This window comes from Nesoenas mayeri (genome assembly GCF_963082525.1).
Source record: "Nesoenas mayeri genome assembly, chromosome: 1".
In the NCBI taxonomy this organism is placed as follows: domain Eukaryota; kingdom Metazoa; phylum Chordata; class Aves; order Columbiformes; family Columbidae; genus Nesoenas; species Nesoenas mayeri.
Genome location: NC_137541.1, coordinates 26,913,749 through 26,985,837, shown reverse-complemented (window position 1 = coordinate 26,985,837; position 72,089 = coordinate 26,913,749). Strand labels below are relative to the sequence as shown.

General features: G+C 40.0%; 2 protein-coding genes across 3 annotated transcripts in view; both read left to right on the top strand.

Moving 5' to 3' along the window:
* Positions 1–14,689: 14,689 nt before the first annotated feature.
* Positions 14,690–44,728, top strand: CAPZA2 (capping actin protein of muscle Z-line subunit alpha 2; the record flags this gene model as incomplete). Of its 2 annotated transcripts, XM_080349950.1 has the most annotated exons (10): positions 14,690–14,744; positions 30,144–30,207; positions 32,237–32,288; positions 32,993–33,056; positions 33,567–33,773; positions 34,946–35,025; positions 36,537–36,615; positions 40,163–40,234; positions 42,791–42,853; positions 43,742–44,728. In XM_080349950.1, the coding sequence occupies 10 exons, from the start codon at positions 14,706–14,708 to the stop codon at positions 43,880–43,882; spliced, it is 861 nt and encodes a 286-aa protein (XP_080206076.1). In that variant the 3' UTR covers positions 43,883–44,728. The 2 variants fall into 2 exon arrangements, with proteins under 2 accessions (XP_080206076.1, XP_080206075.1); XM_080349949.1 differs by lacking the exon at positions 14,690–14,744 and having other exon boundaries at positions 30,099–30,207.
* A 15,595-nt stretch (positions 44,729–60,323) lies between these two features.
* ST7 (suppression of tumorigenicity 7) overlaps positions 60,324–72,089 on the top strand; it is a 148,395-nt gene continuing 136,629 nt past the window's right edge. Inside the window, exon 1 of the mRNA XM_080363192.1 lies at positions 60,324–60,336. The gene's annotated coding sequence lies outside the window, so the exon portion shown is untranslated. The remainder of the gene's footprint in view (positions 60,337–72,089) is intronic.

Sequence of the window (72,089 nt, the reverse complement as noted above, 5' to 3'; positions counted from 1 at the left end):
GTGGCTGTGCCCATCCATACTGAGGGCTATTCTTAGTTCCAGAAGAAATCAGAGATGTTTGCAGCACAGCTCAGTAACACAGTTCCATTAACTGATAAGATTTATTCAAACGTATGACTCAAAAGGACAGAAATTGTTGCTCAGTCCAGACTGAATTCAATTAATACTTTGAGCCCAAAAATAAGAGAGCCTGGCTTTTTTCAGAGAAAGGGAAATATCTTTTTTGTTCTAAAATTGACCTTATTGTGTTTAGTGTTAGACTAAACAAAAGTTGAATTTCAGATTAAACCAGTGCTCATGATCGTACTTGGCATGAAACCCAATTAAATGATCAAAGTACCAACAGTCAGCCAAGGAAGATGAGGACACCAGAGAGGCTCTGGGACTTACCCAAGAATGGGCAGACAGAGCTTCTAGTGAAATTTTAACGTAATGGAAAGCACAGGCATTAGATCAGAAAGCATCCAGACACCTGGAGAAGTGATCAATAGCCTATCCATGAAAATGGCCCATTTATTGATTGTAAAAAAGGAGCAGGAAGATGTCAAAATCACAAGACAGGGATGGAGAGCTGAGTGTTGAGATTCTCATTTGTCTGAATGTTGAAGAACAGAGGGAAGAAAGAAGATGAAAGAGAGAGAAGGGATGGAAATATGAACAAGAAAGGTCAGCTCAGAGGACAAGGAAGTATCAAGGGAATGGGCTGAAAGCACTGGAAGTATCGAGCTAGTAAGTATCCCCAAGTAAGGAACCTGAGAGACAGACAGAGCTGCCCAAGACAGCAGGAGCAAGGGGAGGGAGGCCAAGCACCCGTGTGCCCCACACACATGGGTTGCAGAGATTTCTGAATCCCTCACCTTCTTGCAGTAACATCTGCTGCTGTACAGAGGGTCACATCTCATCCTTAGCCATGGGCCCTCTGCAGTCCCTGAAGACAGATAATGAGAGAAAAGGCATGAAAAGCAGGAAGTGAGTTTGATCAATTTACTGTTGACTTTGTACCTTTCCTTTGATAGGAATAGAATAGTCAAAGCAAATAAAACTGCTTTGAAATAGGAATTGACAGGACAAAATATAGCAAGGACATGAGAGGAACTTTATCAGAATTATGGCAACTCATTAATCTGTATCACAGTAATAATGTTACTTTAAAGTTAACACCAGTATTTCAAAGCAGAAGGTCCTCTGGATCTCTAACAACTCACTGCAAATCCTTTACAGCTAATCAGTATCATTGCTTCAAAAGAAATTAAACTGTCTCCACCCAGTAACTCTACTGGCATTTGATCTACAATTGGCTTGAAGTTAAAAATTAATTACCCTTCCAACATATTGATTACACGACTATAAACATAAAAGCAGCAGCCCAGAACAATGTACACTGACCCTCTGTTGAAACGGCATGTTTGTTTTCAAAAGGAAGCTAATTAAGACAACCTCCTAGAACAGGAGACAGCACTAAAACTAAAACCAACAGTGCCATCTAGTGCAACCCTGCATTCAGAGAGGGCCATACAGAAACACGTCATTTATTTCAGTTATTCCATAAAGCTAAGGAAAAAGGGTTGATAAAGTACTGTCATACTCCATATATCTGAAGCCCCAAGTCTTACCGTAGGGGATACATGACTTCCAGAAGAAGAAAGTCTTACATTACATTTACATTTGTATAATTAATAAAGATAAATCTACTTAATGAGTAGATTTAACTACTAACTGTGAATTGACTGAAATAAATAAAAGTTTGACGCTGACCGTAATTCTCTGTCTTCTAAAGTGTTCTGTTATTAAAGAGTTACACTAGAACATCTCTTATTGTTTTTAGATGGTATCTTTATCAAATGCACTAAAATATATTAGATAAGAATCTCTGGTTATCTTTTATGGCTTTTTATTAGATATATATGTATACACACCAGTGATCAAAAATAGAAAGCAAAAAAGGATAGTATGATTCTTTTTATAGTGTAGTATCTGTTTAGGATCTAATAAATATGCCCCTTGCTAATGGATACTGATCATTTTTATGAGGAAAATGCAAGTCATTAACTTTTTTCGCCATATGGCACTGGCAAAGCATGTAGGGCTTCCTTCTAAACCTTCCCTAGAAGGGCCAGGGTCCAACCCAGGAGCCCTTGCAGAAGTCACAATTCCACAGAATTGCTCCCCCACTTTGTTGCCACCCAGTTTTATCCTTCTCTCTGTCTGCTTTAATGTCCTCTATTATTAAATTTTCCCTTTCAGGAACACTGAATGTTGACTTGGATTCCTTTTCCCAAAACCCTGTAGAGTCTTCCCACTGTATCTAGTATCATACTTGGCTCTCTACACTAGATTAATGTACATTCATTGTCAGCACTTAACATAGATTGCCTTAAACTACAAAAGGGAGCCTAAGATAAAGGCTGTATACCCTGCAGCAGGAAAAGAAACATCACAGTCTTGATGCCAATTGCCTCAGATTCCTTTTTACCCCAAGGACTCATATTTCACCAAGGTTTTTCGCACCCCTAGCCTGGCATCACTAATTTTTAATGCATACAAAATAGTGTCAGGCACGTCTCAAGATGACACTGGGCACAGAGATGTGCCCAGCGCACACAGAAGTCAAGCACATATCCTTCAGATTTTGCAGCTTAGTCAAGACTGAAATTCCTCTGTCTTCTTCATCAGCCCCTGCCCCGACAGCAGAGGAACTAGTCCATCCACGTTCACAGAAACAGCTTCGCTATTTGTTTCAGTTTCCCTTTTGTTTTGCTTGGCTAACAGAAACTCCCATAAATGTTAAAACATAAAACAAAACCCTTGGGCTGACACAGAGCTAGCCCGTTCCCTGGTCCGCTCCCCTCCACCCCGCGCCATGGGCAGGACCAGGCCCACCCCACCGTCCCTCCCACCCGCGGCCACCTGCGGGGCTGGTCACCAGCCACACCAGTTCCTCCACCACACACACCACAAAAACCCAGCTTTGCCAAGTTAAGAGGGCTGGAACAGACTTTTGTGACTAGATGGAGGGTTTATTACCAGCCCATTTGAAATATCATTCCCTGTAATACAGCCCATGAAGAATTACAAGGTGTATTGCATAGAAACCGCGAAGGGCAACATGCTGTAAGAAAAAAACATGACATGAGATCTGCCTCCCCCTGCTCCCCACCCTGGCGCTTTCCCACTCCTTTCCTAGGTCTTCTCTTCCCTGACTCACACAAGTCCCAGCACACAGGCAGGGAGCAATGGTTGCAGCACCAACATAATGTGACTCAGAGCAAAGACTGACTAAAAGGAACGTATGGCCAAACCCAGAAACAAGTAGCAATGAGGAGCTAAAAACTACCAGAAGTTAGAACATATAGGTCCAACCATCATGTTCTACACAAGGGAACATCAAAACAACCACATCCAGTGCTGTGCAAGGACACAGGTCACATGAGAAAACTGGGCTCAATTTCAGCAGGGCTGCAAATAAGCCCAAGCAGGTTTAGAAATAGTTTTTTATGTCAATACATCAGCAAGCAGCACACAGAATGGTGGTCCACCTGTGTCTCACCACCTTCTACCTATTATCATTCCTTCTATGCCTTTCATAAGTTATCAAAGTCTCACATCCTGCCACCACTGCCTTTTCAAGAAAACTGTCTTCTCCTGTGTCGCACTTGAAGCATCTATGAAGGTTCCTTGCTGGTCTCCTTCTCCTCTTTCTCTAAAAATGACTTTTTACTTGAAGGCCAGAAAAATTTGATAAACAATGGTGAGAATACAGACCCCCTCCATCACACCGGATGGTGTTACCTTATGTATCTGGATAACCCACTTCCGTTTGTATCTCTTCATCACCTCATCCTACTCATCACAACAGGGACAAGATTCCTTTTTTTGCTGTGTATCCTGATCCAATATGAGAGACTAAAACCATAAGTTCAGAATCTTCTGGTGAGGAAGGAAGTGGAGCACAGTATTGCAAAAATTACTCCCACAGATTGCAAAAGCCTGAGTTCACCATCTGGAAAGTACCTGAGGCTTTCAATCAGACTAATGATCCGCATCAGTCAGGGATATCATTACAACAGCAGCAACAAGAGTTAGGCACAGATTCATAGCAAACGCAGATCTCTAAATGTTAGAAAACTGGTTAAAATACATGTGGAATAAAACTTTGCTCCCTTTCCAGAAGCAAAATCATTTTCTTTGGTTCAAAATAGTTCCTCTAGATATTGAAATTCTGTAGTGAGTCGTTAATTACCACCAAAATACAGTCCTGGTTTTAATGTCTTCCACTCCCAATTAGTTCACACAAAGTTTTTGCTAAAGGGCCAGAAAGAGGAAAACTGCAGCATTTTTTTTCAGAGTAAGCATAATGTTTTACTCCTCTGGGTGTTTCTTGAACATGAAGAAATGAAAGCAGTATAATCTGACCCTTAATCTTTGTGTTACTTTTGTTCTGAGTTGTCCTTCTTAACCAAAAGATTACTTCTTTGGGGCCATTACAGTGGGATGTATTTCCTCTGGTTTTGCACCAGACTTCTGTCAGTTGTCTTTCATGCCAATTAAGGTAGAGTTTGACCCACTATCCTTACATCCCAATTTACTGCAACAACAACAACAACAAAAGACAAACAACAAAAAAATCTTTTTACAGACTTCACAGGAATAGACTGAATTATTAACCTCATCAAAATCCCATTCCCATAATTAATAGTGAAAATGCTTAGGGAAGAGGGGAGGACTTCTTCCTTATAAACCACTGAATAAAGAGGTGTCAATATGAAGCCTATGAAGCTGATCACGGTGGAATACAAAACAAGCATGAAATACAATAGAAAATTCCTGCATTGAGCTTTTTATGCTCCTGATATTAATTTTTCTCTTTGCAATAGATCTCCATGCCATTATATAACCAAATTAAATGTGAAAATAAAGCCCCAGAATAAGAAAATTGGGGTTTTTTTAAGTCAAACAAGGTAAGTACTATCTTGAAATAATGTACACACATGTAAAATGTGGCATTCCCCCTGACAGACACACTGCCCATTTGCCTGTAACTTCCTTCCTCGATTCTCGATCATTTAGTCTTACCTGAAAAGGTCCATGGTCACCATCAACCTGAGAACTCAGCTGAGTGAAATCCTGGCTTTCTTGTAGCCAGAGACCTATGAATTCCTAGAGCACCAGAAAATTGAGAACAATGCAACTATTACAGTCGTATATAGGACTACTTGTGCTAAAGGAGAATGGTAAGGTAAATTCCTCAGTTGTTTTTACATCTAAGGTGGTTTCACTGCATCCCTGTGCAGAGATAAAAAATGACACATCTGCCAAGGACTCAGATCTTGAGCTCTAAAGCCACAGTTGAGTTTTGCAGGACAGGGTTTACATGACCACTACAGGCAAATTGTACCACCATGTGCACCAGTCTTCCATTAAACAGTACAAGGAGAAAAAACCCTCTTTCAATAGAGTAATGTGATTTTATGAATACACAACATGGCAACTTGTTTCAAAAGTAAATGACTGAAGTTATGTTCCCACATCAACATTCAGACACTGTCCTAATTTCCACAACTGTTTAGCATTCAGGGCTTTTACCAAGGTCAGAAGAAAGCGTACTCAAGTAATAATTTTGTGCACCATTCAGGAGCCAAACCGTCTTCCTCTCATTTCTTCTAGTAGATGACACAAGATCAAAAATTAAGCACCCACATCACCGTTTAGCAGCATGAAGTACCACTGCTTCTGAGGCATTTTTCTCTACACAGGCACAAAAATTCTCGGTCCTTCAGTCACATCTGCTTGTATCGTTTATTGAGATTTTATCTTCATAAGACATTCTGTTCTACAGAGAGCAAAAGAAAACGGAATTTGGACTCCTCCAGTGACTCTCAACTTCATTAAACAAATCAGCACATTTGCCATTTCCTATTGTAAAATAAAATTGCCAAACAATGTCCCTTTCAAAATGAAAGTAAATAAATCCAGCTAGAAGACTACACTTTCCTTTTCCAGAAAGGGATAACTAAAAATATAAACAGGAACCAGGCTCAGTGAGAGGGAAGGAAAGGAATTTTTGTGTTTTCATATGGAGCTTTTTAAAATCAGTTAGCTGCTCTGCTCCTGTGAGTTAATGCTCTATTTCTGCAACAAGTGAATGGCTGAGGAAAGCAGTGCTCCAGCTCTTTTGCTTTCCCCAGTTCTATTTGCTTTCTCCTAACACCACTGCTACATTTTCCTGGTCTTCTCTTCCCAGCCTATCCTGGTACAGTGCAAAGGCAAATAAATGTCGTACTCCAGAGAAGAGTTTGACTGGTTCAGGCTGGAGAAGTCTCAGAGCTATTATAAGGCACACTTACCTTAAAGGCCCTTTTCAGCCATTATGGGGTGCAGAACCCTTACATTTTGATTCTCCTCCACTTCCTAATCCTCAACCTGTCCTCTCCCTTCGTTATTCTTAATCCTGCTCTCTCTATGTATTATCAATAACTGCTGATACAGCATTCCTGACGTCCAAGTAGGAGCTGCAATAGGGGCAGTACAGCAACACAGCGCTGTGGCTACAAAGTCCTTTGTGGACAAGTGTGTGATTCACCTCCCTGAGTACAGGTTCCCCGAGGCACACAGAGCAAGTGCAGAGCTTTCTCCCTTCCCGTGGCCTTGGAACTCCAGCTGTACTTTGTGTTTTTCCCTTAGCCCTTGTCCCCCTTCCTTGGTCCATCACCTTCTCACCCTTTAATCTTCTAACACTGAGAGGGGATTTGGCTGTTATAACGCAGGCATCTAATATTTAGACAGCTGGGTCTGAACCAGCCACCTCATTACGGCAAATAATCTTCTCCTAAGACAGACATCCCAACTAGGTCAGATGAGTCTCACCCTTGGAGTGCTTATTTCTCCCTGTTGATGTAATGGGAGCCGAGGGTCACCAGCTGATGAGACTCAAATGTTTATAAATTATCAAAAATATTCCCCAAGTAATCCCATTTGAAATACTCTCCTAAACTTTTCCACAGAAATTCTAGCTGACTCTGGTATTCCCTGTTTAATTAATACCCACTCTAACCTCAGTAATGTCCCTGGTGCTTTTTCTTCACTCCCTTTTAAAAACCAGATCTGCTTCTGCACTCGTCACTGGATCCAGTTCATTGTGCTCCAACTACACTCTCTCTTCTTTGGCTCTTCCATGAAGCCACTTCCATTCTCACTTGAGTTTCTCTCCATCTGTTGCTGAACAGGAAAACCTGGAAAATGGTCCACAGAATCACGGTATGTTATGTCAGAGGGGATTGCTTCAGGCTCCTTCTCTCCAACACAGGCCATAAGATTGCTGAAGTCCTTGCTGATCTGTAGAATATGTCTTCCAGAAAAACAATCAGTCTTTAAAATTACTCATGCCAGTGCTGTCTTTGTTAAATTGTTCCAGTAATCAACTACTCTGACAATTAAAATCTAGCTTTATTTATAGCTTGAATTTGTCCTGGTTTAATTTCTGGTCATGAATCTTGTAGTAGGCTACTAGATCAAAACATCCAATCAACAATTTTCTGATCTTCTAATAAATACTCACAAACCTTTAAGCTTTTTGCTGATAAACTAACCGGATTGGATTGCTTGCATTTTCCAGTCCTTGATTATTCTTTGAACCCTTTGCTATTCACAAATGTTTTTGAAACCCTCTAGCTGTACATATACCTGTCTGTAGCTAATTATCTTTGAAAGACAGGCTGTAAAGTAGACATTCTAATACTCTTCTTTCCAAAGCACTGTCACAGCACATGGTTATGATATAATTTATTAATAAAATATTTATTGCTGTAGCACAGGCTAATGTTTAAGTCAGCAACTTTTCCATAGACACTGTAAACAACGCTGGAGAAAACTTTTCTAGCTGTCCTATTTTTCCTGAAAACTTCAGTGCTGTAATTTAACCCCCTAAAATTGCTCAGTACTGGCAACACATCGTGCAGTGCTAACTTCAAGAATACTTTTAGAATGCACTTTTACTGTGCTCTTGTTCCTTACGTTGCATCAGAATGTAATAAAACCGTGTTGAGAGAAGATATTCTGTAATGAAAGATGTTTTATCAGAAGTCACTAATCTTTGCTTCACAGTACTTAATTTTACATTTCAGAAGGAAATCAGAATTTTTCATCAGAGGTTTGGATGAAGTGCTTTTGCAAGTCTGACTTTATCAAACAATGCACTGAGGAAGTCCAAGAGCAGGTGAAGAAAAGAAACTGGCAGGCAGAAACAACATTTTAAAAGCCAGCGGTGTGGCTTTTAAATAGTTAACATGCTAAGATAGCAAAGATAATAAACAGGTTGGGAGAACTGTACTGACACATACACCACCTACGAAGATTACAGGCTTCAGAATCAGTAGAACATGAAATTTTTGGCACCTCTGGTAATCTGTACATAATTTGGATTATAGAAGCATTGCTCCTTCCAAAAGATAGTTTGGGCCTGATTAGAACCAAAAGTAGATGTTTTAGTATGCAGTACTTCATCCTTATCATCTTGTTGCCCACAGCAATTTGCAGATGCTGCTGCACTATTGCCCATTGCGTTCAAAGGCCTGCAACCTCCTTATTTCTGCTGGAGCAGGAGTAGCAGCCAACAAGACTTGGGTGTATTTCCTTCCTTTGATTGCCTTCCTCTAAAATGCTCAACACTTGCTCTTTTTCACCCTACTTTTGCCTGTGCCCATGCCTGAATAGAAATTCTGTATTGCAAATAAATAATCCCACTGTTAGTTCCTGAATGAGTTTATCTGCTTTGAAGCACCTCAATTAATGGGCAAAATCTTGTAACCGGTGAAGTAAACTACTGGCCTGCATTTTAAGATAAATCTGAGAAAAAACATGGGTATCTAATTCATCAAACATAGGTACATGTAAAAAAAAATGAAAATGCAGAACTGTGAGTTTGAGTTATATAAGGCAAGACATATAGCTGACTATTCTTGGAGGGGCGTGGTAGAGAAAGAAGCTGAGAAAACTCCCAAAAATAGAAACAGAGTAGGAAGTCACAGAGCAAGCCTGGATAAGATCTGAATGCAATCCTAAGAGATTCCTAAAAAAGAGCTTAAGGCTCCTAAAAATGTTCAGAAAAAATCCACTCTAAATATTGAATTTGTCATCTAAACAATTATGACATGCACAGTCTCCATCAAAAACATAGAATATGATGCAAAACTAATAAAACTTGTAAAAATATTAAGGTTGTGAAGCATAAAGACTGTTGTAATGATCTTAAAAACATCACAGTGAGCAAGAAGGCCGTGAACTTGCCGAGCGAAGAAACCAAAGCGCAGTCAACTCTAAGGCATCAACAGAAACAGACATTTTTTACAGTGAGAACAATCATTCATCAGAACAACCTTCCCAGGGAAATGGTAGAGTCCCCATCACTGGAGGGTTTCAAGATGCAATTGCACAAGGCACTAGATAATCTCATCTAGGCTCTCTTTTCCAAGAAAGGTTGGACCAGATGATCTTCTGAGGTTCCTTCCAACCTATGACTCTAAATAGGATCTTCAGAGTAGATGAAGGGCTACCCAGTCACTCTCTTGAATGTCTGTTGTGACCTAAAAGATCCTAAGTGTTATCAGAGAAGGAAGCTCGGTCTCAGGTTGCACTTTGCTATAGTTTTCTTCCTGTCACAGCTTTCTTTCCAACATGGTTGTAAGGATTTAGCTTTCAACTTCTCTAGAACAAACCTTTTTGCTTTCGCCGTTAAGATTCTTTAAGGTACAAGGAGCAAATTAGGAGGTCTGCAGACACCAATAGCTTTCCCAAAACATGGGCACAAATTCCCAGGGCCCTGAGAACTGATTCGTATTTGGGAATCTCAGGAACTGGCGTACGCCTCCCACCAACCCGCAGGAAGGTGAGGGTTAATATCAACAGGTACCAGGACGCAGGGAGATGCTTCCCACAGAACGGAGTGGGCAGCAGGGGCACAGCCCACCACACCTCTCCGTTCTCCCCAGGAACACCATCGGAGCAGGGCTCAGAGCTTGGCCAGTGTCCACCTTTGTCTGAGGAAACAGAGGGTAGTACATCCTGCAGATTAAACAAGGAGGCACCAAATACACCTCTCATCAATTTGTCCTCTGAACAGATACAATAGGTCAACTGTCAATCAAGAAGAATTAAAATGGTTTGGTTTGGTTTGGTTTTTTTCTGCATTGTTTACCTCAGTGTTTGGGGCCAGTGTAGAAGGATGGAGGAAGAGTGCTGTGCTAACCTCTGTGTTCCATTGCCTCCACAGACACTGCATCCCTCTCAAGCCATTCTGGCAGCCCTTCAGGGGCTGTGCCCTTCCTCCCAATGCTACCTGAGGGCCAGGGGTCTGGCCATACCAAGTCAATACAGAAAGAAATTAAATAAGCAGCACAGTAAACCAGCAAGGTACTTGATTGGTAGTTCTATCTTGTCCAATTAGCTTAAGTAGAACTCAATAGCTGCTTTTATTTTTTTAATTAATTCATTTTTCTCTCATTGCGCCAGTAAAGCACGCATTGTTCATCAGACACATCTGGTAGCCCCCAGTGAGCTTCACGTAGTGGGACCAGACATCTATTATACTAAGACATGAGCAAGCTAGTTAGCAGTAGGATGTTTTGCTGTTCTGGATGTGATTGTAGTGCAAATTAACCTTTGATCAGTGTGTAGAGACACTGGCACATGAAAAATATTGCTAATGTGGGTGAACGTTATAGCATGAGAAGATTTACTGGCTGGAAATTGGCTGTATTCCATTTAAAACAGCAAGTACAGATGACTTCAGATAAGATGCATATAAATTCTAAACTAACCCAGGTATCACTGCTATTTGCTGCACTGAACTGAGAATAGATTTCCTAAGTCACTTCTTAATGTTGACATCTTTAATCATCACATCCTGAAATTTGTTCTGCATCTCGAGGATTATTTTCAGTCCTCCTTTAAAATCCCTCTGAAATTTCCATATTCTTCCTGAAGAGACAAATAAGCACTCCGAAACACTGAGTCACAAGGCAAGAACGGTACTTATTTCTACGTGATTATTCATTTCCCATTAAGTCCTAAGGTCATGGTAAAGCACCTGCCAGGGTACTATGCAGAAGGTCCCCATTAGTATCTACGATGACTACACAGTCCTCCTCTGAATCATTCACTTAATCATGCTAATTTCAGCAAATTTCAACAAAAAACCTAGTGTAAACATGGTACATCCAACAGCTAGATATATTAACTTATAAGAAAACCATTCATGTTTATCTGGTAAGATCTGTCTTTTTGAACTACCCTCTTAATACATACTAATTAAAGCAACATCCTTGACAGCATCCCCTAACTGGCAAATCCCAAGGTGTGTTAAAAATTAACAGGAACATTTCCCAGATGTCCTCAGCTAGTTATTCTTAAGACTCCTGGGCGGAAGTTATAAAGCCCTGTTGCATGAAACGGAATGTTGCACAATGCTTTCCCCTGCTACAGACGGTTACCTTTTATTATTGAGACCAAATAACTTACATGAGACGTTCCAAAACCAAACATTCTTTAGACATATGTTTTCTGCTTCACGCTGCACCACTCTGCATCTAGCAATGGCCGATCAAACACTAGCTTTGGTTGTCCTTTATTTTGTTCCTCACATGAATAAAATACTGTCCATTATCTTCCATAGGTACAGCTACTTCAAATCTCTCAACCTCCCTGAATCAGTCACATTGTCCAACTTGTACATTCATTATTTTGACTTTTTTTCCATTTTCATCCTTGGCTCATACATTGATTTTCGGTGCCATTATAATTTCCATGTATCTGTTTGACTGTAAATATTTCTTGTCCAATATCACTTTCACTTCCATGCAACAGTCCTGGTAAGGTACAGGTGCACCTAAAAGACTCATTTTGCTATTCAGATGAAGAAAAGGTAAAATCTACAGCTATCAGCAACATTTTGCTATACTGCATGTGACAGCATTAATCATTATGTACAAACACTCATGCAAGAAATGCAGATGTGGATGAACTCTATAGCATAACAAGGTCCTTTAGCTAGAAGCTGGCTACTTTCACACTACTAACCAGGACCAACTTAGATGTATCTTGACACCTGTGATTTTTCAGGCAATGATCAGCTTTTTACTGTCGATCATAATGGGGGTGAAGTACACTGTGCTGGACATTAGGAAAATGTATTCCTTAAATGTTACCAAAGAGTTTTCACTGGACATAAAATTCCCCCATCATACTTCCTTCAGTTTGAAGTAACGATAAAAACTTTATTCTTCCCACACATTAGGAACAGATCATTAATAAGTTCAACATATTGTCTAAAAAGATCAGGTTGTCCATGGAATAATGTATTTCATTTAATGAATTAGGACTTTAATCTATAAATAATTAAGTTTTTACTCTTCTCAAACTTCTCTGTCTTTGAAACAACTTATGGCCACTCTGACATAATACACCAGCTTTTTTACCTTTTTCATCCTGAAAAACAAGGTCTAACCATCAATTTCAACATCATACAAGACTCTGCCTGCTAACTTTGTTATACTAATCATATAATCTTTCTCAAGCTCCAAGTTGTCTCACGTATTTGAGTTTCCTAACAGTAAACTGAAAGTTTACTGAAAGATGTGGCCCTTACAAAAATGTACCGCTTGTGTTTACTTCATAATGTTTCAGGGTTATCCTTTTCTACAACGAGGAATGAGGATATTTCTGTCTTTGTTCTTGTATCATCCAGGAAATTGGCACCCACAGTAATGAGATGAAGCCTACAGACACCTAATTTTGTTCAGAGTTTATCCCAGTGTTTCACAAAACCCAGTCGACTTGGCTAACACCAGTATTTACCATATTCTCCCTACTTTTGATGAAGGAACAGGAAGGATTTCTCAAAAAAGTCATCTGACTCTCTTGGTTTCCTTTGTAGGCCTCTGCAGTTTTTCACCTTCTGGAGAATGGAGTCTGTGACTGTCTTGCTGTTGCCAGAAATGATCATTATCAAAGCAGCTTCTCACACTTATTCGTTTTCCCAGTCTCACTTTGCTCCTGGAAGAAAACAAAACTTCCTACTGTCTACCTGACCCTTAAAGAACAGCTCAACAATCCTTGTTAGAGGGGAGTCACTGAGGATGAGATCCATCTTCCATGCCATGGCTGGCTGAAGTGAGGAAGCACTCCCAGGAGGCGTCAACACTACAGACCTGTTCTCCCACAACTCCCTAGGGATCTGTCCCTGGGTCACTGTTGGACGAGGATAGAGAATTTCACTGCTCCCAAACCCACATGGTTTGAGCTACGCAAAAGTTTTCTTTCCTCTATTAAAGTTTTCCACTAAACTTCTATCATGTCTTCTTCCAGGCAATCCTTGCGAGCCATCATCTCAAATGCCCCTCTGTGTACCTGCAATGTCACACTGCTGGAAGACACCCTTCCCATTTTCTTATTCTTGTGGTAGAAGTTCTCCTATCCATTTATTTTTATGCTTCTTCTGGTAGACCACATTCATCTTCCCTGTCCAGTTTCTACAGTTCAATCATTTTATACAATCCATTTCCTCAGTCTCTGTTGCTGGCACCAAACAGAGCTTTCTAAGGTCTCTTCCAGCGCACTGCAGGGCACTCCAGACACCCTGCCAGCCCTCACTCTCCTCCAGGTGCTCAGCTCCGCCGACCCCCAGCACCTGCATCCATCAATCCGCACTGGGCATGAGCCAGGGGGACGTCCGAAACCTGCTAATTTTTAGTTCTGTCTGAACAAACTCCCAGTGATCTTACCTAAAAGACTCATTTTGCTATTCAAATGAAGAAAAGGTCAAGTGAGATGATTCTGCCCCTCTGCTCTGGTGAGACCCCACCTGGAGTTACTGTGTCCAGCTCTGGAGCCCTCAGTATAGAAAGACATGGACCTATTGGAGAGGGGCCAGAGGAGGCCACAAAGGTGATCAGAGGGATGGAACGTGTCTCCTGTCAGTTCAGGCTGAGTGAGTTGGGGTTGTTCAGCCTGGAGAAGAGGTTTCAGGAGACCTTATTGTGGCCTTTCAGTACTTAAGGGGAGCCTATGAGAAGGATGGGGACAGACATTTTAGCAGGGCCTCTTGTGGTAGTACAAGAGGCAATGGGTTTAGACTGATGGAGGGAAGGTTCAGGCTAGACATGAGGAAGAAATCTTTTACACTGAGGTTGGTGAAACACCAGGTTGCCCAGAAAGGTGGTAGGTGCCCCATCCATGGAGACATTGAAGGCCAGGCTGGATGGTGCTCTGAGCAACCTGATATGGTTGAAGATGTCCCTGCTCATTGCAGGGGGTTGGACTAGGTGACATTTGAAGATCTCTTCCAAACTGAACTGTGACTCTCTGATTCTATAGAAGGCAAACAGAAACCGTGCTGTCCAATCCGAAGACATACTAAGGGGCACAGCAGGCCCTGCTCCCCACTGCTCCGTCCATCGCGACACCCAGCCACCAGCTGAGGCCCCTTACTTTCCCCGAGCAAGCACCACGAGAGGACCAGCGTGCACGCCACGGACACCCGCGGGAACCCGCGATAATGCCAACCCACCGCCTTCCCTCCACCCCACCGCGGGACCCCGTCACGCCGTGCGCATGCGCACAGGCCCCGCCCCCAGGGAGCAGCGCAGCGAGCGGGGCCCCGCCCTTCCTGCCTGGGAGGGACGGGACGGGGGCGGTGGCCGGGGCCAGACGGGAAGATGGCGGACCTGGAGGAGCAGCTGTCCGACGAGGAGAAGGTAGGGGTGGGTGGGGTGCTGCGCCAGGCCCGGCCGTCTTGTTGTATGCTGGCTCTCTGAGCCGGGAGGCTGTGGAGCGCGCTCGGCTCTTGCCGCAGGGCTTGCCGGGCCTGTCAGTCAGGGGGCGGGAGGAGGGTCGGCGGGGAAGCCGAGGGAGGGAAGGGCTGGACCGGCCGCCGCGCCGGCCCCGGCGCATCTCCCGCCGCTCCTTGTACGGTGCGGGCCCGGCGGGGGCGGGGCCTGGCGGCCGGTGGAGGCCGCGGCTGCTGTGCCGGGTCCTCGCTGCCGCCCAGGCTGTGGGCACGGCCGCTCCCACTGCGCGCCGGGGGGACGCTGAGAGGGGACGGTGGGGAGAGGCAGAAAAGACGCGGGGCACTCTCCCTTCCCCTTCCTCCATCCACACTTCCCGTTTCCGAGGCCTCTTGCCGCTGCCCGCCGGCTGCCGGAGCACCGGCCCCGTCCGCCCGAAGAGCGGCTCCGTGCCGGCCCTGCCCTGGCCATCCCTCCGTGTCACCCCCGCGGGCTCTGGGACGAGATGGGATACGGGAGAGGAGGGAGGGTGGGGGGTGAGGAAAGCTGTTCTACTTCCTGTTAGGAGGCGATAATTGGGGAAGTGTAAGGTCAGGGAGCAGAGGGTCTGGGTTAACAAGATGTACTGCAATCTCTTTTTATGCCAGTTGCAAACTTCTTAGATTTAAGACAGATATTTACAGAAAAACCTCTCAAGGAGCAGGGTGTCTTGTGAGACCTCAGTTATCAGTGCTCTGTGTCTTCCTCCGCTGGATCCAGCCTCATGGCAGCTGCCTGTTTCAGAGCCAGGGTGTGGTGGGTTGTGTATATGCTGCTGGTGTCTTTATGTAATGCACAGTATTATTCATTTCCGACTTGAAAAATGTAGGTTTTCATGGCTGTGGAAGCTGTGAGGTGACTGAAATGTGGGAGACATCAAAGAAATGATGTTTCAAACTTATCTGAAGTTATAAGAAGGATGTCTAAAATGTCTAGTTATAATAAGACAGATTTTCTGCATGTTTGAGATTAGTAGGACCATGTTTCAGAGCTACAGATGCGCTATACATAATGAGATCCATAGCACTAGGATCTCACTATTTTTTCCCAAGAGGCTTTAAGACTGTGCCCTCTTCTACCTAATTTACATTCAAATACTGCCTCTCTGTTGGTACAAGTAGTAATGGAATCGGGAAGTATATGTGGTAATCCATTATTTTTTAGGCCCTTAAATACAAGTCACTCTAATCCAATATGCTATTACTAGAGGATATGCTTGAAAATACTTAGACCACAAGTTATCTTGGCATCACAGAACAGCTGAGGTAGGAAGTGGCCTCCAGAGGTCCATTTTGTCCAACCCCCCTGCTCAAGCAGGGTCATCTAGAGCAGGCTCCTCAGGACCATGTTGGCTTTTGAAAATCTCTGAGGATGCAGACTCCAAAACCTCACTGGGCAACTTGTGCCAGCGCTGGGTCACCCTCATTTCATTTTGTGCCTGTTGTCTCTTATCCTGTCAAATAACAAAAGGTAAAATGGCATTTTTATCTTGCTTCTGTATGATATGCAAAGTGCTGCCTGTGCTTTTGTGACTGATGGAGTTAAGTTCTGAACTGTCTTCTAACCCTTAAGTCCAATTTTTCTGTTGTGCCCAAATGGGTGCAGACCTTCTAGAGACTTTTCCTGCCTTAGTAAAAGTGAATAGGATCAGTACTCTTCCATTGTACGTTTATATTGATTCCTTTGTCCCCTTAAGTCCCATATAAAATTGATTGTCCTATATGAGTGGTATTTTCCAAGCCTGGCAGTATATTTTATTGGCCAATAAAGCAAAGATGGGTAACACTGCAGACTCTTGGAAAAGCAGGCAAATATCCATGCAGATCTTGTGATGCCTTCAGTTTTTAATTCTGATACATTTATATAGTGCTATCATTTTACAATAAAAATGTGTACTACTAAAAAACTTTAATCATTTTACAATAAAAATGTGTACTACTAAAAAACTTTAATCATTTTCTGATGGTATTAAACTAAAATCTAGGTAATTTTGCACTCTAAATCGATTAAATAGAAGACATTACTTAGTTTAGAGTAAAATATTTTTTGGGAGAGTCTAAGTTAATGTAATTTTAAGTGTGACAGATTTGCCCTCTACTGAGCTGCTAGATGAATACCGGATGAGGAATTAAATTTAGAAGTCCCAGTTCTTAATACATATGGAGATCCTGGACTGAATTTCTTCAGTTTTAATTAATTCATGGTGTCTCAATTAACACTTGTTATGAAAGAAACTGCAAATATTTTTGAAGTTAAGACTTGTCAAACTCCATAAAAATGTTATCTCAAACATTCAGTTTTACTGAGCTAAAAAAAATCAGCTGGATAGCATTTTGAAAAGCACACCCTCCCCACTCATCCAGTTGGGACTATAAATAAATGTAGGAGTAGAAACAGACAGACAAGCATTCATTTTCACGGGGAATAAAGCACATTGCTCCTTTATATACTTTTCTCCCATGATACAGAACTGACACTATCGCAGGCTGACACAGATGGTGGTAGAGTTTTGTAGGTAATTTCAGTAGAGACATAACTATAACACTAATCAAAACTGCCGAGGAGGAAAGAGGGTGAACAAAATAATTTGATTGTACCAGACACCTAAGGATGCTGTAAAATAATAGTAAGAAGTGAAGTGATGTATTCCTAAGTCAAGTTCCGAAGGGTCTTTGATTCATGTCTTGCTTTGACGTAAGTGTTGCAAAGACAGTATGTGGTTCCATTTGCAGCAGCTCTGTCTTCCTGTTGCTGTCTAGTAGTCAGTCTAAGATGGCTATGTTTAGCTCTAGTATAATTCAGAATTAAAACCTGCAGTGTGTAGTGTGAGAATACAGAAATGGCATGAATTGGAGTAGTGGCAAAATGGGCAGTTATAGTTCAGGTAAAGAAGCTCTGAAACCAAGGAAGGAGAAGAATCAGTTCCCAGGAAGAACATTATTTCAATAGGCACGATTGAGTAGCTGGTTTCAAAGCCAATTTTGTTCCTTAGATTCACATTTTAGCATGAGATTTTTGAAGTGTTGCTTATCTTTTAAAGTCATGATAGTAAATGTGAGGATACATTTTAAAAAACTTTATTAAAAGAAAAAAATCTGAGAACTATTTCTAGTAAATATGATGTGTGAGATTTGTGAACATCCAAAGATCTGAAGTTGGGCCATTGCCACTGAATGTTACTGGCTTTAGCATCCAGTACTAGGGATTTTTGCAGTGATAAAAACAGCTTTTGTGAAACAGTGTTTTGTAGTTGCTTTATTCACATAGGACACTGAAATTTTGGAAGCTCTTAGGTGGAAAAACAAAAGTTTATACTTGTTTTGGTCTATAAATAAAAATGAGGTGTGAGAGGTAGAAATCTTGAAGCCCTGAACTCTTGAGGGAGATAGTGAACGGAAGTCATCACTTCTGTGCCCTTCCTATGGGAAATGCATCCTCACCTAATAGGTCTGGAATGCAATAACTCTTTATTTATTCAGCATATTTGCAGTAGGGTTTTTTTTTTTTAAGTCTAGTAAGCATTTTTTTTGCAATTTCATTTTGTTCCAGTTTCTGTACAAATTGTTTTCCTACCTGTGGTTATGTCAAACTAATAAGCATATATAAAAATGCCTTTAATGAGCATATTAGTGTGTATATAAAAGCTACAATTTACCTACATTATTATAGGCAATGATTAATGGAAGGTACTGATTTTACTGTAAAAGGTGCATTTACTAATGTAAATATTCATTAGCAAATAACAGTGCAAATGCCAGACAAGACTTAAAACTATTTAAATCATAAAACTAGTGTTCTGCAGTCCATTTTTGGTGACTCAGGGATATGTTTAGTGTGGATTTTGTTGTGTTTTTTTTTTAATATGAATCCTGTTCTCTACAAAGCGCAGGAGTTAAATAGCTCTACTGTCGTCTAGCTAAAACCTGAGAAAATCAGGAAGCCTTTAGGTTGGAAAGGGGAGACTCCTTTTAGGGAAGAATAACACATCACAATTTTTAATACAAAAATTAGCTCTTGCATTCCTTAAAATGCCAAGCGTATAAACATGGGAATTGTTGAACATGATTTTAAAAAAGGGACCACACCCTTCAGTAAGGTTCTGTTTCATTAGTTCCCGTTGATCGAGAAGGCATGTTCACTAAGGTGGGGTTTAACAGGAGGTCAGCTTGCTGTAATTAGAGCAAAACTTCCAATGAGGAAGTCCTCCTGTTTGTGAAAAGGAGCCAGTTTAGCTGCCAGGTGCATTGGGTAGCTTTGTAACTTAAGTTAGGTGTCAGTACCTACAGATCAAAGTAATAAAGGTGTGTGTCTTACACCAACAAAACTGCAGTTTAGGTTTGTCAGATTGCTTAAGGAAAGCTTGTGTCTTTACGCAGTGCCTGAAATGAAAAGTCTGTGCCGGTGAAATACATTCTTTCATGTATGTAACTTTGGCTTCAAAACATAATATGATGATGACAGATCTCGCCTGTACTCACAAGCCAATGCGAGAGGTTCAGATTCAGGTGTTTCCTTAATGCAAACATAATCCTTTATCCTGAAACTGCTTCAGAAGTGTTAGCAGGTTTTTTTGACAGGAAAATATTGCTTTTTTTTTTAGTCTTTGCATGTATTACAGCTGCATATGTGCTCTAAATCATTAATTTTGGAAGGATCTTGAATTCTCACTTTTGGAAGTACTCTGATTGAGACATGGAGACTATAGATGATTAGAAGCAGAATGTGAATAGCCTTTTGTAGGTATAATTGCACTGTAATCTGTAAGGTCAATTTAAGGTAAAGTTTTGCAAGTGTCCTTAATGTTATTTCTTTGTAGTTCATCAGTGTACACTTTGTTTTATATTTAAAAGTGCAGCTTTGCTAATGTGTCTAGCAGGAGAATCTTATGAATTCTCTGGTTCTTGTTATATTTAAATTTGGAATGGAAATTCTGTAACAGGTTCTGATGGCAGGTTGAAAAACCTTTAATAATGAAATGTGAAATAAGTCAGTTATTGTTTAAATGTATCTTCTATTTAATTTACTACATTATCAAAGTGGTGAAATTTCCCTTTTTTCCACAAGTGAAATGTAACAGAAGTTGTGTGGAAGGAATTGTTTTTGCAAAGGTGGGGTTAAACTCAATGGTTACACTTCGATAACATTTTGAGGAAATCCTTTAATAAGAATGAGGAAGCTGGGAGTGCTTCTCAGAGTGACACGTAATTCTGAATATAGCAGTCCTCTCAAAATTAAGATTTTTTAGGTACATCCTAAGATACCACAGTGTGTTGACTTGAGCTAGGAATTAGTTTTTTAAAAAATGCATCAGTACCCTTGAGATTGAACAACAGAAATTGTAATTCCTTGGTTGTGAAATTACAGGAGGTGTTCCACATGTCTGAAAAAATGATCATATACTGTGTGTATAACTGCAGAGAATAACTTCATTTATTCGTGGAGTCATACAGGCTGGAAGAAACTTCTGGAGGTAACCTGAATGCTTCTTGGTCAAAGCAGGCCAGCAGAGATCAGATTTCTTAAGGACTTGCACTTTGAGTTTTGGGTATCTCCAAGGATGGAGAGTGCATAGGCTCTGACATATTGCAAAGTTTAGCTACACTCATGGACAAAAACTTTTCTTAATATTTAATTGTTGTGTGCAGTGCTGCTTGTTTCTTCACTGTGCACCTCCATAGAAAGTTATTAGGCAAAGCAAAATTGCCTATTTTTTACAAGCTGAAAATAATCATGTGAAGCTTAAAGATGAATACAGATAAAATCTCTTAATCCAAATACAAGATCAGTGGTTTCTAGAACTGCAGTTTGTATATTCTTTTGTTGTTAGCAGTTTGAAGAAATTTTATACTTTTTTGTGGATTTTGACTTTTATAATGTCACAGAATGTTTGAGTGGACCATCAAAAACCCTGTGCTTGTTGCCTCTGTGCTCACAGAACCCTTGCAGAAGCTTCCTATCCAAGAAACCTCATAGTTTAAGTAGATAAGAGAAACAAATTGAACCAAAAATAGAGAAGAGTAATAGAAAAAATTGCTGACAAATCCAGTAATGAAACTGGAGACAATAATTTGTGATATAACAGGGAAGATTCTATTGCCTACCAACACTGACATCAACCTACAGTTCTGCTGTGAAATACCATCTTCGGTTCATTGCAGTTTTGACAGACAAATAGGAATAGGATAAGGATTTTAGCCATGTTATTTAGTGAATAAGTATTTTTCTCAGGCAGCACTGTAATATTTCCTTCCCTTTTTCTGAAAGAAGAATATAAAGGAATATGAACTGCTCATGCAAAAATGAAAGCAGATTTTTCAGCATATGGAAATTACCTTTTTTATCCTTAACTAAAGAAACTTCTGAAAATGTAAAATGTTTCACTTTCTTAACAGAAGGCATTAAAACTTTCAACCTAATAGGTAACTTTAAGAGAGAATTTTAAGATACTGGAATTGGGGTGGGGGGTGTACAGTTAAGGTGACACCTTATTCTGTGACTTTTAATAAAGGAATTTTTCATAGAGCAAGCTCTGATCTTGTTCCTTTTCTCTCCCTGCTGCTATTGAGTCCAAGCTTGGTGTCCTTGGAGTATAAATAATGAACTTGGAGCAGTAGGAAGGATCACTTTAAAAATTCAGGCTTTGTGGTAGAAGAATGCTTTGCAAATGTGAACTAAGTGCTTTTTAGGTTCTAGTAGTTACCACTCTCTAAAGACTGCTGAGGAGAGAGCTGGTTGCTGCAAGAGAGGAGCACATGTTGGGCTGAGAGAACATCTCGATTCTGTATATGGGAGACAATTCCATCAGTTTCTTTCTTTGTGAAGTCTTAGCCATTTCTTATACCTTTTACTTTTCAAACAGAAGGTAATGTTTTACTTTTCAATAAATGTAAAATTATACTGCTCTTTCTATTTTCAATGAATGACTTTTGCACGGAAATTCTGGGATTTTTTTTTTATTATGCTTGTTATCTGTTGTCTGTCTGTTACATAAGCAAAGTACGCAATTGCTCAGCTTCTGAAGGTTTTATGGATAATATTTACTCATAAATTTACATCAGACCAATAACTGCATTAAACCTTTGTCAAACCATATGAGATTTCTATTTAGCAAAGGGAGTGGTAGTTCCTAGCATGCTTTTCCCAAAGCAATATTTTGTTTCTTGGGTTGATTACATATGTTGGGGTTTGACCCTGCAATGAAATAGGAAGTCCCAAAGAGTGATACAGTTTGAGATACTGATATTTTAAAGCACCCAGTGTACAGTCTCTTGAGACTGGAACTTAATGCCACTTTATTGGACACACCTCCTAGTCATCCTTTTCTCCTTTTTGTTCTTCAAGTCCTTTGAAAGTTACTGAAAGCAACTTTTGTCTGAGTTGTGAACCTGAGATGTTCTTAACCTTTTTTTTTTCCTCCCTTCTGCTTACTCATATTATGAGCTTTCATGTACATACCTGGAAGAAGGACTACTACGTTCAAGATAAAACTTCCAGTAAAGATACAGCAGGAAGAATGTTCTGTATGACAAATTTGGAACATCAATAATTTCAGAATAACTTTTGCATGTTTGTAGTTTTCTTGGCTTATTTGTTTTCTAGGCAACTACTGAGGAGACAGGCTTTCAGAGAAATACAGATGTGGGAAGAAATTAATGTAATGTGGTCTGCTGTCTGTAGTATAATTACAAGCAATTTAAGTTCAGAGCTTTAGTAATTGGTAATAGCTGAAGCTGAAGTTTCAGGTTGATCTTGATCCTTTAAAGTTTACAAACAAAACATACTTGTTTCCTTAATTTGAGACCAGTACAGTTCTTTCTATGTGTTTCTGAATTAAAATATGGTAAGTGCATGACATAAAAAGGTGTTCAATTAGATATAGTTAGGGATAATAAAAGCAACTGCAAAATTACATGGAGGAGATTTGTCTTCTCTGATTTTTTTTTTTCTAGCTAGACCTGTGTATTACCCAAGTAATATACGTTGCTTTCATATTCCTCTTTGTTATCTGTACCTGATATAATGACTCTCAGAAGTCCTGTTTTGGTTTGTGTTTTTTTAATCCTTCCTCTTGATATGATGTGATGTGTAAAGGTTTTAAGATGGAGACTTTTATATTTACATTCACTGTAGGGCCTTTCAGCCGCAGTGTAACAGTCGGCACCTTTCAAAATGGTTATTTTGGTGAAAATTAATCTCAGTTCTTCAGGTAGAAAGAATGCAGCTAGAATACCTCACACTGTAAAATTTACTTTTTGCACCACTGTTAAGTGTTGGAACTGTTATGTACTCTTAAATACCTGTATATTAAAAATAATTGAGGAAAACACATGTTATACAGACGCAATGCAGCTTCAGGCATTACTATGAAGGAAATGTCTGTGCAGTCAGAGCCATAGGCATGGAATGTGCCCCTCCTTTCCTGTGCCACAGAACCACATTTTTGCAGGGTTTTCTTCCTCAGTTCTCCCAGAAGCACAAGTAAATTTAGTACTACAGTGCATTTTTTAGTTGAGCTTGGTAGGAAAGCAGTTGCAACACTACTTTTTCTATTCATTCCCTTTGCACCAGACTCGCTGTCTTTGCTCCATGTTTCTGTGAGATGCCAAATGTTTTTGGATGCTTCTTCAATATTTGAAATCATACCTGTGGGTATGAGTGGGGTTTCCTGAGATGCTGAGGAGATGGTTTGCTGCTGTCATGGGGTGATCCCTTTCTCACTGGCCTCTTGAAGGCTTATTCACCTCACTAAACTGTTAGCAGCAAGAAGCCATAATTATTTGACTCTCTGGATAACTGAATTGGTTTCTATGTTCTTGCCACCTTCGAAAGCTGTTCTTTAGCTAGATCAATTTGCTTCTCTGAGTGCTCAAATAAATAGATGAACATTGGTGGTACAAAGGAGTTTGTAAAAACAGATCACAGGACTTATTTTGGGACAAGGCAAGAAGACAGTCCTTTTGGTGGCAGCAGCACCATAGTATTAGTATTATAGCAATTATGAAACACTTCCAGCTCTTCCTTATTTTAAAAGATGAGATTGCTGGGTTAACATCCTGGGATGCATCTAACCGAAGAATTTAATGAGCAATTGGAACCAATGATACCAAGTATCTACTGGTCCAAAGGAGAAGCCAGTTAGATTTTTTTAAACACTGAAGGGTTTGTAAGCTCAGAACTATGATGTTTGCAATCCTGATCGATCATCGAGCATTGTATCTTCAAGATTATTTCTGAGGTGGCTGATTGAATCTTAGACTGTGTTCCTTGATGTGCTGATACAGGTATTGGTGCAAAATGAATTTTGACTGGTAGAAGGTATCAGAGTAGTTTTGTTGTTTGTTAGAAAGTAGAGCTGTGTAATGAAAAATAAAAGCTCAGCTGAACTCAGAACATGAGCTTTACTCAAACTCAGAACTCAACAAAACTAGACAAGTCTTTTGTCTGATATCATTCCAGGTAGTACAAGCAGGATCCATGAATGACTTGCATGTTATTGTGAATATGAGTTACAGGGTTTTGAGAGAATTGGAAATGTATCTAGTTTGAATCAGCTTAACTGTGTTAATATTTCTGTAGCTATGGGCTAGTGGTAAGAAGCCCCTCTAGCTGCCTGTAGGTAGAGGTCAGTGGGTCAAGACAAAGCCATTTGCTTAGTTGCCAGCAGAAAGGTTTCCTGAAGCAGCAAGAACTGCAGCAGAAGGCATGATACCAGGAATGGGGCTCTTTGGACTCTTGACTGTTCCTAGAGCAGAACCAAAGAGCTCTCTTTTCCCAAATGTGACATCTCACTTACTTTTTTGCCCAACATAGGGGTTCATGTGTGGGACATTTATGTTGTTTTCTGAGGAAGCAAGGATGCTCTCAGGAATCCAGAATATAAATGCATTATATACAATATATATATATATCTGTATGTATGTATGTTCATATATATAAAGCACCTATCACCATGTTGATAAACATTCTTTGGAACCACTTCTGATACATTACAGGAGGAACACACCTTGGTCCTTCTCTAACTCTTTCTATTAATATAATAGCTATTAAAAGTAGCTGCTGGAACCTTTTGCTTTTTGGTGTGATTAGCAACGAAGTTGTCTTTGAGTGGGAATGTATTGTGGAGGTCTTCTGTTACTTCCCTACACCCTCCTTCCAAATTTGCTTGAAGTTTTTAGCTAAAAATAGCTTTTAATATGTACTTCACTGTTTCATTTTTATTGTTCCAGATCAGTAAACTTTAACCTGTTAATGAGTGTAGAGGAAGGGTGGGTCTCTCTGCTGCAAGGAGTTCACAGGTGAACTTCAAATAAATGATGTATAGGAAGGAGAAAGGGCGAAGTATGTGGTTTCATAGCATCTTGCTCACCAGCATGTTTTTCCTGCAGGCAGACAGTATGGCTGTTGATTGCAGGAGTGAGCTGTCAGGGTGCCTGGCAAATACAGCTGTATTTCTGTAAAATTAAAAAGAGGAAAAGAAAAAAGGGGAAGGGGAGGAAAGCTAACTGACATTTTAATGCCTCTTTTATTGTTAGATGTACCCTAGTTAATTAATGAGCATGTCTCAGTTGAGCTGACAGTGATGTGGCAGGAGCCCCTGCAGTCTGTGTGCACACACTCCAGACCATATATAGGCACCCACAGAGCACAAGGTTGGGCTTTTCAACCAGAGTTAGTTCCGACGTGCCAGGAACCGGAAGAGTGGTTTGAGGGCATCTGAAGTCACTGCGTGTAACTTCTTTGAAATAAAACAAACTTCAGAATGTCTCACTCTGGAAAATGTAGAAAAGTAGAATTTCTGTCTGTATCTGATGAGTGTCATGCCTTGAGACAAATTAGATTGTGAAAGAAAAGCAAAAGTATGAAAACAAGGGAGATGTAGCATAACTGACACCATTCTGTACGTTGCTACCTCTGTGCTTGTGTAATCTGAAAACTGCAAATACTGTAATAACTGAGCACAGGCATTTGTTGCTAGACCAATTATTTTAATCCCTATCAGAAGAATTAGGCGTTATTATGCCCAATATCCATGCTTATCACATGCTACAAGCCTGTTCTTTTATCTTTTGCTGAGCTTCTCAGTCTGAATTTTTACTTTAAATGACATATTTCACTTTCTAAAATCAAAAAGTTTATAGCTGATGTGATGAATAGGATTTGGCTTCAGTTTAATTGAGAAAGTAAATCTCACCAGCTCTTACCTCCTGATTCAGACCTCCGTTTAGGTGAGAATTGATGACTTTGACTGGTGTATATGTGAAAATTGGATAAAGAGAACACCTGCAGTGGGGAATGCTTCCCATCTCAATGTTTCAGAAGTCTTCTTTTTTTCTTTTTTTGTAATTTCCTCTCAACCTTCTGTATGATTTGTCCAGATTAATGCTCAAACCTGCATGAAGTCACATTTCATGAAAATGTATTTAGCTTGGGTTTGTCCATTCAAGGAATTAAATGTAGTACATGTGCAAGTCCTTACATAGGCTTGTGGTAAAAGCTGTTTGTAAGACCTGCTTTTTGTGAACCATTGATGATCAGATGTTCTGGATTAATGAACTCTGAAGTTGTTAGTTTCTTGCAAGCCACTCTGCAGACATTTAACTGAAAACAGCAGCTGTAAATCTAATCTTGGAAACTGTGTCAGTAAATCACTGTCTTAAACTTTAGGTGATATTTTGGGAGTAACTGGAGTATTAAGTGTAGAAACTTCAGGTGTTTTCTGCCTTGGCTTTTGAGTTTTCTGAAGGAATACTCAGCTGTAACCTAATTTATTGTTGCTTATACGTGTATAAGGTTCTTGTACTGTGTGTGAAGGTGCAGTTCTCTTCAGTGAAAAAGATTCTGTCACTTAGACTTCTAAAATGTTATATTGTTTGTGTTTTGACTTCTTCAAATCAGTTCTGATCCATTTGTAAAAGTCTCACTGTATGGAATCACCAGCATTGGTTTCAACTGTAATGCATCTAACTGAAGTGTTTTCTTAGACAGTTTTCAGCAAAAATAACTTCCTATCTCAACTAGACTATATTGCTGTTGAGCCTTTTGTCTGTTGCTTTGTATTACAGGGAATGTTCTTTGTGCTACATGTGCATTGTAATTTTCTTTTTTAATTTGCCCATAAACACCACATTTTATATGGACTATCCCCTTGTTTAACTTGTGCTTCCTCAAGAGGTAGCTGAGCCAGTAGCTTTTACTGCCAAAAGGGGGAGATCTTAGTCTCATTGAGGCTCATGAAAGTGTGTTCATTTATCCTTCAGTATCAATCTGGTTTTGAGAAACAGAGAAACCTGTCTTAGAGCATTTATTTCTAGAAAAACTCGGTGTTGCTAAAGAAGCTGTAAGTGTTTTTCAGTTCTTAAGTGAGACTACTGGATCTAATTCTTTTCTATGGCCTTCTTTTATGTTTAGTTGGGAAAATATGACTTTTTCAGATACTTGTCTCCACAGATAAATTAATTTGGTTTAACTGCTGAAGAAAAGTGGATTAGTTTTAAGTGGGCCTCAGAAAGGCAGGTTAGCAAAACGCAGAATGTCTTAGGTGAGTGGCTCTGAAATTCTGGAGACACATTAATCTTTTTGCTTCTGTAAACATGAACATACTATATAGTTCTTGATGAGATGTTCATTTCAAATTTGCATGATTCTGTTTAACTATGCTATAGGAAGTGACATCTATGATGAATTATTGCAGTGAAAAAATTCTCATGGAGGAACTGAATTTACTAGTAAAATGTTCATTAAAACCAAATGTTTAGGTTGGTCTGTTACTATTCAGTACGTCTGAATGGGTATTACTCATACTATAGCTAATGTGACTGATAAGAATAGTTATTGCTGATAGAAAAAAGAACAAAACAGTTTTACATTAGCAAAACAAGTGAAAATGAGGTATTATTCCAGTTTTAGTCCAGACAGATATTGCCAGTTTAAAGCACATGGTCATTCAGAGTACGGTTTGGGCAATGAAGGTTTGCATAGTTTTGCTCATTTAGCTGCTGTTCAGCCCCAAACTGATGGATCTTTTGTTTCAGAACTCAAATGTCTCTAAGTCTTGTTTCTCTGTTTGCCTAAAGCTAACCTGGCCTTGGTGGGGGTTTGCAGTCCTGGTCATGGCCTGAAGTCGAGGAACCAAGAAATGGTGTCCCATCAACTTTGAGCTGGGAGTCAGCCTGATAGTCAGGCTGAAAGCTTTTAAGTGTGAGACCTAAATTCCAGTCTGATCCCAGTCTTTGATCATTTGCTAAAATGTCCTGGTAATAGGGCCTTGGAGGCTGTCTTTCCCTTCTCCTTCATGAGTGCTTTAATTGTACTGTTAGGTTAGCTACATTTCATGTCCTTCAGATTTCTTTGGGTTGAGCACTGAGCTGTGTACAGAGTTTCCTGACTTCAGCAGGAGGGGCAGGGAGTATGTCCTCACTTGGGAAAAGTGGGCAGGTTGGTGGTTGGGGTAATGTCTCTAATGCAGATGAGTTTACGTTCCTGTGGGTCAAAGGAGACGATCCAACTCATGTTTGCTTCTTAGCTGGGATGGTGCTTTAATAAGCTGCAATAGAAAAAGATGCTCTTGCCTCTCTGTGTCTCTATTGAGAAGAGTAAATTTTGTGGCATTTATCTCAGTGTAATGTAAATTTACTTTTTTTGTGTTTCTGTGTAAAGAAAAGTTCTGATTTAGGTATTTGAGGCAGCAGATAAAAGCTGTCTGCAATCTCAAGTGTAGTACTCCGTTTAGAAAGCTGGGAGCAGCCAGCCTTTCCATTTCCATCAGCCAGCTCAGAATGGCTGTGTGCTGACTGTTGGAGCAGAAAGCTGCCGGGGCTGGTCGGTGGGATCTCACTGGGGGTTTGGTCACTGCTAAGGAGGCAGCTGAGCAGTCGCAGGGCACTCTGAGCATAAACCATCTCTGCTGGAGACCAGCCCTCTGATACTTGGGCCCTGTCAAGAACCAGGGCTCTGTACACTGACTGTAAAACCTATTTACAACTCAGTTGAAGAGCTCTAGTGTGCTCAGTTCTTTGGTAGTTTCAAATATATAAAAATGTGTAAACATCAGGCATTCTTTGGTTATTTTTAGGTATTTGTTAATGGAATATGTGCTTCTCAAACACCGTCATTTCAAACAGGAAGGCCAGAGTGCAGACACTGAATCTGCCAGGTCTCTGTTCCACAGAAACGCAACTGAAGGTGTTAGAAATGGGAGCCCTGGGTCAGGTAGTGTCCTGTATTGGAACAGCAACATTGTATCAAGAATGCACAAGAGCTTTCAACTTCTCCTGAAGTTAGATAACTGTAAAGTGTGGAGGATAGGAACTTCTGTCAGGTTAAGTTATGAAGCCAACATTTATTTATTTTTGTAATTGATGCCCCTGACAATTTAAGGCAGAAAGAATGATGACTGTAAGTGAGTATGCTGAGTGACATTCTAGGGAATAGTTGAAAAGTTTTAAGGTTGTTTCACATTAAAAAACAAGCATATTAATGCTCCTTTTGCAAGCACATTATGTCTACACCTGTGCAGTGAACCAGTTCAGGGAACCGCTCTGGAAAAAAAAATATATATAGATAGATAGCCTTTCTAGTTTAGCTCACTGTGCAGTTGTACAAGTGCTGGGGCAGGCAGGAGGAGGGAGAAGGCCAGAGCAGGGGCATGTACTTTTAGAGGTAGTACTGACTGATGCTGTGTTTTGTCTGCTAGAAGTTAGAGCTGAATGCAATTGCTCAAGGACTTGCACTAAGGGTGCAAGTCTCGGTGTTTTTTTAAACTTTATCTGCTGATACTGTGGTACTAGGAGGCCTTACAGGTAAATGCAGGTGAAATTATATGCTTTAGTGTCTAAGCAAGTGTTTTTCAGCTTACGTAATCTGTTGATGGAAGTCTTGCTGTGGGTCTTTTGCAAAATTTAGAACCATAGGATGTCTGGTAAAATTAGAGGAGAAACTTTGAAGATGGAATGTGTCTTCATCATGGGTTTGGGTTCTCTTGGAATCTGTGTTGATTCCTAGACAACCATGGACTCAAACTTGAAATAGATTGTGAATCGATCTTATTTGTTATATTAATCTTTCTTTTTGGCAGTAATACAAAACACAAGTCACTCAATTTATCTGTCTGCTTCCATCCTATATAATCTCCTTGATTCTCTTTGAAGAGGTGGAACTTTGTATTCTGTGTTTTTAACAAAGACACAGTAGTTTAAATAATGTGAGCCAATATATGAAGCCATGGGAGTTGTACAATTTCATGTCTGAGTATTAAAGCTATACAATGCATCACTGGTTTGAATAGGAATGAATATAAGTATATACAACCACATAATTGTTTTTGTATTTAAGGTGCGTATAGCAGCAAAATTCATAATTCATGCTCCTCCTGGGGAATTCAATGAGGTGTTCAATGGTGAGTATCTGTCTGCTCGCTCTGTCCTTTCATTTAAGGCATTAATATACAGCATTATATTGTCAATTATTCTCCTGAATTTCACGTAGCTTATATTTTAGCAGCTCACTTGCTGTAAGAGCTGGTTTTGTAGCTTGGAATAATAAGCTTTGCAGTCACAAGACAGCTTGGAGTTTCAATGCAAAAGGGGTAAACTACCACTTTGTGGTATAAGAATGAGCTTGCTTTCTGTTTTTAATCAGTTATGAATTAACAGTTGCTAGGGTTTTTGTTTAGAAGACACGTGCTTTTTTCTTTTTTTTTAGTCTTTGATAGACAATGACATTTTTCAACAGAAATGAAATGAGCCGAAATTAAAATGGTTTTTTTTTTAAGAAGGACTATCATTACAAATACTTAACCTTACATATACGAAGAACTATTGCTTAATGCCAGTTATGAAAAGAATATTAATCTTCTCCAAATGTTTTAACTCTGAATTCTGGGCACACTTTGTTTTACTGAATGTATTGCTTAGCTGAAAGGAAACTTGAAGTTAGCTTCTCTCAGCTCCTGTTGCCTGAACTTTACCTAAGATGTTATATTTCTTTAAAATTTGTTGTGTTTATCTTGCATCAAGTTATGTGGGCATATATGTCACCTACATTTTGTAGCTGAACTTACAACTAACTTGGGTGCTGTTTAAGTAAAGACATGGTTTTAGTATACTGAACTTTTAGTCAGTGTCAGGGTGGAGAGAGCTTAAGTTTGTTCAAGAATGTAATATCTTTAGAAGTACATTGTTCTTCAGTTAAACTGTGACCAGCTGATTATTTTAAACTAAGCTTGTACTGCATTTGTGAAATGAACTGTTGGTGAGCGGCTCATTAACCCAGCTCCCTGAAGGTTAATACAATTTCCTATAGCAGTACTGCTATGAACTTCATTGTTGAGTTAGTTCACAGTTGCAACTGCCTGCTCAGTAATGGAGTATAACATGTTTGAAAACACATAACAAAACATTTGATCATAAATGTGTGACCAGTGCTCAATGAGATTCAGGCTGACATCTTAAAAAGTGGGAAAGAAAGCTTTAAATCCCAATTCTGTAAATTGTGATTTTGTTTGTTTGATTTGGCTGGGGGTTTGTGGGGTTGTGGTGGTTTTGATTTTTGTTTTTGTGGGGGTTTTTTGTTGTTTGTTTTTGTGCTTTTGTTTTGGTGGTGGTTTCTTTCTTTTTTTTTTTTTTTTTTTTGGCCTGGGTTGTTTTGTTGTTTTGTGGTTTGGTTTTTGTTGTTTGGGTTTTTTTAAGAAAAAGCACTTCAAACATATTCCATTGTTGTGGGTTTTTTCACTTGCATGATATCTTGGGAATCTTTAGAAGAGTGTAAAATGTTATAGTGAAACTAATGATCAGTCCATTAAATTGTTAATAAAATAGTGCCCACTAGGTCAATTATTAACATAAACAACAATTTACTGTGTAGTAAATATTAATTCATTCTGAGGAGCATATTTACTTTATTCATATGTTTCGTGTATGATGGTAGAAGAAACAGTATTGTGATATATTGTGCTCTGACTACTAAGTGTCATTGAGGAACAAGAGCAAAAATAGTAAGTCTTAAAAAAATTAGTACAGGACATACCATATTAATGTTGTCAAAATACAGTAACCACTACCATCAATATAGTGTGATGGATTTTATATTTTACATCTTAAAAGTGAACTCATTTGAATCCTGTGCTGTTCTCATTCAGAACCTCTCTAAAATCTAGTTTTACGGTTTTCTGCAGCTGTCACACAGGCTGTAGAATATGGCTTTTATCTGCTTACCAGATTGTGCTGAAAGGGATCCCTTTCCATACTACTCTTCTCATTTTGTTCAGTCAAAGTTATGAAATGTGAAGCAATAACTTTCCTACCTAGTAATCTGTACAGGTATCGGGTGGTTTGGGTTTTGGTTTTGTAGAGTCTGTTGACATTTATTCTGTAACTGAAACACATTTCTGAGTTAATGGTACTTTTATGTTGTAAATCTCCTTTCAGATGTTCGATTGTTGCTTAATAATGACAATCTTCTCAGGGAAGGAGCAGCCCAGTAAGTACCAGATGCCACATATTCAGTTGCATAAAACCAAGATGTTTTTCAGTAAGACTTTCACTGTCAGTAAAGTGATTCATTTAAAAAGAAGTGTGCCTGGCAAGTAAAACCCTATTATGTGTTATGTGCTTCTTTGATCAAGATTAAATTCTTGGCAGAGGAGAGATCTCTATTGTATCCTAAAGATCAGAGCAACTGTTTTGGAAATGGGTGAGCTGGATTTTAGAACTAGTCTCCACCTCTTTGGATTTCATTTTCTGTTTCTTGGTAGATGTTACAGGCACTGAACATCTGTAAGATACTGCTTCCTTGGACCCCACTTTTATAACAAACCATTACATCTACTGTATTTTATGCCAAAATTAGTTTCATCTGTAAGAATGGAGATGTCTGGCTTAGTAGGTTGGATCCCTGTGGAATTTAAACTTTATCTGCTCCTTCAGTTTCTATGGGTGACTGTAAAGCTTATGTGATTGTTTATAACAGGTTACTTTTGAACTTAAATCATTGTATAGTGGTGGTTGGAATCTAAACAAGGTGATTCCAAGGATTTGAGCCTGCTAGATAATAAAGCACTGATATAATTTTTGATGCATCATTGCCCAGATTATTAGCTATTATTTAAATCTTACAGCTACTAAGGAAAAAAACTGTACTTAATGCAGGCTTTTAGTGGTGGTTTTGTTTCTTTTCTCTTGCAGTGCATTTGCACAGTACAACTTGGACCAGTTTACTCCGGTAAAAATTGATGGTTACGATGAACAGGTATGAATACAATGAAATACTTGCAATATTCCTTGAACTGTTAAAGGTGTTCTGGTATTGGAAGACATTTTGGCAAGAAAACAAAATGTATCTTCCCTGCTAGATATAGAGATCATGGCCTTCCAGTAGTACCAGTTCCAAAAGTTAGTCATTTGGGCATCTAAAGAACTTGAAATTTCATTCTGTGTTGTTGCCCTGAATTAAGTCAGACTTGATTTGGAGCTGTAGAAACAAAATGCTCCATCTTCAGTACTAGAAGACATGAATTTCTATATCACCTTGTTCATCGAAGTATGAGAATAAGTATGAGAGTAAGATTCAGGATTTTTTTCTGAGTTGGTGTGTCATGTTAGTCTTGTCCTCTCTTGCTATATGCATATTCTGTTTAAAATGCAATTCTTTGGATATAAGTAAGTTCCAGTTAAATGTGGGATATAATTAGATTTGACATGTTGTTTTTGTTCTCTTTATTCAATAGCAAATGTTGTTAACTAAGATTTTATAATACAGGTTTTGATAACAGAACATGGTGATATGGGTAATGGGAAATTTTTGGATCCCAAGAACAAGATTTCTTTTAAATTTGATCACTTAAGAAAGGAGGCTACTGATCCTAGACCCCATGAAGTTGAAAATGCCATAGAATCCTGGAGAAATTCAGTTGAAACAGCAATGAAAGCCTATGTGAAAGAGCACTACCCAAATGGTGTCTGCACAGTAAGTACTAAGTTAGATAACCACTGTATCACTAAAAAAAATTGTAAGCCAGGAAGATGGGCAGTTTCAGCTGTAAAGAATTTAGTCCTGTCAAGGGTTCATATAGGGAAATGAAGAAAGCTTCAGAAGTTTAATATGGCAGCTATTGGATTACTAGTGAGTGGTTACTGCAGGTCAAAATACAGACTTAACTCTTAGTTCTGAAGAATTTTTATTTAAGTTCCTTTAGTATTAAGACCTTCTGTAGAGTACTGCAGGTTGATCCTGGCTACCTGACTGGTTACTTAAAATCATAAGATACAAATGTCTGTCTTGGTTTGATTCATTTACAAAACTGTCAGTAAAACAGTTTTCTCTCCATCATATCTCCTATATACAAAGTAATATGTTCTTACCACCAGAGTCAGTATGTTCTGATGGTTTTTTAAAATAAAACCTCTGAATCTGGACCAAAATAACACTCGTTTGCTGTTAGGAGCCTTGTAACTATTTAAAGTTCAGCAAGCTGATCTAATATAGCTGTCCTGTGCTTGGTATTAACCTGATTGGAAAAAAATAATTAGCAAAAAGTATAACCAAACAAAAACAAACAAAAAACTTGGTTACTAAGTTAACAAGTTGAATTGGATTCCCAGACAGTCAGATGAGTTCCAGCTTCTGTGAAGGAAAACAGACTGTGTGTTCATTGAGGTCAGTTGTAGTAGTATTTGATTTTAGGAGATAAAGCAGAACAGAGGACTGAAACCACCCTTTTAATCACCTTTTCACTAATATGTAATGGCTTAAATCATCATTTAGTTGTAGAATAATTGGTATCTGAAACCCAGATGGTAATATTGTCACAGCAGTCACTGCAATAGACTTAAGAGTTCATGTAGTTGCAGAAAAATGAGTTTGCAGTATACAAAATTTCAGTTAAGATGCTTGACCTTCAGATTTTTCTAATCTTAAATTTTTCTACATTGTAATATACACTTTTATGTTTCATGTACTGAATATTATGTATGAACCATAATGGCTATAAAATCTAATTTTACTGTTTATGTAATGAAAGTAGAACTAGATATCGCTAAGCAGTTTAAGCAAGACAGATACTGAAACTTCAACTCTGTTTTTTTATGTGTTGTTTTAGTTTTATCTTTTTTTAATTATTATTTTCATTTCTAATTAAGGTGTATGGTAAAACAATTGATGGACAGCAGACTATTATTGCATGCATAGAGAGCCATCAGTTCCAAGCAAAAAATTTTTGGTAAGTTTCTTTATGGATACAAATTCAGTAAAATACAGCAAACTGACTAATTGCACTGGCGCCATTACATTGATAATCCTTAGTTCAGGGAAGGAGATGCAGGCACATGGTGCATGTGACATTTTCTCCTTCCACCCACCCCAAGTTTTTCTGCCAAAACTAGGTAGAAATCTGTTCCTTTGTGGTAAGTAAAATGGCAGACTGCACATCTGCGTCTCCTTTGCAGAGCTTTGGGATCATTGTAAGATTCCTTATGACTCTCCCAGTGTATCACACTGCACCATTACATGTGCCTCTGTTCCCTGCTTGTGCTGCTTCCTTTGTGACTGACAGAATAGAAATAGCTCCTCCTAGTTTGCATGTAGGACCTGGATCATTGATTTTTGGGAGAGGTAAATAAAGGTGATCTTAGATGAAATGAACCCCAATAAGCTGCCTATTTATTTATTTATCCCCTATACGTGGCTACCTGTCCCTTCAAATCCCTAACATTCTGTGATTCTGTGATAAGCTTTTGTATAACTAATGGGTCAGTCTTAAGGCTGCCAGTAATATTAGTGTCATTGAGTTGGGTGACTCTTTCAGTTTCCTTAAAGATGCTGACAAACTTCTCAGTTGCCTTAGTCTGAATTTTCAATGGTAATCTATAATTTGGATATTGTTATAATTGAGTTAATGTTGTTAGCATCTAGGATGTGTCAATATAGATCCATTAGCAGCTGTTAATCTTTGTCTTTCCCATTGTTGAATGCACTGGAATCTACACCTAGCATTTGTAGGATTGGAACTCATAGTATCAACTTTATTTCTTTCTTGAAGCGCAGAGGAGAAATCAGGAGACAGACACAATGCATTCTTAATATAGCTCTAATGTACTAACCTTCTAATCCACTAACTTCATAACTAAATAAAAAATGTCTAGTCTACAGGAAAGAAATCAGGTGAAACTGCAATCTCCCCATACTGTTTTCCAGATGTTTGAAACTCCCTTTAGGCAATTTGGCAAGGATATTGAGTTGTGGAAGGAAATAATTGTCCTGGAACAGAAATGCTAGAAGAGCTGAAAGGCCTAGTTATGGTTCAGCATAGCGGAAAGTCTTGCTGCTTTAATGTTCCTTCCACTCAAGTTTTTCATAGCCTGATGTGAAGTGTGACTTCAGCTGATCCAGCAAGTCATCCAGGTCCCAGAAACAATATATTGACTATATATGCCTAATTAACAATGAAGGAGGGAAAGAACATTGGAGGCTTTAGGTATTTTCAGAAGTCCTGTTGTTAAAAGGTCCTTACTAATAAATCTCCTTGGTCCACATCCAAAACTGCAGGTAAATATTTTGGAAAACTGTTCTCTTCTTGACTGATTACAGGGCTGAATCTTTAGGAAAAGATTCTGTGCATGTGTAGTAGCACAGCATATTTCATTCTCTGTTTTCCTTTGACTACCAGTTGTATGTTTTGTTTTTTCCTTAACTAGTGAGGTGACATGTGATTTCTATTTCTTTTTTTTTAAGGAATGGCCGTTGGAGGTCAGAATGGAAGTTTACAATCACTCCTTCAACCACTCAAGTGGCTGGCATCTTGAAAATTCAGGTATGCTTATCTCAGACTGTGTCCTAATCAGTAAAGTCTCCAGTTATCATCAAGGGAGACTCAGGCCAGTGTGTTAAATATTGTAAGAGAATTTAGGGACCCAATAAGCGAAGCAGAGATGCTCATTCAGTTGAGTGTTAGCTACTTAATTGCATATTTACCTAATCCTTACAAACACAAAACGTGTTCAGTGTAATGATTCAGAAGACTCCAGGTATATTCAGCCTGTTTGGTTTCCTGAATTTGGAGTGGCACAAGCCTTTCCTGAGGGTAGACCCTTTCTGAAGTAGAACTTTTTTTAAAAATTATAATAACAGGGGTTTTTTTCATGTTACTCACCCTATTGTTCAGACAGATGAGAATCTTTGGTTTCAGTCATTCCACTATCTGTAGCTTTTGAATCCAGGTCTACTTCATTCAGAATTTGTCCATCCTGTTGGGTTTAGGGTATTCAGAAAGGAGATACTGTCCAAGCAGGAACGCAGAAATCTTGAGACCAAAGAAAATCTGACTGTCATGTGGTAGGCAGGGGAACTTGACTTCCTGGACTGGTTCCCTGGAATGTGTACACATATTTTGCAGGAGTTTATTAAACTAACGCTGGGATCAGGGACTACAATCTTAGTGCAGTCTGGCTTTCAGTGTAGTATATCGTGGCGGTTTTGGTTGTTGGTGTTTTTGTTTGTTTTTTTTTTTTACAAGACATAGAGTTAAGTTCCCTTTTCCTGTTCTTTTTGTGCCCCATGGGTTCTGCACTTCCTTATTACTCATTGACTTCAGAAGGAAGATGCAATGGAATGGTTTTTTTAGCCATAGCCTAAGGCTTGGGTTGTTTTAGGATGTGGGAGCTATGTTTAGATCCCACCCCTCAAGCAGGGGGCCTGAATCTGATTTCCCATTCTGGGGCAATTCTATAACAACTGGAATGATACTCAAAATGTAGACAACCATTGTTATGTTGTCAGATCAAGATGGTTGTGGTAAGCACCCTAAATAACTTCTGAGCTTCTCAAGAGTTAGGGAGAATCTAAGTAAACTATCACTTAAATTTAGCTTGCAGCAAAACAGGCATTTTCTCTGCAGCATGCACTTTTTGTTAAATATCTTAAGAGATTGTCCAAAACAAGGAGGCAGATGTCTACCTAATTCTGGGAAAGGTTAGCTCAGTAGCCTAGAAAATAGTCTGAAAGGGAATTTAGTGAGGTTTTAATTGGCATCTCAAGTTGGGCACTGGCTGATTTTGTATTTATTACTATTTTGCATAAATAATCAAGACATTATTTACATTAATTAAATTCTGTGTTTTGGGGAGTGATGAGAAGTTTCCCTTTTTTTTGCTTGGATATGAACTACTTGTTTCACCAAGGAATTTTGAACTCTGAAGAAATTGTACACAATTTCTAAAAGATTTGAAACAACGTAGGTGGGAGTGTTTCCCCTACGCTCCTCCAAAAAACAAAAATAGCTACTTTATTTTTTTTTTTAAGGAGCAAAATCATTTTCTAGGATATGAACTCATTACAACATTAGTGAAATTTCAGAGTGCTGAAATTTCAGTGTTATTTGCAGAATCCTTATGACAGCGATATGGCCATTGCCCTGTATCTGATAAGACCTTTTATGAATATGCTGGAGAGAATTCCAGCATCACCTGCTGTCTTCAGGTGTTTTCAGTATTTTTAAGTTAACTTGCACGATTTCTTCCTTTTTTAAAAATTCTATTAATAAATTCTAATATAGGAGTTTCTTAACTGTCTTAATATCTTCCATTGTTTAATTTTCTTTTAATTATATGAAAAGGGGAAACTGCAACAGCAGACTTTTACTACAACTAAGTCTCTGTGATGTTTGACATTTTCCAACTGTGTATGGACAACTGATAAGGGTACTGGTTACTAATTTTATCTCTTAGATAATTTGTTACTCTCATCCCTCCTTAGTTAACCTTTCCAAGAGGTTCTGTTCATAAACATCATCCTTCTTGTAGTCTTCTGAACCCAGCCCTAGCATTCTAGAAGGATGTCAGCAGTGAGGTATAGTACAGAACAGTTACTTATCCTATTTTGTATCAGATATAACACATCACAGAATTAGATTTGACTCTTCATTCCCGTTAAGTTTTTAGGCCTGAGTGTTTGCCAAGAATGTGACTCAGTGCAACAGATGTTTGTGCTGACATTGACTTCGGAGCTTGGGAGGTTTGGGCAGTGGATTGTGATGGAGAAGGGGGGAGATTTATACTTCTCTGGGTTCTGCTGTTTTGTTGGGAGAGCTCAGAATTTTGCACAGAGTCAGCACTTCTCATCTTTCAGGAACTGGATTGAAAACGGCTGACAGAAGTCTCACCCAGCAACGTCTGATTTGAAAAGCAGCTTATTTTACAGTTAGGATGATACTTTTTGTTGAAAAACGAGTATTTGACAATAAGGAAAATAATCTACCTGAACCATAGGAAATAATGTTTTTCTTATATAGGAAACTATTCCTTTGCTTAGGTATAGCTGTCTTACTCTGTGACACTTTCTCTCTATTGCTTATAAAACTGAAGGTCTCTTGCACACCTCATGATCATAATGTGTGTGAAATTGTAGTATTGTGCCTTAATCTCCAAATTAAAATGCTGTCTTGCTTTATAAGGTGAAACACAAATGCTTCAATTCATTGTAACATCAGCTACATTTACTGTTTATCAAAATTGTAAAAGGTCTTTAGATACCTGTTTGAATGTCAATGAGCTGCCTAACTCTTCTGTATCAGTTATTATGAATGAGTACATGTAAGTTTATATATGCTTCCTATTTTTTAAGTTTTCCAACAGTTGCATTAGGACATAAATGTCTTCAGATCCATCTCAACTTAATTTGTAACTACTGAGGTTGGCTTCGGTAGAGTTTTACTGGTCTCTTCCTCCTGCAAAATAACCAAGGAAGCTGTTCTATAGATACAACATTTTAAGAGTAACTATATTTAATTCTGCTTTGCTATCTCACCTTGGCAAACTTTATCCCAAATAGCTCCTTTGTCTAGATAAATACCAGCTTTTGTTATGAGCCATATCTAATAGCAGAAAATACCAAAACTAGGCAGATCGAGGAAGGGAAGCTTAATGGTGCACTCGCCCTAGAAAGCAGCTTGGGTAAAGCAGAAAGGCAAGCTCCCAGTATCCTGAAGCCTTGCCAAAACTATTCTCGTTTTAAATGTATGTTCACCATTTCAAGAGTTTCTAGTAAGGTCACATACATAGTATGTCCTCGTCATCTTCATGATGTCAATCAAAACCTAAACTTCTTTGCATGAAATACTGTTTAAGGCACATCAACACAAAAATGTCTCCAGAGCAGCTTCTTTACTATTGCCCCTCAAAATTATTTAAATTCTTCAACATTTCGGATTTTCTATTTTTTTTGTTCTTCTGTAACATTTTATGTGTATTCTTGTTTGATTTATAAAGGTTTGTTATTATGATAAATACTACAATACTTTGATTTTCCTGTATGTTGTTGGTCTGTAACATTTAATATGATATTCTTTGTTTAATTTTTTGTAGGTTCACTATTATGAAGATGGTAATGTTCAGCTGGTGAGCCATAAAGACATACAAGATTCTCTAACAGTGTCTGTAAGTGAACTTTAAAGACCTTAGTGTGTATATTGAAGTAACTTTTTAATCTAAAAAGAGAAGCAAACTTAAAAAAAAACTCAGAAGCTTGGAGGCTAGTTTGCTCTTCTGCCTGAATGGGAATTAATGTTCTAACGTATGTTTTTTTATGTAACATTTATTTACTTCTACCTATCATGTAGTTACTGACTTTAAAGAAAAAAAATGGGTGTTTCCAGGTGGCACGTATAAGCTAAGTTAACTTTGAATGTGAAGCTTTAATTAGATTGCTGTCAGTCTTTCTACCCTTCTGTTCTATTTAAACTTTGGTCTGCAGAGTGACCTAGACAATTAATTTTTTAATAGGAAGGAGGTTTGAATCATAATAACCCACTTAAGAAATACAAGCTCTAGGAGGTTGCCTCCTTTGCTCACTAGAAGACCAGTATGCTAAAAATAGTAAACAAGTGCTACCAGTTGAGAAGCAGTAGTGAGAATTCTGTCTTCACTTCCTCTCTGTCTGTAACTGGTGCTGTCAGTCTCTTGCTTTTCTCTACAAAAAGCCCTTTCAGAGATGCTTCAGCTTGTGAAGCATAAGGCACTAAACATAAAGCATAATTTTTTTTTCTATTTCTTTCCAAATTGATCATTATAGTAATAAGGAGGAGGTAGTAGAAATAAAAATTGTTTGGAAATAGTTTCAGATGTAAGATTTGGTAATGTTGAAACATTAACAACTACTACTTTCGAAATAATGCTTCTCTTGCCTAAACAGTAAGATGTTCTGTTGGAGCATTCTTTAATAAAACTTAAGTCAGCATGGTTAAACTAGCAAAGGGAAATTGTAAAAGTGAACAATAGAAGTATTTTAATGATAATGACTAGAAGTGACCAATTTGGTGCAGAAGCTCAGTTCATCAATGAAGAACATTGTGTGTTCATATAGAGCAATACTTGTTGGCTTTGGAGTTACAGTAGCACCATAAAGAATGGGGGAGGGAGTGTTGCCAACTGATAAGGCTTCTGGAGCTGTAGATATAAAATTACTTTTGACCCCCTAAGCAAAGGGATCTGTTTAGTCTTTCACTCAACTAAGAGTTGCTTCAGGGAAGATTATGTGGAAGAAATGCTCCTTTCAGTAGCTTTTGCTTCACTTTCTATTGGGGAAAAAACTTAATGCTGTTCTGCGATTTGGTAAAGCAGCAGAAGACTAATGAGTAGAAAAAGATCTTTTACATTACTTTCCTACTAGTAAAAAGCAAGTATGTTGCTGGTTACCAATTTTTAGCCTTGGTTTTGAGCTTCATAGAGGGCAGAGGCTGTACAGGTTCTTAGTTCATGCAGAAGGAACAGTAGGTAGAGTAAAAGGAGCCACAATGATCCCTCTTCGTTGTTTGGCAGAGAAATAATTTTATACTATCCATGAGCATAACTGAAATAAATGACTGAAGAGTCCTCTTGTTGCCAGAGCTATGAATAATTTTGCTGAATGTTACATTCCTATCCCTAATTTCTCTCTGAGACAAATAAGACCTCGCACCTCTGAATTCTTTCTTTCACTAGCAGAGCCCTTGAAATCATTGCTTCAGTTCACTGAAAAGTCAGAACCTTTTCATTTGTTCTACTTGGTCTCTGCCTCCTCCTTCATCTCTCATCTTCCACAGCTGGTCGCTGTAGCTTCACGGAAACTTTGGACCAGTTGTAGTTGAAGCTGCAGTAGCTTTCTCCCAGTCTCTGAGGGATCATGTGGGGCAAGAACACTCTTATCTTTCAACAGCTTCAGCAAAAGCACCCTTAGGAATGTCTCTAGCACCACGTTGGGAGTTTCAAAATTCATGAGCCCTCACTTCCTTCTTGAGACTTCTTGGAAGCACTTCAGCTAACTTGTTTCCAGATTGACTGACAGGTCATTTTTTATTTTTAAAACACACACATATTTAAGGTTGAGGCCCATAGCCAAGAAACTGTTCATCAGTCATGAGGAAATTTGGGCATTGTGGTACATTGCACCTTCATTTTTGCAAGATGTATTTGGGGATGTTTTTAGACGATCAGATATGTAAAGTCTAGTGTTTGGCTCAACTTAGTCTTCAGATTCAGAATGTTTAGAGGTGAACAAATTTGTTTTGGTGTTTTGGTTGTATTTTGCATGCTTCTCGGTTAGCTGCTGTTCTTTAAGTTTTCCTGAATTTGTACTGGAAATTTAATGTTGATAACATCTGTATTCCACATGGTTTTAGAGACTTGTGTGTGTGCATTGTCATATTTCCAAATGCTGTTCTGTTCCATATGTATTTTTATCATACCATAGAATTTTAAATCAGAATATTTTAATGAGCTCCATGGTAATCTTTATGCTTGTTGCAGCTGGACTGTTTTTCATTTTAATATAATAATAAAGTGTCATATGCCTTTTGAATGTATGTTTTGTTCAGGTTTGGTTTAGCTGCAAAAGGGTCATGTGTTCTCGTGGAGTCTACCTGACGTCTCCTGTAATTATAGGAAAAAACATAGCCCAACTGGTCTTAGAATCATACTCTGTGTCAGTCAGACCTAATTCAAATTCTCTTTCCCTAGAATGAAGCCCAGACAGCGAAGGAATTTGTAAAAATTGTAGAGGCTGCAGAAAATGAATATCAGGTATGTTGGAAACAAGCACTATATCCTACATGTGTAACATTAACATATTCTTAACCAAAGCTAGTATTCTATAATTAGTGAGCTTGTGATATTAAGATAATGCACTTCCATATAAATATAAATACATTATGTGCTGCTATTAACCTATTAAATGTATCCTTCTTTTCCTTACCTTCTGGTGATTGCACTCACCTATTTAACATTCTATTACAAGTCATTTTTTGAGAGCAGAAAAGTCTCTAGTGATCAAATATCATCAATTCTGATCTCTTTCAGTATTAGTGCATTCCCTAAGTGGACTTTTTGTACAGATTCTGTTCAGAAGCTACTCTGTTAGACAGCTTTGCTGAATATGACTACAAGCATTATCTGTTTCAATTAGTCATTTAAAGTTAGGAAAGGATAACTGTTTTATATCCTCTGTAGAAGTAGATTCATGTTCATTTATGTCTTGAACTTCAGGTAAATTTCAGACACTGTGTTCTGTTTTTTGAAAAATGATCTTTAATAAAAATTTACTATGTATATGTTATATGCATTATATTTGAGTTTATATAATGTTGTGGAAGACTTTGGTGTCTGAAATTAATGATATATGATGTATAAGCTAACTCTGATCAGCATCTTATCCATGCTGCTGCTGAACCACGCTGTGGTTTGCTGAAACACCTCGGCTACAGCCAGATTTATTGCATCTGTCTCACTAATTTTCTTCATGTAGTTTCAATCAAGACCTATCAGCTTTCCTTCATAAAATATTATTTTAATTTAGTGTGGTTTAATTTAGCCTGTTTAAGGGGTAACAGACTACTCAGTCGTTGAACTTCTTGGATGACATTCTAGTTCTGTTCTTCATATGTGTTTGTTTTGTATGACTTTGTTTAACAGACTGCTATCAGTGAGAATTATCAGACTATGTCGGACACTACTTTCAAAGCCTTGCGTCGACAGTTGCCAGTTACCCGCACCAAGATTGACTGGAACAAGATCCTTAGCTATAAGATTGGAAAAGAGATGCAGAATGCTTAAAGTGAACATTGCATGACTGGATCATTTTAGTGTCCGTGTATACAAATAAAAATTATTACAAAAAGTATTTGGAACTGTCAAATCACCCAGTCAGCATGGGCTTTTGCCATTGAAATCACTGTAAGTAGTTTGGTTAGAGCACAAAGCTTAGCTAAATGACTTTTTTCCTTCTTCTTCCTTTTCAGAGGGTTGCAACTTCAGTATAGCTGATTATCTTCCTTTAGAATTTCTGTTGTACCTTTATTTTTTTATAATGAAGAGACCATGCCTTTAGTTTTCAATTACACGTCAAGAACAGTTTGAAAAATATTTTTGCATATGATGACCCTTTCTCTTGCTTTCATGTGAAATGGACAACTTCCAAAATTTGCTGGATTCTTTGTAGAGATCAGTAATGTGCATTTCTAGGTCAAGGTCAACATGGAGTTAGCCATAGGTGCTCTTTTGAAATCATCTATCCTTTCATTGTGTGTAAAGCTGGGAAAAGCATTTTCTATATCATTTAAACCTTTAAGAACACTTATTAGCTAGCTCCATGGTAACTAATTTTTTAAAAAAGAAGAGGCCAAGGTCTAACCCTGTTTTAACATTTTGAAATTAAATAAAAGTACTTATTCAGAAATGCATTTAATGCTTTGTTCCTGAAAATTACTGAAATGAGCTCAAACTCAATTTGCCCTTGAGGTTTTTTGGTTTTTTTATCATCAAGCTTCAAATGTATTATAACAAGGCATATTGTAATATATATAATCCTGTACTCATTACTATGTCTGTCAGTTTATTTTTTTTCTTGGATTGAAATGTACTAAAATTCAATGTGACATTAAAATGCAAATTTTCTATTTATTTGAGTATCAGATTGCTTTCTGATATAGCCTGGTTTCAATGTTTCTCTATATTTTTAAAATACTGCTTAAAACAGCCACAAACTGGTGGCCTGCTGGCTATTCTCAGTATATTTGCAGATTGTTGTAATATAATCATCCATTGTTTCCATCTGCATTTAAGAAACAGCTACATATGGAAGTCTACTTAAAACAGGTATCTTTCAGCTTCGTTTTGGCTACAGAGGATGGAAGAAATGACAAGACCAAAAATAGCACATTTGTCTGGAGAATACTTGCCCTATCTGATGTATCTTGTACTGAAAATAGACACCAGGTATCTAAAAACACAAACTTCATTACAAATGCTGTATAACATTTCTGTGAAATGCATTGATGTCATTTTGAATCAGATGAAAACCTGTTTTAAAATATACTGCCTAATAATGTGCTCATGATGGAAAAGTAAACCAGTAAAGCTAACACAAAGGCTTTATATCTTTGTTTACAGCCTGATCCAATTAATTACTTTGAACTGTTAAGTTACAGCATAGCAAGAGAAAGAGCTTAGGCTTGTACGGAGTATAAAAATGTACAGATAAAGCAGTTTACTACTTGAGTTGTAATAGCAGTACCCCTGCGTTCTGTGCTTCAGTGCTCTTAGAAAGGGGTATAGAATTAACTGTATTTCTTAAATTGCTGCTACTTTACAGTACTAAACTGTATAGTAGAAGAGTAGGATTTGATCTACCGCAGTCTTCCGGGAGAGTTCCCTCTTCATCTTTGTAGATCAGCTATTGAACCACATTGTTCTTTAAAAGAAGGCTTATATAATAGCTGGATGTGAGCTAATAACAGATGCTGAGACCATGTCAGTCTTAACTAAGATCTAAATACAAACCTTGTTTGAAAAATTTCTTTCAACATATTTAAGAACAAGCTAAAAATAAAAGACAGTGAATGGACAGTTAGGAGAACTGTTAATGGGCAACAACAGTGCAAATAGCTTTTCTAGCTGTTAGAATATCGTGTATGACCGGAATCAGCACTGGCTAAAAGTCAGAATGCTATTTTTCTTACCTGAAATAAAAAGCTAGTTTTAAATATATTCATAATAAAGAGGTATTTTACTGTGAAGTACTCTATTACTGTGTTTCTGCTTATTCAGTCCTGTGATAGTCTTAATTCCTTATCTTCAAAGAATAGCATCCTACAGGTTCAGTTCTACCAGTAGGTGAACATAACGAGATTTGTATTACTTTTATTTTTTCCTGTTGTGTTAATTTTCATTCTGTGGGATAACTTTACACCTTGAACATCGAATTAAGTTATAGCTTCAATAAAGCAATTTATAAGTAAATCAGCTATTCTGTTACTTTTTCGAACTAGTATGCTGTATCCTATTTAGGGGTAACAGCTCCCCAGATGAAGCTGACCTGAGTTTCAGCTGCGGCACATGGCACACCTGGAGTTCTTGATTTCTCTCAGAATTTTGGATGTCACTTGCACTTTTTTGTTTCTACCCCTTTTAAGTTGGAGAACTTTAGAACTTGCTTGGTAGGCTTTAGGGTATTTTGTGTAGGTAAAGCACTTTCTCTGAGAAATTCTGCTGTGGCAATTGTCTTAATGTGAATTACTATTTGTTTATACTCTATTTTTAAATATAAAGACAAGCTTTGTATTGTGAAATGTTGATGTATTAGACATTATGGCTTGTAATATGGACTTGTAAAATGGTTGTGTTTATGAAGTGTATTACATCTTATGCAGCTTAGTGCCCCTTTATATGAAGGAATTTTTAACTTATGCAAGTAAGCGATTATTCTTCCTGAACATCTGCAACAGGAGTGACAGCTCTGATTTCAGGTTCTCCTTAGCTGCCTCTTTTTTGTATGTCTGTCTTAATTGAATACTGCAGGTAGAATTAAACTTTAAAATCATTGTAATTTTGGTTACATCACTGCTGCTTCTTATGCTTTACACATTGAAAGCAGTTCTGCCGGCTGGTCCCGCTGGGAGCACTGCAGCATCCTTCACTGCTGAATGGACACTCAGCCCAGGGTTAAAAGTGTTGTGTGAGACTGAACATCCTTCTAGATGTGTTCTCTTTAGGGGATGACTCCAGCCGCATCTACACCAGTGATGTAGTTTTGTGCAGTTTGGGAGTAAATGCTTCTCATCCCCACTTGCCACATCCCAGTTTGGCTGACAAAAGCAGATTTGTGCTCCTGAATTCAGTTCTGGAGAACTGGGGACTGGGTTCTGGGTGTGCACCAGGTGCCTGCCCACTCCTAATGGTGACCTGGGTCTGTAGCAGCGGTTTCCTTCAGGCAGCTTGAAACACCCATGTGTTGAGCATGTCTGGGGGATCAGATTGGGCATGGCCTTGCTACCTCCAGACTGTATATACTGGAGGTGTAGAGGTCAAACATCAGCTGTTTGATTCTATAGATGCACTCCTATCATACTGAATTACTTGCCGACACAGATGTAGCTTCTGCTGCATTTGTTTATGGGAAAGACCGAAACTGTTCTTCCTCTGATGCAACTGTAAACTAGGTTTAGATTAAACTTAGTTTGTTGATAAACTTGAAGTGTCAATTTTTGTGTGATCGTGTCAACTGTGTAATACATCTGAACTGTTTCTTTTGATGGAAAGGAGAAAATTTGGATCAGATTTAAACAACAAGAAAAAGTAATCTTTTTTTCCACAGCTAAAGGAAAAGAACTGTGAACATGTACTTTATTCCTTTTGTGAAAGTGAATACTTTGTAGGCAATATTTTCCTTTGCTTCTGTGATTGGGTTACCTGTAACTGGTATTGCTCAGCACAGGAGAGGATAAGAGCAGTAGTAGTTGCCTTAAAGGATATATTCAGTAAACACATTTAGATTTCTCTGTGCATCTTCCCTTGCAAATCAATGAAGTTGTACAGGGGAATAGGTTAGGTTTTTTTCCTTTTGAGCGTGTAGGGACTTTTGCCTGACTAGCTGTAGTTTGAAATAACTTCAGATCTGAAAGAACTTCCAGCTTATGGGGTTGTAAATGTGGCTGCTAAAGTAGTACCTGATTGGTGGGTTTGGGAGCACACCACCACATGCTAACAATGACTTGTAGTAAATACTCATTTCTGTTCTGTATTTAAATATGCTTAATATCTTTCAATATTGAGTGTATACCGAGTGCAGCTACTGTAGGCATCAGTGAAAGAATTGAGAGTACTTACTTTAAGTAGTTTCCCAGTGTGCACCTCAAAGTTTGAGTTACCCGTCAAGATTATTTCAGAAATTACTTAGGAATGATAACACAGGCTGAGCTACAGCTTTAGCACGACCGCTATGAATGCAAGACAAGTAATGTTGTGAAGAGGGGTTCAGAAAAGCATGCTCATGATCCCCTTCTTAACAGGTGTGCTCAGAGGGGTTGCCAGTTACAGTGCAACGGCCTGCCAAGGCAAAAGTCACCTCTGGTGGTACATCTGGAACCTTTGCTGCTCCCCTGAGGCATGGAGAAGAGAGTTTTTGGTCCCATGGGGTAAAGAAGGGACTTGATATCCATGAAGCAAATAAGTGTGCAAAGGAAAGCTAGGCTGTGTCCTTTTTAGCAAATGAAGTGTTTATGAACCTAACTGAAAAAAATCACAGCCACAAGCTCTCAAGTGCAGAAAAAATACTTGTCTTTCATTATCTTGGGCTGTAGTGGATTTAAAATGTTTCCCTTCTACCTGCTTGAGCTGCCTCCCAGCCCAGGGTGCTGGCTGTCTTGGGTAGGGGATGGTGGAGAGTGTTGTCTCAGACAGGGCATCTGCTGCAGAAGCTGGGTACCAAAAGTTAGGTGCCCAAAGGAAGAAGTGTTCAAATTCTTGCTGTGTGGTGAAAATGCCAGCAGGAGGCCCAAATATTAGTCCTGTGATTTGGGATGCCATCATGCTGCCTTTTCCCAAGTAAGGCGGTACCTCCAGTTACAACATCCGTCAGTAAGATAAGAGCTACAAGGCTCTGATCTATTTTGACTTTCCGGGTAGAGCACTCACAAGCAGAAGCCTTCGGTCCCCCTGCCTGTGGGCTCTGGCCTCTGCTGCCGCCTGCCTGGGCACATGGGCTGTGCCTGAGCCCGGCCTTGCCCCTGGCACAGCACAGTCCAGGTGCTGCTGCAGTTGTGCTGCCCAGCAAACCCTGGCCTAACCCCCACAGAACATTTTCAACTTTGCTTTTAGCTGCACAAGCAACTGGAATAGAAATCGGAGTTTTCAAGAGCCATTAGCAGTTTTAAACTAAATAGCAGGAAGAAAAATCTGCTCCTTTCTTTCCTTTTACATGGTGCTGCAGCGTTAAGCCAGCTTTCAGATGCTTTAAAAGTCATGAGCTTTGCAAGTCTTTCACTTCATTGTAAAAATAGGAACATGAGGTAGCAAAAATATGACAATATGACTGGACAAAAAAAATGGTTGTGGTTAAAGACTTCAAAGTTCAGATATTCAAGTGGAAGATTTATGAACAATAGTGGTGTCAGAAATCTTGAAATCCTTGAATGGAAAGCAAAAGCTCATCTTTTTATTCCACGGTGTGGCAGGATCAGCTGCATCTCAACCATATGTGGCAGAACAGAGACTTGTCTGCTCTGAATAATGATAAAGATTGTCCTTTCTCTCCAAGTTCTTATAGGGCTTTGGTAGTATTAGTATTATGGTAGACATTAGGCGATGTTAAATTTTCATTGCTGCTTCTTAACCTCTTTTAGCTGCAGGCATACAGAACAGCTTGTTCACATTTTCACACTGCAACAGGTTTTATGTATTTGAAGAGCATCTCCAGACTCTGTAGCTTTTAGGCTGAAGATGGAATCCAGCAACTCTAATTTCTACATGAGATCCAATACTTTAAGTCACTTCTCTACATCCTACCTTTTTTCCTGTTCATTTTGAGAAGCTTGTTTTTTTCTGCATATTGTTCATTTTGGTCCTCATGATATTGTAGGCTCTCATGATGTTAACATAGTATTTGGATTTGCTTTTGCTAGAATCTGGCCCTGAATGCTATCATATTCTCTAGCGTTGACTTCATCAGCAATTAGAAGACTTCTGTTATAATTTTAAAGCCCATGCTAAATTAAGGATGGGGGAAAAAAGCACAAAAACTAAACAAAAAACCGAAAACAACACAACCAGCTATTTCTAGGTATGTGTGCCTGATATTATGCTTCTCTACTGACAAAGCAGGCAGTGGGAGTGTACAAAAATGAGACAGTTCTGTATCATAATGCTGTGAACCAGCCAAGCAAATGGATTCTGATCTAAGAGCATCCTGGAAAGAAGAGTCACAGGCTGCTGTGAACTTGTCCAGGGTGACGAACTGCAACCTTGTTATCTGGGATATTTGTGCCAACAGCAGGTACTTTGTTTAGCAGTATCTTGTAGGCGTTGGTATTGGTCAAAACAGAGGAGCTGCAATGTGCCACCCCCTTCAGAGCTAGGCATTACATAATATACTTTTTTTCCTACCTTTTTTTTTATGTGGAGGAAAAGAAAAAGCATCAATGCTCAGTCAGAGTTGACAAAGCAGCCTAAGCTAGGGGTCCAGGATGATAACTTGCTCTGTTTTCAGACGCACTGAAGTGCATCTCACCTCTCTTTCTCTAGTATAGCTGGTATAACATCCATGCAAGCGTTTTCCATATGTCCCAGCAGTTCTGTGTGTAAGGATAGCGACAGGTAGTATCCTCCACCAAGCGAGCCAGAACTTCTCACAGAGTATCAGAAAAGCCTGTGTCATTCAGGAGCCCATTTAAAGTTCCTGTAGGCGTGTACTGAGTACATAAAGCCCTTTAGCTGTCACAGATGCCAGGAGCCAGCTCAATTGCAGACAACTAGACCTGAGAGATGCTGCTCAGAAAGTAAAAGCCATATGCTCATGAAGAATTGAAGTGCTGCTCCTGTTCCTTTGCTGCAAGGCAAAGACAGAAGTTGCTACGTAACCGATTCTCTGGGTGCACAAGAATCTGTTCAAGTCAGTAACGAGTAGGTGTCCTGTCCAGTTCGTTACTAAGCTTAGTGAGCCGTCATCTTCCATTTAAGAACTTGTCTACCTCTCCTTAGCTATTTCAGCTGGATACTTGCAGTCCTGCCAGAAGTTGGTGTGACCAGAGTTACTCTACCTGAATGTAAGCGAAGAACGCAGAAAGTGCCAGCACGTAATTTCCCAAAGAATAAATGCAACTACCTGATACTTCTCCCTCCTGATTAGATCCTTTCAGACATAGTAAAGTTGCTACCTGAATTGTAGCTGCTGACACAGTTTGTTAACCCAGTGCCTGGTGTCAAACACAGATGATGACAAGGTTGAGAAACAGGGCAGTGGCAGATGCAGCTTGGCAATCCATGATCAAGGATTGTTGGTCTAGGAAAAATCAAATTTCCCAACAAAGTAACAGTGGATTTTTCACCGCAGATGATGGGTTTACTACAATCATGTGGTTGTCTTTGGTGGTGGAGATCACCACAGAAGATGAAAACATGGGAGCAGCAACCATTCCTACACCCTTGTAGTCTACTGATGAAATTGTAAGGCAAAAATCCTTCCATGTGGCTATTTGTGCCTGCCAGCAAGGTTAGGAAATGCTGAGGGGAAAGAACAGCAGTGTGTGAGTGAAACTCCCTGCATGTACTCAACAGGGTTTTCATCTCGTCTCTCTTCCCTGCTGCTGTGCAGAGCAACTGATTCTGTTAGCAGGGGGAAGACAAACTGGCCTCATGAGCTGCGCTGATTATGTCTAACAGAAAGTGGAGTGCACCAACACTGGAGTCAAATGTAAAAGGGGATTCATCAGATGGGCTTTTGTCTGGAACTGAGGTGGAACAGAAGAACTCCTGTTGGAGCAGCAGAGGGGAAGGTCCATTAGCCAGAGCAAACTTGGGATAGCCTGGAGGAGGGGGGTTCCTAAGGATTTAAAATCTCTGCACAGAAGATAAAAGTGCAAAATAGAAAAACTAGGGACTTCGGGAACAGTCTGTGTATCGAGATGAAAAAGGCCTGGCAGCTGGTTTTCTGGTAGGAGAGGGGCAAGAAAATGTACAAGTATCTCTAGTAAAAGCAAAGGGAGAAGCAGAAGAAAGTCTTCTCTTCCTCTCCAAAAAAAGGTGAAATAGCAGAAGCAGGAATTAAAACTAGTCCTGTTTCTAAGGGACAAGGTGTGGAAAGGGCAGGGTATGTTAAGGGAAGGAATTGAAAGCCACTTGGATAACTACTACCCGTGTGCATCGCTCCCACCAAGTGCACAAGACACCCCTGATACTGGCCTGCTCACCTCTGTGACCCTTTCCCACCTGCGGTGGGAGAACTCACGGGGAGAACGAGTCCAAGAGAACGAGCTTCCCACAAATACTGAGAAATACTCTCACCAGTCTGTGTCTGTGTAAAACGCTGGTATAAGAACTGCTGTGGCTCCATTTGTGTCTTCAGAGCCATTGCAGAGCATTTCAGTGCCAGGGCTGAGCCTGCCGCCCTGACCTTGGTGCCTTCTCCCGGCCGCTGCAGCACTCTGCTCACCCTACAGCTGCGGAGCCACCACCCTGCTCCCCACGCAGCAGTCGCTCTTGGGATTTAGGAGAATTTTGTTTCCATATAATGCTCCTTACAATCCTCCTTTGCTATGGGTCTGCTCATGTTTCTCACCTTGGGGCGTGCAAGCCCAGAGAAGCTCAGATTTGCGGAAGTACTTGCTGTTTCAAACTGATGTCAGGCTGGAGTTCAACAAGTATGATGTCATGAGTGTTCTGCAATGCCCACGATCCTGTATTATAGAATCATAGAATGTCCAGAGCTCGAGCGGACCCACAAACATCATCGAGTCCAACTCCTGTCTCTGTATATGACAACCCCACAGTTCAAACCATGTGTCTGAGGGCATTGTCCAGTCTCTTCTTGAACACTGTCAGGCTTGGGGCTGTGACACCTCCCTGGGGAGCCTGTTCCAGTGCTCCACCACCCTCTGCGTGAAGAATCTTTTCCTAATGTCCAGCCTAAACCTCCCTGGCACATCTTCCTGACATTCCCTTGGGTTCTGCTGCCATTCCCTCTGGTTCTGACTATATTATATATAGTGACTATATTTAGTGTTATTCCTTCTCTATCACAGCTTTCTGTTTGCAAAAGAGATTACGGAAATAGTCCATATGGAGTCTGTGAAGTACTTGGTGCTATAATGGCAAGCATCATGAAAGAAGCCATCAGGGAATGAACAATACTGTATCCATAGCAGGATTTCAATAACAGGTACTAAAGGGGACCAGGGATATGTGCTGAATAATGGGCCTGCAAGTATCAACTGGCACTTCAGTACAAACAAACCTTGTCCTTAACAAGCTGGTGGGGTATGTGAGAAATACAGTGTTTCCTGGGGCTGCCGGCACCCACCTCACCCCTACGTGTATAACTGTCCAAGTACACTTGGCTGTGCAGTAAATTCAGAGCTGTATGATAAAAGATAATAAATAATATATAAACTAGCAGTAATTTATGATAAGGAAACTCATTTTGGTTTGGACTTACCAACACTTGCAGGCATGAGAAGAGAATCTTTCCAGACCAGGTGGGACTTTACTCTTCTGTGCTCTTCACAATCAGAAGGAGGCTGAAATACAAAAATGTTCTATAAAAGCATGTCTATAATGTAGAATTCACCTAGATCTGAGTTTGGCTAAAAAGCACACAATCTATTTGAATAATGTGGAAGAAAAGAGATGCAAACTATTCAGATTAAGAGGGGAAGGAAGGCCTACTGTAAAATCAATGAAATTTCGTCTTGAAACATGATTCAGGTAAGAAATATGAGCATCCCACTTCAACGTGAGGTATGAAGTTGACACCAACACTTAATATGGAATTTTGATTTTGGATGTTGGGCAACTCAGGTGTCTGTATCAGCTTCATTGCTTCTTTCCTGCACCCATCACCTTCCCACACAGGGCCTGAGACAGGCTGCAGGGTCTGTCAGCTCTAGCTAAACAAACAAGAAGTGGTTTATAGGCAAGGGCTGCATTCCCCAGCCTCCTTAGAAGGGAGAAACACTGCCTGTGAGGTCATTCTGCTGCTTCATAAGCATTTGAAGAATGCATTATCTTAAGCCTTAGGCCAGGCTAACTCTGAAATGTCACTTTTGCAGCCAGGCTGCTTTTACTCAAGAAATGGCCATCAGGTCTCTTCCTTTCCAGAACTCTCTTTCTCCTTAACAGACTACACCAGGGTTATCAACAAAGCGTTCTGTTCACGCAGAGATTATTTTGTACATTTCCTCACTACATATCATCAAAATATGTTTATCCTTTTTTCCACAATATTGTAATCTAAATATAGTGAGGTAAATGTAATTTGGGATAGTGATTGTATCATTACTAAAAGAGGAGGCAGGATGGACTGGATGAAAGGATGCCACGAGAAACTAATTTGGATGTGAAGAACAGCTGCTGGGTACACAAAAGAGAACGCCATGAACCAGCAAGAATGTAGATCAAGCGAAACAGACCGAAGAGCAAAGGAGGGAAGAAAGCAGGGTATGAAGAACCTAACATGTAAGACACATAATTGTTCTGTTGTCTGAATTTAAAGACAAGAGCTCATGGAGACCTTCACCTGTGGTGGGGAAAAGAAGATGGGGGCTCCATGTTCTGCAGAGAGAGGTTTTCTCACTAGTGATGCACTGGATGGATCTGAAGGGGTGAGATGAGCCGGCCAAGGAGGAAAGAATTGCATGAGGCAAGGCAAAAGGATATTTTGGTACTTGATTTTGTGAAGGTTTAACAAGATTTTGAGCCAAATCTAGCTGTGATATAAAGAAATGGTGTGCTATTTGGATGCGACCTGCTTCCATGGCAGAGGATGTGCTGCTTGCCCCATCCACGTCTGCCGCCAGCCAGAGCTGTTCTCCTCCACAATAGCTGCCAGCATCAAGCAGCAATAATTATCTGTACATGACTCAGCACTGTGACTGCTCGATTTCATCCATCTGAATTTCTGGAGATTAACTATAATTGCCAGTGGATTCCTATGTTTCTACCAATATGTAGCTGGTAAAGGCGCTGTGTTGACAAATGATAGGGGAAAAATAAACTATGCACCGCTAATTGTAGGTTTCAGAGGAGAGAAATTGAGACCTTTTCCTCTCTTAAAAAGCTTTGTTTATTAAATACAGTATCAATGTCCAGCAAATTAAATATCATTCTCAACATCATTTTTCTTAAGAAAAAATGGACAAGATACGGAACAGCGAAAAACATCTGTGTCTTCTCCACCTCCTGCACCCACAAATGCATCTCCTTTAAAAAAAAAAAAAAGGCAGATTTATTGCTTGGCTTCAGTCCAAGGCATGGATGTGGGGAGCTGAGCTCTTGTCCTTCTCCTCGACCTGAACAGGGGACAGAGAAACCAGCACGGGTTCCCTCCGGGCTTTTTGCCATCTGTCTCTGCCTCCCCATTTTCTCACAGCCTTGTTTGCCTCCCGTGACATACAGAACGTGTGTGGATGCAGATGCCAGACTCTGACTTGCTGAGAGCTCTTTCTGACCAGGGGCCAAGCTCACAGCTCGCCTGATTCCTTCATGAATCCTAAGCACATACCATCTTGTACAAACACTGACGTGTCTTGGTCCACCACCTGATTTTTATAAAAGATCTTAATAAAATGTCTCAGTGAATGCGTGCATCCACCTACTTTGTAAAAATATGTAAGGACCACTGGGCATTTTTTCCCTGGATTAAATAAACAAGCAAAACAAACCAACCAAACAAAAAAAGTGCTTTAGCAAATGTGTGTGTTTGGGATGGGCCACTCTGTCTTGCACTGATGCTCAAGTGTGGTGATGGTCAAGGTGGAATGAATTCCCATCTCATTTTTAGGGAGAAAAGTCATTTGTAATGCAAAAAAAAAGCAAAAGATGAAAGCAGGTTTGGGTTTGGGTGGTTTTTGTTTTGTTTTGCTGGGGTGCTGTGGGGGTTTTGGTTGGATTTTGTTTGTTTGATTTTGCTGTTAGGGTTTTGTTTTGCTATTTTGTGTTTTGTTTTGTTTTATTTTTTGGTTGATTTTTTTCCTGATTAAGGTTTATTCCAACCACTCCCTGGAAATACTGAAACACTGCTCTGAGTGGCACCAACTATTCAGTAACACCTTTCTGTGCCCTGTCTTTGCGTTCACGTCTGATTCTTCACTGAGCCAGTTCTAACTCGTTCTTTGCAACTTGTCTTACAATTAAGGAAGCTCGTTGGTTGATTTTCTTGTCAGTAAAGATCTTAAAGCTACTTTCAGGCAGTCTTTCCTTCCTCCCCTACAGCTGCCCAGACACATTCTACATCACCTTGTTTTCTGGCAGAGTCACGGACAGCCCGGTGCGTTTGGGCGAGTTTGACTTATTGGCGTTTTCTCCATCCTCCTTTGGTTTAAGCAGAGATCTGGGTATCTGAATATTCAGCTCCCTCAAACTGAGCTCTGCTGACTTCTGAACCGATCAAACAGGCAGAGCTTCATCCCCATGTTCCCACCTCCCTACTGCTTTGGAAGTAATAAGGAAGAAGATTTTTTTTAAGGTTTTTGACAAGTAGTGCCCGAGGCATGTGAATGCTTATTTGACTTTTCCTCATTAGTAATAGTGGTATATTTTTAAGTATTACTGTCTTCGTTTAAGCAGAAGAATATTCTTGTAATACGATAACATCTCACTTTTAAGATGGGGAACAGAAACTTCAGCCTGGGCACACTGTTCAGAAGTCTGCAGTTGCATACTTTGGAAATATTTTTGTTTCAATAAAAATTTATTAAATCGTAAATTAAGCATGACCTTTTATTTCAGTCTTTATTAGCATATTTTCAGTTCTCTGGACTGTGACTAGGGACCATGTGCTTTAGCTGAAAACAGATTTTTCATATGTGTTTAAGCCATTTTATTCAGATTTGGGTATGTCTGAAAAGCGCTGCACATGGCATCCCATGAACTCTCCTCCAGTGCTTTCACCCGCATTGGCACGTTGTTTCTCGCCATCACTGACTTCAGTTTAGACTGCCATCTCCAGTTCATCCCTGATATTGTTTAATATGTATCCAGTAAGTTTAACAGGTGCACTATAAGCATATGTATTTATGTGTGTATTGATACATGTGTAGATATATGCATGCATGCATAGGTATCCATATTGTTGGTTAATATTTGTCTAGTTTAAAAGGTGTTGGGCATCACACTGCTTAGCTGGATTCAGTTGCTAACCAGGCATCAGCTGAAGGCCAGGGGGATGCCTGGCTCCTCTGAACCAAGCTGACCACGTTTCCCAGCACTGGCAGATGTCTGGAGCCCATGTGGGTCTTGTTTGTGCCCTTTCTGAATGCCTGGACGATTGTGCCTGCCCATCTCTTGGCTGCCAATAAAGCTGCTGCAATCTTGGATTATAGCTGGACCCCAAGGGGATTGTACATTATGGGCCTAGACAAACTTATTGATCTTGAAATGTTCAGATAGAAGATATTTTAAGGTTTATTATAAATAAATAAATAAAAAAAATATTTTTTAAAACCTTTTAAAAACCTCAGTACTTTGGATCTCGACCCATAAAAAGATTGGGTGGGCAGAATTTTCAGACTAAATTTTTTGCTGCATTGTGGTCCCACCTTTTCCTTCTTACATGCCAGGACCCAAGTTCAAGAATGTTTCTCTCTTCTGGAAAAGAGACCTCATGTTTAGTAACTGTCATCACTTCTACTTCCTGATTTCATTTAGCAAAGTCATCAACAGTCGTATGAGAAACTAGGAACCCTGAACTCAGCTTATGGGAAAGAAATTAGTAGCATTCACATTTATAGGTATTATTTGGAGGTAGGAACTGGGGTACCTGAGGGGTCGTGTGAGAAAGCACTTAAATGAGCACAAGAACAGAGTTTAAAACCTTAGTAGAAAGGTAAAAAGTCTCTTTTCAAAATGATTTTTGTCCAATGACCACTTCAGCTGTGTTCTGTTATGTCTTGATTTAGCAAATGAGTGCCTGGAGCCAGATGAAACTTAATAAAAACAAGCCTCTGTACTGAACAGTTTGCTTTTTCGACTTGTGAAATGCATGTTTTCAGGCTTTGTGTTAATACTTGGCACCCCTTCCTAGCAGAATTGGAAGGAGAGATAATTTGTGTTAAACAGAGCCTGAACCGTGAACTTGTATTTAATGTCAGCTTTAGTATTTAATAGGGACAACAGAAATGTAATTTGTTGTGTGAGTGCATCAAGCCAGTCATGAGTCAAGTTGTCCTAAGGGGTAACTGCTCTTCACCTCATGCAAACATTTTGGTTTGGACACATGTTTTTTCTTTCATTATCATCATCATCATCATCATCATCACCTTTTGTGTGTAGCACCAAGTAGAAATCCATTGGAATGTGCTGCTGGGAGCCTGAAGAGCTGGACTCCCTTGGCAACTTGTTTTTTAAATACTTTATGCTGACTGTAAAATGCATCAAATTATGGCAAAATATGAAAAACTGCTGTAATTCCAAGGGAAGAAGAAACAGCGGTGCTTAGAGGAAGAAAGGTAAAACATTAATAATGTGCTTTAAGTAGGTGCCGTTCACAGCATTTTGATCTTCTAGTAATACAGGGGATATAAAGAAAGTACAGCTGAAGAAATCAACACAGTTCACTCCAGTCTCTCAATAAATGACACCGTAACAGAATGAAAAGATTTTATAAAAATACATTTTTAAAAAGCCCCATAAACCACCATTGTCTTTCATACCTGAAATGATCACAGTTTTATAATATAAGCAATTATATTCTGAAAATTAAAATATGTAGAGAAAAAATTATAAAAGTGACAAAATTTCCTTTTTTTTTTTTTACTAATACATAAGAGTATGTGAGATTAATATTTTGATTTATAAATAAGTGCAAGATGTAATAATGTTGACTTTTTCAGATGTGACTTCCATGTTTGTAACTGGAAGGGGAAGCTAAAATATTTGAAATGTGGTTTTCTTTGGTATGTATTTAAACTATAAATGACCTTTTTGTAGCTAAAGGCCATCTGTATATTATATTTTTAGAAGTTTTGTGGTACATTAGCAGGAAAAAACTTCTGTCATTCTTGCACCAATATTCCAATATAGGGACTGCGGTCCTTAGGTTGCACAAGACACAGCTTCAAGTTTCTCCATCCAGCTTCAAGTCCCATAGCACATTCTGGAAGAAAAAAATTGTGAATCTTGGTGCTTTTGCTACTATGTGAGACGGTATCGATTTGTGTAACTACAGATTTATTTTGGTTTAATGTGTTTAGATATTGTAGACTTTCTGGAAAAGCTACTATGTTTTTCTCCATGGTGACTTTTTCATTGTCAGACTAGTGAGTCCCAGGCCACAGTGGCTACTACCAGTTGGAAAACAAATCTCCAGGATTTTTTGTTCTTTTGGTACTGCTTAAGAAATACCACCTGTTCCTTAAAATGCTGTAAAGTATTATCCTACTGGATCCTGATTATGGAAACACGTGAGAAAGATCCAAACAAATTGCAATGTACACTGCATGCTTACTTAAATGTTTGTCATCTGTGTGACATCAAAATAAAAGTAGGGATCAGTTCTGTTTAATGGCCTCTGTTTTTTTCACCTTCTGTTGACAAGACTAAACACCTTATCGAGTCATGGAAGAGGAAAAATACATTTCACAACAGTACAATTTTGTGACTTGGTGATTGCATGTTACCAACACTATTTTAATAATACGCCCTTGCTTCTTGTGCTATATAGTATTTTCCAAGGTGGGGGGAGTTTTACAGTTCAGGACTGCTGGCTGTGTACACACAAATACAGACAAGCAAAACTGTAGTTTTATGCTATATTAGCCTTGCAAGATGCTTAGGCAAGTAAACTGTCTCTTTAGGCTTAAAGTCCTGTTGCATTGTGAAAATACCGCCTGAAATTTTTGTTTAAAATAATAAAGACGTGGGGGGAAAAAAGAAAAAGAAAAGAAATAAAAAATAAAGTTGCACGGCCTCGGTGTTTTTCTTTAATTTTTCTTCTTCTTTTCCTTTCAATTCCCCCTTCCCCGCAGCCTCTCGCTGTTTCCCCGCGTGTCATCACGCAGCCGCCGGGGCGGGGGGCCCAGCCCGGCCGGGGCCGCAGCACCGCGGCGTGTGTGTCCGTGTCCGTGTCCGTGTCCGTGTCCGTGTCCCCCGCGCCGCCGGCTTGGGGACCTCGGGACGAGTTTTCTGCGCTCCGCTCTGGCCTGCCCGCCCCTGGAAGGCAGGAGGAGGAGGGAGAGAGTTGCGAAGGGACGTGGCTTTGCCTAAAAACCCACCCGCCCAGCCGGAGCTGCGGGGGGAGGCCGGGGGTGTCCATTTTAGCGGGCGGGCGGTGCTCCGGGAGGGGGGAGCCGCCTCGGGAGGCGTGAATCATCCCACAAACACACGCTGAGAGGTTGTGGCAGCAGAGAGCAGCGGTTGGGTCGATTTTTTCTTTTTTTTTTAATTTTTTTTTTCTTTCCCCAAAAAACATGGCTGAAGCTGGGACGGGCTTTTTGGAACAGCTGAAATCTTGCATCGTCTGGTCCTGGACTTATCTCTGGACGCTCTGGTTCTTCATCATGCTCTTCCTGGTCTACATCTTAAGGGTACCCCTGAAAATCAATGACAATTTAACCACAGGTACGGTGCGATCATCCCCGCGGTCCTTTCACCCCCGGGGGAAGGGGAGGTCGGGCTGCCCGCGGGGGAGAAAACCCACGGGAAGGCTCGAGTGTTCCGTCCCGTTAAGGGCCGGGGGGTCGGGGCAGTAGGGTGGTTCTCCCCTTCCCCGAAGGGGTTTCCCGGGGTGGTGGTGGGTTCCCGGGGTCCCCCGGGCTTCTGCGTTTTCTCCGCAGCACGTTGCGTGCTGGTACCAGTGGGATTTTGTCAGGGCTGGGTTGAGTAAGTGTTAGCTTGTGGTTGAGTCTTGACTTGGTGTAGTTAGCTCAGGGAAGGCTTGAAGGTACGCGGAGAGCTCAGCTGAGTTTCCTCCTGGAGGTGGGAGCCTTAAAGTAGCTGTGCTGTGGCAGGAACGGGCTGTGGAAATGCCAGCGTCACCCAGAAGGTGCTTTGTGGTGGGCAGAGAGACCATGTCCCGGTGGTGTGGCACTCTCTGCTGGCTTTGCCGGCCGAGTGAGCCAGCGGAGGGATGCTGCTTGGTCCTTGTGCCAGCCGACCTCCCGCTGCTCCCGGGTGTGAGGGGCACTGGAGGGGCTGCTCTGGCTCCTCCCTTGTGCTCTGAGTAGAGGTAAAGAAGTCAAGATGACTTCAGGGGTATAATGCAAACTGTGGCTTTGCCCTAGATGAAGCTTGCTGGAGTTGTATTCCACACTGGACTTCTCCTAAAGGAGTAAACATATTGATTTTTGGCTAGCAGGCTCTTTGAGGAAAAAAAAAGTATGTCTGGTTTTCAAGTAGTGGCTTAAGCTGTTTATAATGGTTTTGCAGCGTAAATGATGAGCAAAACTGTATTTTTCCCCCCACTATGTCATGCTTATTCTGTACTTTTGAGACTAACAGGGAATTGTAGGGGCTTGAGCAAAAAAAAAAATGCAGCTGTTCAATTCACAAGCCTAAGTCAGGAGCAACCAAAAGTAATTTACATCTCGTAGTCCCTTGGTCTCAGTTTGTTTCCATAACAGGCTTATCTTTGATGTGGACTGAGTAAATATGTAAATGCAAACCCATCTTCAGTTACGGGGCGGTTCATTCTTTCTGGGAGCTTTCTTAGGAACAGGTGGCATATGAGGAATTCCAAAGGAAAATTATATTTGTGGAAAATTCTTGGTTGCTTTGAAGCATAAAAAAGAGCTGGTTATTATGGGGAATATGTGTGGATTTGGGTAGTATATGTCATGGAATTAACATATTTCCCCGTAACATTTATATTCTACTTAAGCATTTTTTAACAGAATTAAAACTTTTGTTTCTAGTTAAAAAATGATGTCAGCTTATTCTTCTGGATGATAATAAATAATATGCCTGCAAGTGTGCCAGAAGATTAACACTGTTGCAATGGACTTTGACTGTTAAGACTCACAGAGGCAGTATGGCCGCTACTGTATTGAATCTTTAACTTACGTAGTGTCAGCCAGCCTGAATAAGGCAGGTATGTCTTTATCTTGAAATGGCTTATTTTTCCTTCCTATCTACTGTGATAATTTAATTTCCTTCCCCCCTCCTGCACTGGAGAAGGCAATTTGTTTTGGGGGCAGACGAGATGTAACCCATGTGGCATCCCTCTTGCTGGGAAGCCAGATGTTATCTGAGCACTCTTTACCCGTCTTTCCAGCCTGTTCTTATTTGATAAGCTTTTGGCAAATCCAGCATCAACGAGGAATAATTACAATTAAAAAAAAAAAAAATATTCAGCATACTGCAATTTTCATTTTAAGCGTAGACAGTAAACACAATTAAAACCAGCTTTTAAATACAATTTGGTCAAAATTTTTCAATATGTCCTTGAACCACTATCCTGTTTGTTCTGACTTTGCTGCACACTGGTTGGAACAGGATGTAATTCTCATTACTTGATTCTTAATAATTTATGTAAACGTAAGTCCCAGGTAAACGTTGCAGGCCGTGGTTGTCAAGCAACAATGTCAGGATGCTTTTTATGATCATTTTCACTATTGGAACAAAGTCGCAGATGTCCATTTTTCACTTAATCAAACCCTTCTTATTTTTTTCCTGAGTTTGAACAAACTAATTCTCGATGCATTTTCTCATTTGAAATGTTACTCCAGCCACCTTCAGCTGAGTCATCTTGGTTTTCATTGAAGTGTCCCAAAATGCAAGTGAAATGACAGTATGAAATCTGCAAATCCAAGAGATTTTCACACCTGTGTGTTTTAAAGCATTGAGGGGGTTAAAAAGCCCGAAGAAATTACTAGTAAGTCCCAAAGTGCATGATGAAAATGAGTTACCAGGGAAGAACAACAGGCACAATATGGCTGTTATGCATCCATCCTCTGTTCCTAAGTGGGGTTTATTAAAAAATCAGCACTGTCAATAGCTTGATGGTTTTTTGTCTTGTTTTTCAAAGTTTTTGTGAATGGATTAAAAATGATCTGATTTTATTGTGGATTTTTTTTTCCCCAATTGATCACAATGGGATCCTGTCAGTGGGTTAAGGTTGCTCATGAAGTACCACAGCAACTGGCCTCAGATGTGATACTAATCAAATGGACCTCAGTGATGTGAAAATACAAGTATAAATGTTCCTGCTAAAACGTCTGCATGACGTAAATAAATAATAAGGTGATTAAAAACAATGACTGGGCGTTTTCACAGAATAAGCTGGATCTGTTGGTAAGCTGAGGTCAAACAAACTGGTTGTCAGTACCACCAGACCCAAACTTAAGCAGCTGGTCAGAAAAACGCAGTTCCGCAGGTATGATTTGCACCTCACAAAATAGTGATTTTGAAAGGTTTCAGATGTTTAGATCAAACATCTTACCAGGAGCCCTCAGTGGGCTGCTGTGATACGAGGGACTAGTGTGGCACATATGGGAGAGTGCCTACCAGAGGGACTGGGGCTTCGTGCTGCTGTGTGATTTTGGTTTTCTGTGCCTGATGTCAGTGTTTCTAGAATGAAGTTCAAAAGCTGGAGAACGTAGTGGAAAAATCATTTAAGGGCTGGAGAGAAGCATCAGAGATTTTGCTTGGGAAGTGACTGAGTTAAAGTGAAGAGGTATTGTCGTGGAGGAGAAATAAGTGGCCTTTTAGTCATGAAAAGATTAATAAGAATTGATAAATGGAAGCAGAGGGGAAACTCAATTTAGTCATAATCAGGCGTTAATTTTTAATGAACCGTGGATTAGCTACTAAAGGAACCTGTGGGTTTCCCATGTCTGAAAGTCTTCAGATCAGATGGCCGCATCTGAGTCACTAGTGTTCATACAGCCTTAAATCGGTTTCCAGCAAGGACTTGGGCAGCAGGCTGTGCAACGGTAGCGGTCAGGGTAATTATGGATGGTTTCACCAAATAGTCCAATGGTCACTTCTAGCTGTAAGTTTTATAAAGATGAAATGTGCAGCCTTATTTTCCCCTTCTTTTGATGTTGTACAGATGTGCATGCCCCCCACATTGGGTAGCTGCAGTCAGTCATTCTGCATGTTTCATTGAGCTTCCAGGCTTGAAAGTCCTTGCAGTTTGGAGTAGCATAATTTCCATATCCTCAGCAGAGTAGATTACTGTGATATAATCAAAGAGAAATCTAGTCTGTCATATTAAAATATTCATGTTAAATCTTCTTGTGGTGTTTCATGGGGGTTTTTTTTGCATTTTATTGAAGCTTGATGCACAAATCAAATCATAAAAACCTTTATGAATAAGACTGTTTGAACTATTATAACTGTACCATACCATTAGCCAGGAAGCAAGAGAGGAGACTTAATATGCCAGGCTGAAATAGTAAATGCAGAATAAGTAGCTGAGGAAGCGGATGTTATAATCTTATTCCAAAATAATTAACATAAACATTATTATTTTATATAACATGCTGTATTTTCCTCCCAAGTTGGCACTTGCACAATTTCCGAATGCCACATTAATCTGAACTAAGACACACCTCTTCTAAAAATGTGAAACCCTGCTTGTTTTTCCTGACTTAACAGTTTGGCTTTCTAGTCATATCCTAAGAAGGAGAAAGTCTCAGAAGTTAAACAGTTTCTGATTATCGTATTTATCCTTTCAAAGCAAAACAGAAGGATTTAGTAACCAGAGCGTTAAGTGCAACTGGCTTGTGATGAGGCAGAAAGGAGGAAACCTTTGGGTTGCTGAGGGTAGAGAAATCAGAAAACCTGATTTCCTAAAAGCGTGGATAAAAAATATCTGAGTATGAGCTCTGGGTTGAATCCAGCTCTGTCAGTGTCTGCCGAGTATTACTGGCCATCTGTGGGACACCCCATTTCAGCTGCACTGGAGCATCGCCCCATACTCTTACCAGCTGAACATCTAGAGAAGGGAGGGTTAGAAGCCTGCAGCGTGACAGTGAGTAACTGTGTCCTGCCCCGAGGTCAGTGAGCCCAGGAGAACCACAGCTGATAGAGCAAGACTACGTCACCTTGGTGAGGAGCTGGTGGCTGTGACAAAGTTGTGTTCTGGGGAACACAGTGTGTTTCTTCATTATGATTCTTTAATTATTATTCTGGTGTTCCTACTGAAATAATTGCCTAGAGTTTTAATTAATGTGGGATTTGTGACCATGTAATAGGCTTCTCTTAGAGCCCAGCACTGGAAACACTGTGCACGGTGCCAGCCATCTGGAGAGGAGAAAAGGGGCTGATGTGCAACAGCACCTGCAGCACTGGCCAGTGCCGGATTACTGACTCACGGTCAGGGTCTGTGCGTGCACGGACAGGAGGACAGAGCAGACATGTTCAAATTGTCTCTTTTGTTCCCTGTAAAATTAGGATAACAACATTTTCTCTTCACCCAAAAGTCCTCCTGAAGACGCAAAACAGAGAGACTTTTAGGCAGCCAGAAGCTATGGTGATCTTGTCCACCTCAGATGCATTCACTGATGTGTTCATTGCACAGGCTACGGTAAATGAAGCACTCAGACTTCTCCTGTCTCATTGAACCCTCATTTTATGAAAACTATCCAGTATTTAACCATGCAAGAAAGCTGGGTGTGATGCTACAAACAGAAATACTGTGGGAGGTGAAGAGGTGGAGCATGGCTCTCAGCTTTAGGCTGTGCTGTCTTAGCGTTGTGGTTGCTGTCAATGAAGCCCATTTTGTCTTTCTGATCTTCCATTCCTTGGCTTCCTGACCTTGCAGATATATTGATCAACAGCAGTACAATAAGTATCTTTTCATTCCCATGGTCTCAAATTCAAGTAGCAGCAGCAAACAGTCGCCTGTTATTAAAATTTAACTAATGATCGCTTTTTTTCCTGCTGCTGATATTTGGCCATGTGGAGCTGCGTGTGCACAGACCTACGGTGCTAAACCACCCTTAGGGCTGAAGGTTTTTTGTTGGCTGCGGACACTGGGGCTGGGGCTGCGGATGCCTGCACTGTGTGCTCGGTCTCCATCGTGTGTGTCGTGGTGTGTTTGCTGTGATAGCGTCTTGACAGCGTGGTCAGGAGGTGTTATTCCCCTTCATAAATTTAAGCCTGGGAAGGTAATCATGAGGGTTGGAAAACATTAACCTGATGAAGGCCAGGGAATTTGAAATGGGTTAAAAACAAGTGATCAGCTTCCTTGCTTTGAGAAGAGCTGAAGGAGAGTTATTTTTGCGTTTGTGGACTTGCTGGTAGTTGCTTGGCCTTTTTTCAGAGTCATCTGCCATCATTGTGATGGGTTTCCCTGTAAGCATCTGCTGTGTGAACTACAGAAGTGAGTGTGGTGGTGTGACCATGGAAAATCCAAAGCAAAATTTCTATGCCACCAAAAGGAGATGGAGAAACTTGTAACTCCCTGCAAGTGCAGTGTTGAGGGGTTTTTTTTCTGTATGAACTAGACTATTGAAAGTAAAATTTAAATTGCATGACTGCTTCTGGCAAGGCGGGCATTAATTCTGCATTTGGATTTCACCGAATAAACCATATCAGTAATATATATAAGTATAGATAGTTTGCTCATTGACTCCGAATCACTTGTCTTTTAATTTTTTTGCATTTCTCAGAATGTCCCTTTCTGCTGATCTTATTTTTCTGCAGTCCTAATGGAATTAAAGTAAACAGTGTTCTGTTTACTGTTAACCTCCATCTTCAGTTGTACTGGTTACAGCACTGTGAAGCATTTGTAGTGGCTGCTGAGCCTCCAGACAGGGTTTGGATGTTAGAGGTTTCTTTGATCTGCCTTTTTGGGGTTTGCAAAAAATCAGTTATTACCTGAACGTAGGCTAATGTTCAAGAGGTTATTATAAAACACATTTTAACCATTTTAAGCACGTGTATTTTCAGCACGTTACACGTGGAAACTCACCCTTTAATTTTTATGGAAAAGAATATGACGAGCATGGAAGTCGTGTTATTTTTGACAAAAGTCTGCATAGGTGAAACTTGGGATTCTTGTGGGTGGAGAAGCCCTAAGAAAACTTGTTAGATCAATTCCTGATGGATACAGCATACTTGTTTTCTGTGAATTTTGGCATTTCTTCATGAGTTTGAGTTTTTGAATGAGCTTAGGTTTTCAGTCAGTTTCAGATGCAGGAAACTGAGTGAAGTTTGTAGCAAATGCAAGCATTTCAGAAAACACTTCTTCAAGAAATTGACTTTAACACTATTGAAGCTCTAGATGACTTGCAGCCAGTATTTGAGGGGAATTGTGTGAGAGCCTTCGAAATAATATTTGGTAACATCTTGAGTGAGCTTACTGTAGCACTGGCTGATATGCAACCATGGAGTTGTACTGCCAGTTTCTAACTGCAGTCTCATGTCCTCCATGTGCTCATGAAAATCTTCAGAAGTGCTCTTAAAACTGCATATATATAGTGGGATTTTCCCAAAGCATCCACCGAGTGCCTGGATAAATTTAGCCCAGAAGAACATAAACCTCATTGTCCACAGAGGTCGTAGGTCCCAATTGTCTGAGCAGCTGCAAGAATACTATGATTCTAAATTAAAGGAAAAAATTAGAATAGGTAAGTTTTTGTGTGGTTGTTTTGTAAACAAATCAAATTTCTAGGTCAGAAATCTGCATTTGTGAAAGATGCAAGAAGTGCTGTCAGTGCCTAAAGGGCTGAAAAGAGAAATACATAATTCTGTGCCAAAGCTCTACATTAAATGAAAACCAGAAGGATGTGATGCCTGCCTTGAGAGCACCTAGCATGATTTAGGAAGATGATGTTGCATAAACCAGGGATTTTTAGGGGAATGGTATGCTGTGTTTTAAAATGGATTCTGAAAACTGCAGCATCTCTGAGAGGAACCAGGCAGAGTCCAGCGAAAGCACATTGCTAGTGTGAGGAAGCTCAAAGTGTTTACCAAATCACTGAGAAGCTACAGAAGCAACTTGAGGGTGGCTGAGGAGGACTGAGAGCTTTAATCTAGTTGACAAACATATAGTGCATTTCCTAAATATCTGGAGTTAAAATACATGTGTTACACTTGGCAGCATTGGGGGTCAACTATGTAGTGGGAAGGTACTAAAGTAACCTTTAATACAAGGGAGACAAATCTTGCAGAAACACGTGGCTGCAAGCTGGATCCAGAGGAATTCACATGCAAAGTATGTTTTTAAAGGAGATTTTTGAAGATGTGTGTGTTTGGACTCGACTGCCATGGCAAGCAATGCTGTGGCTTTGCAGCTGTGGCTATCGTGGATATTAAGACCGTCAGTGTAATGACGATTGCCAAACTCCATAGAGGGGGAATGGCAGTGGAATCTGAGGGCCTGTGATAAATAGGAGAGCTGACTAGTAAAAACACAATCACATTGAGATTAAAAAGAACCAACACCCATCTGGGAGCGATTGCTGACGGTGTGCAGGCACCTTGTGCAAGCACGGGGCTCTGACAGTCCCCGGACGTGCCAGGACGTCTCTGAGCGTGCCAGACCGCCGTCCACACCGAGCCCAGGCTCTCCATGTGCACTGCGGTCAGCGGGCAAGCTCAGTGCTTATGGGAGAGTTATTTGTCTTGTTGGCAAGTGCTAAAGCAAATAAAACCACCCAGGTGGTGACTTACATTCGATGATTGAGCAGTTCTCCTGGACTTAAATCTACAGAAATGAACATGATCATCAGAAAACGATGAAGACAGTATTTTCTGTGCAGCAGCCACAAGTCAGGATTCAGCTATTTAATAACAAGGCTAGTTGTTTAGGAAGATATTTTATATTTAACAAAATAAGCCCATACTCTGACATCTGTTGGTATGTTGAATACAGCTGATACTTACGTTAAACTGTACAGGGAGAAGCAAGGCAGAGGGAGACAAGACCCTGATCCTGCAAATCTTTAATGGTACGACTTGTTCTGCAAACATAGGTCCAGGGATTTACTGCAAAGGTAACTAATAGGCATGAAATTTCAGTGACTAGGACATAAATAGTTTACAAATGTACTGCAGGAAGCCTCTAGCAAAACTGGGGATAGAGTCCCCAGTTTCTTCCATCCCAAGGCAGTTTTACCTCTTGTAATTTGATGTTTCGCATCTAAGGTTTACCTTTTGTACTGGAGCTACTTCAGGAACGTATTCAGGGCACTTGTCAAAGAATTTAAGATGGAACCTGACTTTGTCCTGTGTCCAGACTGTGAGGTGCTTGCGGGATGCTCCTTCTCTGCTGGCTGTTAAAGGGGGTGTCTGAAGGCCCCTTCCAGCTGTTTCTAAATTAGCTCTTTGTGGCACTGGCGGCATATACTGAAAGATTGTATTATAAACTCCAGTCCTCGTGTCTGTGAAGTGTCATGTGGACGACCGAAGCTGTGTAAATGCTAATGAGTGAAAGTTGCTTTGTAAACTCCCAGCACAGGATAATTGGATTTTTTTGTGTGTTTCTTAGTTGGGCACTGCAGAAGGGTGACCAGTTTTAACACCGAGAACACTCAGCTAAGCAACGATAATGCGTTTAAAGACAAGAGTTAATGTCATGCTTTCAGCAGACAGAACAAACAATTTGTTACTGTTAAACCCAAGGAAAAGACCTAAATTTAAAGTCCAAATCAAAACTCGCCAGCTGCTGTGAGAAGACAAAGATTTATTATTGCAGAGTCTAAACTGGAGATCTGTCACTGTGGTAAATTCAATGCTTAAGTGATTAAGTGCACTTAAATATACCAATTAGAAGGATGAAAACTATAGGGCAAAAATGAAATGCAGCCATCGTAAGATTCCTTTTTCTGCACAGTGTGCCAGGTGCAGCCATGAGATTTAGTTTCCAGCTCACTTTCTAGAAATAAAATTGGCTTATTAAATGTCAGGCCTGTTAGGTTGATATGTTAGGTCTTGTGCTCAGCAGCAAGATACTCAGAGATCAGATTTAAAGCACAAGAAATGTTAGCATTGTTGTAGTTTTATTTTGTAAAGCTACCATTCATTTCTCAAGAAAATGTGCTTGTAACCTGAGAGTGGTATAGACATTGATCTTCATGTAACTAAATGTTTTGGTGGCACTGCCTGTATGTTTTATGCTGAGACCTCAGAATTGTTTACAGCATGGCTTGGTCTGGAGCAAGGTTATATGATCTACTAATGCACTTAACCATCCATGTGAAATTTCTCTTGCTATTTTTAATTCTGAAGTGAACTTGATAGCAGCATACCCAGCTGGTATGTTTTACACAAATCTCAGATTAGAGTCCCAGACTAGTCATTTCCTTGGTTTGGGGGGAGAAGGTTAGAACAGACCGCATTCAGAGAGGGCATGCAGCTGGCCTGGCGCACCCTGCACAGGGGACAAGGGGGCAGAGAGTCCCCAAGTGCGACTCAAGCGGCTTCTCAAGCAGAAACCGACTTGGCACACAGCGGCAGGATGTTCCAGGTGAGCTGCTGAGCCCTCCCTGCTGCAAGAAGGAGCTGAGGAGGTCTCATGCAGGGCTGCACTGATGCAGACCTACCACTTCTAGGAGCCATGTCTCCATGACAGAGCTTGACTTTATAATAGAATCACCGAATCATTTTGGTTGGAAAAGGCCTTTCAGGTCACTGAGTCCAAGTGTTAATGTAGCACTTGTCAAGTCCACCTTTAAACCGTGTCCCTAAACTCCACATCTACGCCTGTTTCAAGCATCTCCAGCAATGGTGACTCAACCACTTTCCCTGGGCAGCCTGTTCCAGTGCCTGACAACCCTTTCAGTGAAGAAAGGATTTATTTGCCTGCTGAGGGGAGACTCCTTTGCCATGCAGCATTGAATGGTGTAGAAGTGCCTTCTGGTCCCTATCAGTCTGCCCAGCACTTTGGGTTAGGACAAAGGAGGAACAATACAAGCACAGGAGAATTTCTTTAGCAGTAAATATCGTCCCACATACTCATAACTTGGTTTTCGCTCCAGAAATCCTTGCTGAGAGTCTATGGTTCTAAACAGCTGTGTTATCAGTAGCTCCTAAACTTGTGTGTGTAGTCTTCAGTGGAACACAAGACATGAGGAGTTCTTATTAGCTCCAGTACTTCTGAAGATAACTAGACTGGGGGATTTGCCTAGACCTGACGAGTGAGGATTTGGCCTCTGTTACAGGCAAGGGTGTTTCATCAGTGGCTCTACAGGAGCCAGGATTTTCACCCTTGGTGTCCTAGCCTGACTCCCTGGCCTCCTGTGCGGAGTAGGTAGGGGCTGTGCTGTGTGGGACTGCAGAGGTGGACAGGGCTCTCTGTGTCCCTGACTCCAGTCCTCAGTCATACTTTACGTTATTTTCCCATAAACCACTGCACTGAAAGATATTTCTGAAACTTGACAGCTTTGATGGTTAAAAACCCTGGTCTTGCTCTAGCCCATTGGTATTCATGGCTGGTTTGCATGCATTTGCCCTCATGACAGCTCCCTCCTTTACCTTCAGAAACTGTACTGCTGCCATGAGGGCTGGTTCCCAATGCACTTACATGGGATTTTCCTTTCACATCCTCCCATTGTGAGGTTGAGTCAGGCTGTCCCAGCTTGCTCTCCTAAAATGACTGTGTGTCCTTGATCATACTTGTAATTCTCTACTCTTTCATTTTTTCATCCATTTCATAATTGGGTAACCAACATTGTATGTCATACGCCAAGGTAAAGCTTCATTAGCTGCCTTATATAGTGTAATTAATCTTTCTCACTTTCCACTGGGAATACTTTGCTGTGTAATCATATGGTTAAAATTACCTTTTTTGTGTCGATATCTCCTTGGTGGATTGTAGCAGTATGTGGTCATATACTAGATGTAGACCTGTCACGCCAGCCGACCAGCTGCGAGCAGAAACCCGTCCTGGTCCCTTGCCCTTTGCACCGTTAACTTTGATCCAGTTTTTCTGGCAGCTCATACAAGCCTTCTGCACCCTCTGGCTTTAGTAATGTGGATGTTCCGTAAGGTTCAGTTGACAGCTCCATGGGCTCTCCTCATGCCCAGTGCTCCCAGGCAGGCTGCGGGTTTCTCCGTCTCTGCCACTTGCTCCCTCCTCCCCACGTCTCCTGTTGTCACTGCCTTCCTGTGGCACTCTCAAATACTTTACTGAAATCCAGACACTTTTGAGCTACCAATTTTTCTTGGCTTGAAAACTAGCTATTTTTAATAAAGTGACACATCTAGCTGGTCTGGCATGATTTATTTATTTTGTGTTTTATCCAACTTTTCATTTACCTTTGTTCCCTAATTTATTATTATCTTTAAAATTCTGAAGTTTCACACTGTACTGCTTTGCCAGTATTGCAGTAGCTTGGCTCTGCATATTAAATATAGAAATATGAGGTATTCTGGCATAGTGTGTTGAGTT